Raw genomic sequence first — 72,089 nt, 5'->3', positions numbered from 1 at the left:
GTGAAACAACATTGGTACATGCAAAGCATGAATACAGCATGGACAATGGAGGAGTGGGCTTGGTAAAAGAAATTGTCAAAATAATGGGGGCGTAACCAACAATTAAAGGCGCCTACCTTTTACAGCAAAAATAAACTAGAAAGAAATAAGCAGGAAAATGTATTAGGGCCAAAAACAGAAACGCAATCTAGGGAGAATCTCAAAATAAGCAAGGTAATATTTTACAGACTGCAGTGAGTCTGTCTGCTTTAAGAGAGAGATTTCCTTCTCTTCTTCTTGTATTCTTAGGTTTATATACCCTTCAGTATTTTTCTTGGAGGAAGCAGCCTGCAACTTCCTAGGTGCCAGTGCCTGGATCACACTCCAGATCTGAGACTTTGCATGGCCACAGTTAATGATAATCCAATAGATTTAAGAAGGATCTCCTTTTCATGATGGCCCAGGGCAAAGTGATTACGTTTTTCTTGTTGTGGCCCAGGCGGGCTAGCATGCCACATGCACTGTAGTTTAAGCGTTTTCACAGGCTGACAAATAAGTTATGTGTGACAGCATTCACAAGAATGCCAGACTGTATAATTGCTGGGTCTGTCAAGCTTAATAGGTATTTATGGGAATGAAATGAATAAGAACTGACTCTTAAAAGCTCTGCAGCCTTCAGTGAGTGTCGGGAGGTGGAATTTGCATTGGCAGGATGGAAAACTCATCTTCTGAAATTGTTTTGATCCTCTTCCCTGAAAAGCATCGGGTCTCTTTGGCCCCCCTGGCAGCTTGGGTGCAGCAGGATTGCCCATGACTTTTCTTATCTCACAGGAGGCCTCCCACCTGATTCCAGCTCCCATCAGTAGTAACGCTGGCATTTCTTTTTTTCTTTTCACCTTATGTACGCGTCTCCAGCATCCTTGACCCCATTTGCAGGCCCAGCCCTTCTGGCCGAGGGGGCATGAGAACTGCTTATGGCTAATGGCGATTTTAAAGTCACCGAAAGACTTTCCAAACTGAGGCTAGTTGCATTAGAAAAACAAGACCAAGAACAAAACAAAAGACATTTGATAGATTCAGTTTCACTAAACAGACGGGTCCGTGCACTCTGCAGTGGATCTTGCTGGTGATCTTTAACAAACAAAACAAGGGGGGAATTCTTTAAGATTAAAGGGTAATGGATTATTTCCAAGGAAGGAATGTTTGGCTGAAAGAGGTGTACAGTTATGGCACATTTTGCCAGCAGAAGTAGTTAAGGTTGCAAAACTAAATCAATCTAAAAGTAAACTGACACGTTTTCAGAGGACTAGATTCAGGGTGAAATGATATGGCCCTGTGCCAGGAAGGGGAATAGTCCAGCAGTTCTGAGCTGATTGCCCGATCTGGGGCTGGCTGGGAAGGAATTATTTTCATTGCTGCGGAGTTACCAAAATTATAGCTACAAAATGCAAGGTTCCATATTAGGAGTCACCATTCAGGAAAAGGATCGAGGTGTCATCGTTGATAAGACGTTGAAATCTTCTGCTCAGTGTGAAGCAGCAGCCAAGAAAGCAGATAGAATGCTCGGGATTATTAGGAAAGGAATGGAGAATAAAACAGAGAATATCATAATGGTGCAACCTCATCTTGAGTATTGTGTGCAGTTCTGGTCACATCTCAAGAAAGATATAGCAGAATTAGAAAAGGTACAGAGAAGGGTGACCAAAATGATCTACGCATGGAAGGATGGTATTTACCGTAAATGTCTAAATAAAGGGGATGGAACGATTCCCCTATGAGGAAAGGCTAAAGAGGTTAGGACTCTTCAGCTTGGAGAAGAGATGGCTGAGGGGAGATATGATAGAGTGGAATGGAACAAGCAAACATGAATCGGTTGTTTACTCTTTTGAAAAGTACAAAAACCAGGGGACACACACTGAAGTTACTAGGTAATACCTTTAAAACTAATAAGAGAAAATATTTTGTACTCAATGCATAATTAAGCTCTGGAATTCATTGCCAGAGGATGTGGTGAAAGCTATTAGTATAGCTGGGTTTAGAAAGGGTTTGGACAAATTCCTAGAGGAAAAATCCATAATCAATTATTAAGGTAGAGTTGCAGAAATCCACTGCTTATTCTTGGGATAAGCAGCTTGGGATCTTTCTACTCCATGGGATCCTGCCAGGTACTTGTGACCTGGAAAGGCCACTGTTGGAAACAGGATATTGGTGCTTGATGGACCCTCGGTCTGACCCAGTATGGCATGTTCTTATGTCCTTATGCAGGCCAGGAGAGAGGAGTTGCAATTTGCACTGGGTTAATGCCTGCAGTGAGCTGTTGGGCAATCAGAAGAAGGCTGGACTGGATGGACTTGGGTCTTCTTACAACCAAGGGTAAGTTTCTAAATAAAGAAGGTACTGGGTTGGGTCCACCATCCACTTTAGGTTCACAAAGGTTATCACCACTGCGTAATTATGTAACGATGTCCTCAGGAATATGCTTGTTTCCGCTTCTCCCATGAATACTTACCAACGCTGCAACTCTTTCAGGCCATGCTTTTTCTTTTTTTTAACCAGTGAGTGCAGTTACTCGTACGACACAAAATGAGTTACAGGTTAGAAATCGCAAGCGCACCCCATGAGATGAAGGGGGTAAATTAATCTAATATTTGCATGGAACAAAAAATTGCCTCCAAACCACTCCTTAATTAGCAAAAGAAACCTTATTTAAAATGAAGAACAAGTACAAAGTTGAAGAAGCTTCCTTTGGTGAGAAAAGCCAGATCTAGCTGAAAGAAGTGAACTGGGAGATTCCCTCGTTTGGGAAGAAAGGAGAGATCGGCTACAGACTGCAAGCAACCTGCACTGCAGAACGTGGCATTACTTGGATTTACAAGGATGAAACGAGAAGTTTACAGTCATAACCTGAGCATGGCTCCTGCCAGTTTGCTCAACCCACCCTCCCCTCCCCTTGCCCGTACGCACGCTCTTCAGGCTCTTTATTCAGTAGCTGACAGCAGCCACAGCAGCTCCACTTAACATTTAGTCATAATGAAATGCACAAGAACCTGCTATAATCAGTTCACCCTCACTGGCCAGGGTTCGCGACATAACTAATCCTCAATCAGTGCGGCAGATGCCCAGCAGCATCCCGCCTTGTGAAAGGAGAAAAGGCCACAGCCGCTCCATGCTGCCTCCCTCCGCCTCACTCTTACATGGCCTTCCCGAGCCCACCCCTCTCCTGGTCTAAGTCAACGGCAAATGATATTATTGTCTATCAGGGACCTGGGACGCTAACGTGTCAGTGGCCGATAGCAGCCCAGGTGTCCCCTTACCAATGGTGCCTGAGCAAACCTGTTCATGTTGCACCCCTTCTTGCACCGTGACAAATTCACCCCCCTCCACTCCCCTCAGTTGCCACTTGTAGTCCCTATGGATCCTCTGCCTGTTGGGTGTAGTGGGGTGGGGAGCTTCTGCAAGCTTGCACAGCCCCCTTCCCCATTTCCTGACCAATTTCTATGCCCCCCAGGGCTCCCTGCTGCTCCCGCTGGGACTGGTGCCCTCTTGCTGGTCTAGACATTTACCTATTACTAAACCCTAGCCACCTGCCCACAGATCCTCCCCCTCCCCTAATGTCCCAGAGGGAGGCAGCAAACCATTCACCACTTCACACATCAGATCCACAGTGCGAAGGGGTTTTGCAGGTGACCACACAATGAGATCAATGCTGTCCTGGTACTGAGCACACAACAAGATCAGTGCTGTCCTGGTAGTGAGCACACAATGAGATCAGTGTGCTGTCGTGGTAGTGAGCACACAATGAGATCAGTGTGCTGTCGTGGTAGTGAGCACACAACGAGATCAGTGCTGTCCTGGTAGTGAGCACACAACAAGATCAGTGCTGTCCTGGTAGTGAACACACAACAAGATCAGTGTGCTGTTGTGGTAGTGACCATACAATGAGATCAGTGTGCTGTCCTGGTAGTGAGCACACAACGAGATCAGTGCTGTCCTGGTAGTGAGCACACAACGAGATCAGTGTGCTGTCCTGGTAGTGAGCACACAATGAGATCAGTGTGCTGTCCTTGTAGTGAGCACACAATGAGATCAGTGCTGTCCTGGTAGTGAGCACACAACGAGATCAGTGCTGTCCTGGTAGTGAGCACACAATGAGATCAGTGTGCTGTCCTTGTAGTGAGCACACAACGAGATCAGTGCTGTCCTGGTAGTGAGCACACAATGAGATCAGTGTGCTGTCGTGGTAGTGAGCACACAACGAGATCAGTGCTGTCCTGGTAGTGAGCACACAACAAGATCAGTGCTGTCCTGGTAGTGAGCACACAACAAGATCAGTGTGCTGTCCTGGTAGTGACCACACAACAAGATCAGTGTGCTGTCCTGGTAGTGAGCACACAATGAGATCAGTGCTGTCCTGGTAGTGAGCACACAACGAGATCAGTGCTGTTCTGGTAGTGAGCACACAATGAGATCAGTGTGCTGTCGTGGTAGTGAGCACACAACGAGATCAGTGCTGTCCTGGTAGTGAGCACACAACAAGATCAGTGCTGTCCTGGTAGTGAGCACACAATGAGATCAGTGCTGTTGTGGTATTTGATTTTCACCAGCAAACCAAAGCTGGGTGTTTCTTCTTTGAAGTAAATATTTATTTGCAAAAGTACAGGGTAAAAACCCCCCTGAAATAAAATTAACAGTCGTCAGATGATATAGAAGGCAACATAACAGCTATGTATTTATTTATTTTTATTCCACCTTTCAGGAACTTCAAAGTGGATTACATTCAGGTACAGTAGGTATTTATTTTTAAATGTGTTATCCTTTACAGTAATTAACCCTTCTGTTGTTCTTTAATCTTTTCCTGCATTCTCCTAACTCTTGTTCCTGCCTGTGATCGTCAGCTGACCTCTGTTGTGGCACCAGACAATGAGAAAGAAAGTGACTTACCCAAGGTCATGAGTCTCAGTAACAAAAGCAGGATTTGAACTCGGCTCCCGCAGATTCCAACCACCTAGGGGCATCGGCTTCTGCTGCAGATAATGTTTTATCTCACTGATGTTTTTTTCCTAGTGCCAGCAGAAGTGGTACGTGTCTCCTTTAGCTCCATTTCAAATATGTTTACAAGATGGCATCACAAAACCAGAGTCAGACTGAGCCAGTTCTAGCTTGGCTGCACCACACCTGTGGGCTTGTAGTCTTGCACTTTTTAGAGAAATTGCACCCGTGGACATATGGTTCCAAAGGAGCAGAACCAGGCCGAGCTCTGCCTGATCCAGATAACTTAGAGTCATTTTGTACCTTACTTAAATCCTGTCCTTAATAGTTCCTTAATCATGCACTGCTCACTCTACAAACTCTTTCTTTTATCTGGCTCTTTCCTACCGAACGGCCCTGTCATGAGCAGATGGCAGAAGTACAGTTGGGCTGGGAAGAGAAATATCACAGCATGCTTTAAAAAAAAAAAAAAATAACCAGACTTCAGCAGTCAAGTGACTAGCAGAACGTGATAAAGGGTAACTGGAAAACAGCGAATTCTAGCCAGAAGCTCTACAAAGCACAGAACTGGAAATGAACGCATCTAGAATTCTGCAGGGATTGCAGATTTCTCTTGCTTGATAAATTATAACCGTGGGATGCAGGATGGTCACAGTAAATTCCAGCACGGGTCAGATTTCAGGTCGTACACTTAGGGCCGGATTTTAAAACCTACGGGCGCGGGGTACATTTGTGCGCGCTACCTGGCGTGCACAAATGTACGCCCGATTTTATAACAAGTGCGCGCGCCGAGCCCTAGGGGAGCCCCGATGGCTTTCCCCGTTCCCTCCGAGGCCGCTCCGAAATTGGAGCGGCCTCGGAGGGAACTTTCCTTCAGCCCCCCCCCCCACCACCTTCCCCTCCCTGTCCCGCCCCCCAGCCCAAAACAAAATACTCCGTATCTTTACCCCAGAAGTTACGCCTGCCTCTGGCAGGCGTAACTTGCACGCAGCAGCCAAGTGCCGGCGCACGATCCCCAGGTCCCGCAGCTGTGGAGAGGCCTCTGGCCACGCTCCCACCCCGCCCCCCGACCACCTTGCCCCCAGACCGCCCATTTTTTTTAAGCCCTGGGACTTGCACACGTCCCGGGGCTTTACGCGCGCCACCGGGCCTTTTGAAAATAGGCCCGGCGGCACACGTAATCCCCTCTACGCGCGTAGGCTTTTAAAATCTGCCCCTTAGGGCCTAATTCGCTTAGAGGTAAACTTTAAAAACCTGATGCGCACATCAACTGGGGGATGCGTGCACGAGTCGGGCTTGTGCGTGACTGAATTTTAAAAGCCACCCAGATGCACGCCCATCTCACTGGATTTCAAAAAAGGCCATAGTCTGGGCGGGGGATGGGCATTTTGGGGCATAGCCAAGAGACGTGCAATAAATACTTATACACCCTGGTGCGCGCCCAGGTCCTCTACCGCATAAATTTATTTCTGTTACGGAGGAGGAGTAACTGTGGAAAAACAAATCAGCCTTTTCAGAGACATTAGAGAGGTCTGGGGTAACGGGGGGAGTGCAGGTGTTACAGCTGTGGACCCAGCTAGGGCTGGTGAACCCCCCAGGGGCAGGCCAGGACTTCGGGACAGATGCAGACAGGACTAAGGGTCTTCGGCCTATACCCAGCCATCTCCCCTGCAGGTTGAGCCCTTGGGTTCTGGCAGCCGGCAGGACTTAGACTGTGGCTGACAAAGAGCTGCAGGCAGTGCAGGACTGAAGACTTCAGACAAGGCGAGGCAGACGTGGAACTGGAGGTTGGAAGCAGGTGCAAGTAGGCGAGGAAATCTGGAACAGACAGACCAAGACAAGACAAGGACAGGTCAAAACAGCACAAGGAACACAAAGCCAGAAGTCAACAGACTAGAAAAGGCCACCAGGCAGGACTATAGGAGAAGGCCTGAGAAGGCCACAGGACAAGGCAAAGGCAGAAGGCCTGAGAAGGCCACAGGGCAGGGCAGAAGGCCAAGAGCCAGCAAGACTCAAAGACAAGGCAGAGAGCAAAGCCAGAGGAAGGGTTAAATAGGCAGAGCCCTGCTGATTCATTGGATCCTGGAGGCTATGACTGGAGTGAGATTAGGAGCAGCCTCACGGGACCTCTGGTGGTTGTGAGACTGCATAACAAGCAGGATCACAGCAGCAGGCTATTTTTCTAGGGGGGTTTGGAGGACCTAGCTCAACACTGGGCGAACTGGTGGATGAACTGTTGAAACTGGTCATGGCGTCGATGTGCGCCAGTTTTAAAATACCCTGACTTATGTGGTAGAAACTCGATTTATATGCCTGGACACTTAAAACTGGTGCACATGTGTGCATGCCCAGTCTATTTTATAACATGTGCACATATCTGGTTGCGTGCTGGTATGCACACCCCAAAGTCTGCCCATGCATCGGTTTGAAAGTTACCGTCCCTGGCTTTTTCCCCGTTCTGTGTTTGGGAGTGAAAAAACACTTTGACTTTTAGTCTTTACATCATTAAAGGCAATGATCCTTTTAAATGAAGCTTTAGATGGACATTTTCTGCTCAAAAAAACATGCAGAAACCCTGAAATTCTGATTTATGTTTTGTGCGCAAAACCTGATTTGCAAACGCTTTAGCAAATGTCCTGCTGTGCTGTAGTAAATTTTTGTGCATTGTATGCTACATGCAAAATGTCATTAAAATTCATTATTAATGAGCTGCTGCAATGAAAGATGATGCAAAACAACTCATTAAGACCTTACCTAGATGCTGCTAACTTTCATACTTTCAAATGCAGGTCTAAAGTTGCCGGGTAAGACTTTACCAGCCAACTAGTGGTTTTTATGAGGATATTCAGCAGCATAGCAGTGCCAGGGGCGGATTGGCCTATCGGGGGATCGGCATCCCCCGGTGGGCCGGTCGCTCTAGTCATGTGGTCTGCCGACCACGTGGTATCGCCTGGGCGGCGAATCCCCGGGCCGGTCGTCATCGGGAATCCGCCCCTGAGCAGTGCTACTGAATAACCCTCGTAAGTTAGCTGGATACGTCTTATCCTGCTAATTTACTTAACCAGATAACTAAATATCTACCCCCAGTGAGCATTTTTCATCATTTTCATTCATCATTTTATGATGCTTTTTGTTTTTATTATTATTTGTTAATCTGTTGTATGTATTGTTGTCCACCTGGGCTGCATATTAGCTAGGTGGTATATAAATTAAAATGATAAATAAATTTAAAAAAGCTCTCAATGTAATCAATCAGGTTTTGACCAATCTGTTTGCTTTGTAGCATGATGTCAGTGCTGATCACAAATACAATATCATTGTAACGATGACGCAAACCAACTCAACCCAGTCTTCTAGTCAAAATAATATAAGCAGTTTCCTAAGCAAACTCATCACAATGTTTTGCACACAACAGAAAGTGTTCGAATGGATGTGTTAAATAAATACAGAGGAATATGTTTGTGCAGACAGGTACGTGTAACCTGCACATTAATATAAAAACACTGTCGACGAGGCTGAGCTTGTAAGGCGTCAAGCGAATGCCCCCAACTCCTCTCTTCATACCTTCCTTTTTTTTTTTTAATTTTCTGTTTATTAAACTTCTTTTTCAATTATACATTTGTATACATTTGAAAGGAAAATAAGCTATGACATTCCACCATCTTGTTAAACAAATCTCTATAATTTTTAAAGGAAATATTATAACGTCATAAGTATCCAGTACGGGAGATCCACCACAAAAGACGACTTCATTATACAGGAATTAAAAGAAACAAAAATCACATTTGATTTGAAAGCGCTGGATTTACCAAATGCTTCCTAACTTAGAGAACTTTTACCCACATAATATGAGGTTATCCAGGTTCTAATAGAGAACTACTCGCCGGCAAGGCTGGAAATGTATCCTCTATAAATGTACCCAGCTGAGACGGCTGGAAGAAAGTGTAAGTTAGATCTTTAAACTTAACTAGGCACTTGCACGGACATTTTAGGAAGAACAGTGCTCCCAATTGTGCTACACTAGATCTCATCTCCAAAAACTGTTTTCTTCTTATCTGTGTTTCTTTGCAGGTCTGGGAAAATTTGTACTTTCATACCCATAAATAATTCTCGTTGTTAGCGGAAATAAACTCTAAGTACCCGGTCTCTATCAGAGTCTAACAAAAAAAAGAAATGATCAAAGCTGCTGGCCGGACTTCTTCTACGTTTGACGATCCAAGAATCTCTGACAAATTCAATGGGGATAAATGTTGTAACTCTTTACCTTCAACAGGTATTTTCTTTCTAAAAGGAAGGTAAAAGATCTTTGTCACTGGTGGTATTTTTTAAATTTCCAATGCATACTTTGTCCACATATCCTTCGTGACTGTTAGCTTCTTAGGAAAATTAATTAATCTTATATTTCTTCCTCTCATCTGATTGTCTAAGTTTTCCAACTTCCTTAGAAGATATAAATTATCCTTCATCAAGCCTTGATGCTGACTTTTCATATCCCCATAATTCAATTTCACAAAGTCCATCTCCTGTTTATTTTCTGCTTGTTTTTCTTTCAGCTTTTGAACTTGAACTTCAATTTGCCCCTCTTTCTTCACTTTTGGGCTAATTTGTGATAATACATTGCTATTCAGAGTCTCTATTGCTTTCCATATTGTTTCTAAGGTACAGACTTCAGGTCTTACCATAGGAATCAATTCCACTCCGATTTCAGCTGGCGTTTCTGCTTTGCCACGATACCAACTCCTCCAAGGCCTGCATTTCTCCCCTGATGGTCTCTGGGCACTCTGCTCGGCTCAGAGGTTCCTCCGTTCCTCGCAGGGCCCCATCCCCGACGTCGTCCAAGAGCGACTCCAGACGAGATAGGTTAGCCGTCTGACTCACCGCCGGATTTTCAGGGGCTGTTCTCTCGGCCGGGGATAGTGATGTCAGCGAGTCTTGGAGAGGGCCGGATGTCTGCGCGTCTCCTCGGCTCCCCTCCTGCGACTCTACTCCTGGCTGTCCATTTCTTCTAAGAATATGGGCGTCCATCGGCCCCCTCGTAGTACCCGGCGTAGAGGCTTCCATAACCAGGCTCTCGCGGGCCCTCCGCTTTCGCCCGAACTTTTTTTGGGGTAAGTGAGGAGAGAGTCACCACACATCCTCACCCTAGTGCGCCATCTTGGATCTCCATTCCCTTCCTACCTTTCCTAATAAACTAAGCCTGAAGAATTGAGAATTTGCGAGCGAATGAAAATCACCGCCTGCGGCCGACTGGCTGTTCAGGCTGGGGTTTTTATTGGACCCAGCATGCTCGCGGCGCTGAAGAGGGAAAAGAAGGAAAGCATCTCTTCCACCCTGGAAGTGGCTGTGCCCACAGTGCCTTGCAAAAGTCTTCACACACCTGTACATTCTGAGGCCTAAAAAATGCATTAAAGTGGGAGTTTGTCTCACTCATCTACACAAAGTTCTCTACACTTTCATCATATAAGAACAATTATAGAAATATTCCAAAAGAAATTAAAAATCACAAAAATAAGCCTTGGCTATGTAAGTTTTCAAACTCCTTGACTCAGTTCCTGGTGGAAGCCCCTTCTGCAGCAGTAAGCCATGAGTCATTTGGGATGAGCATCTAGCGTCTTTGCATGGCGTCCCATTCTTCTTGGCGGAAGAGCTCGAGCTCTTTCAAGTTGGCCGGGGATCCTCCGTGGACTGCCGTCCTCAAGTCCTGCCACAGATTTTCCACTGGATTCAGGTCTGGATGACTGGGCCACTGGAGGACGCTCACTTTCTTCTTCCTGAGTTACTCCGTTGCTGCTTGTCCTTAAGGCCATTGCCCTGCTGAAAGGTGAATCTCCTCCTCAGTCCCAGGCTGGAACAGGTTTTCCTCCAGGATCTGCCTGCACTTTGTGCTATCCAAGTATCTCCTAAATGTTTCTTCGCAAACGCATTGTGGCACATCGTATGCTTTTCGCCAGCAGTGGCTTCCTTCTTCCCATCCTCCCTTACAAAGCCACGTACGTGGAGTAAGCATTGAAATTGTTGAACAAGTCAACACTTTCCCCAGTCTCAGCCAGAGACCTTTTGAAATAATCTTGTAGGCTTCACAGTGGCCTTCCGCGGGAGTTTCCTACTGTCTTTGGAGAGATGACCTGATCTCAGCATGGCTTGGTAATGGCAAACCCAAACTATTTCCATTTTACAATGATGGACCTGACAGTGCCCCAAAAATATTCAGATACAGAGAATTTTTCCTATGATTTTCCCCAGGCCTTGGCTTTTATATTATCCCGGACTGCTTTCGGCAGCTCCTTGTTCTGCATGTTTTGACCTTTGCTTCAAATTCGCTTCATACAACAGAAACAGCTTGCTTCCTCATCCAAGAGTATTTAAAGTAGTTCAGTTACCGTGACTGGATACAGGAGGGTTATATTTAACTTATTATTAGCCTTTGTTAATGCAGTTTTTTGAACTGGAGCTAATTTAGGTTTGCTGTAGCAAAAAAGTGTGAAGACTTATGCAAGCAAGACGTTTTGGTTTTTTATTCTTAATTACATTGGAATATTTCTATAATTGTTCTTTCACAGTTAAAGTGTAAAGTATATTGTGCATTTTGATATTTTAGACAGCAGAATGTGAAAAAATGTACAAGGGTGTGAAGACTTTTGCAAGGCACAGTGGGGCAGATTTTCAAAGCCCACGTGTGTAAATCAAGGTGGATTTACACACGTGGGGGGGGGGGGGGGGAGATGCGCGATGCCGGGCCTATTTTGCATAGGCCCGGCGATGCGCCTAAGTCCCGGGGCTTAAAAAAAATGGGTGGGGCATGGGCGGGGCCAGGGGCCTCTCCACTGCTGCTGGACCCGGGGATCGCGCACCGGCACTTAGCTGGCGAGCACAACCTACGGGCAGGCGTAAATAAAACAAAGGTAGGGGAGGGATTTAGGTAGGGCTGGGGGGCGGGTTAGGTAGGGGAAGGTGAGGGGGGGTGTGGAAGGAAAGTTCCCTCCAAGGCCGCTCCAATTTCGAAGTGGCCTCGGAGGGAACGGAGGAAGGCTGTGCGGCTCGGTGCACACAAGTTTCAGAATTGTGCACCCCCTTGCGCACGCCGACCCTAGATTTTATAACATGCGCGTGGCTACGCACGCGCATGTTATAAAATCGGGCGTACATTTGTGCGCCCTGCTTTGCGTGCACAAACGTACGCCCACACGTACCTCTTAAAATCTGGCCCTGTATGTATGGCGTTGCCAGAAGTGCTATACAAGCAAAGCCCATTGGTTATAGATGTGGAAAAATATTTTGGGTTGAAAGCAGATAAAACTAGACGGGTTTTTTTTTTGCCTTTGCTGAAAATTCTCCTGAAACTACCCCAATATGTTTATGAAAGTCACAAAATATCCCCACTCGAGGAGGGGAAAAAAAAAAAAGCCACGGGAAAGGTGGAGGGCTGTGCTCGACACCCACTTAGAGGGCCAGGTTTTCCCAGGGACGGGGCCCAGCGAAGCAGCTGGCTGGAGCCCCCACAGAGAGGTCTCTGCCGCCGTCTTGCCGGAGGCTTCGCTGCATGAGGGGAAGGGGCTGGGGAAGGGACTGGAGCTGCAACCAAAAAAAAAAAAAAAATAAATTAATAAAAAATGCAGCAGGAGGAAAGGCGGGGCTAGGGGCGCGAGCTCCCACCCAGCAGCAGCAGCAGCAGCAGCAGCTCGCGCCTCTTTCCCGCGCAGGGCCTCGCGCAGCCCCGCCCCTGCACAAATATCCCCCCGCGCCGCCCGCTCACGAGACGCTGCTCCGCCTGGCAGGAGGAGCGCGGAAAAGTTTGCGAAGAAGCGGAGGAGGGTGCGGAGCGGGCTCCTCTTCGCGGCCATGGACGCACTGAAGTCGGCGGGGAGGGCCATCATCCGCAGCCCGAGCCTGGCCAAGCAGTCGTGGGGCGCCGGCCGGCATAAGAGTAAGTTGTCCCGGGGCGCGCGGACTGACTTTCTGCAGCTTCGCGGCAGCGGCCAAGAAAGTTTTGCGACGCGGGGAAGCGGCGATTCTTTTTTTTTTTTTTTTTTTTTTTTTAATCTTTTCCTGACTGCATGTGTTCTGGTTTTGTTTTTGTTTCCGAGGCAGTTTAACTTTCCTCCCCCAAATACCCGTTTGTAACTGCGGTTTTACCAAAAAACAAAACCCCAGCCTCGCCGTGCGAGAAGCGGGCCTGGAAAGGATTGAGCCGGCGCTTCTTTGCCGCGAACTTCCTGCCGGGCCGCGGGGTCTCACCCGGAGGTCAATGAACCAAAGCCACCGCTGCAGGGCCCCGGGTGCTGGCAGGGCAGCCCCCGGCGGCTCCCCCCCTCCCCCACCGAGCAGGAGCTCTTCAGCTGGGCCCGAGCCCGGCTGCGCCCCGGCTGCCTCCCCTCTCCGGCGGGATTTGTCTGTTTTTCCTCTGAGCGAATCCTCGTGGGAAACGCTTCAGACATGTTGGCTCCTATTTCACGCTGCTCGGCTTCTCCCTTTCTGCTGGCAGGCGGAGAGGTCTTAATTAATTCCTCCTTAACCCCCCCAAACTTCTGCTTCCTGGGCAGGGTGGCTGTGGATTAAGGGGGGGGGGGGGACGCCTGCAGGCCCGCTCGCTTTAAAGCTGCCGTGGTGGCGCGGGCTGTCGTCTCTTCAAAACGCCAACTGTTTGTTTATTTTTTTAAATGGGGTAGAACTGCTTTCTCTTGGCTTCATTCCTCTTTCACTTCTGTGGCTTTTTTCTGTGGATAAAACAAAATACAAATCGGGACGAAAATGGCATCTTCGGATTTTGTTTCTCCTAATTACAATTTCTCTTGCTTTCTCCAAAAGACGGATTACTCCTAATCCTGTTTTCACCTTCTGAAAGCTTTCTCTGAGGCGCTGTGTAACCGAGCAGCCCAGCGCTGGCTCTTTCTCTACTCGTGTTGTATGCATCAGGGCATTACATAACAGCACAGTAAAATGGATGCAAAACTACTGTAAGGATACTCTTACCCCCCAAAAGATAAGTGGACCGAAACGGAGGGACTTCGTGTAGCCCAAGGCAGAGCAAGCTCCAGGGTGAATTTCGGTCTGGAAAGGAGCCAGAGTTGCAGGGGAGGAAGCCTGTGCTGTAAAGGCAGGTGCCATACAGGCCTGGCCTGGCAGTGCATCTTGAACTTCTTACTAAGGACTTCACTTTGTCACCAAACTCCCTGTGCTACAGACTTTTTCTGTGCATGGTCCTTTCCGCTCTCTACGATCTATTTTTATTCTAAATTATACTCTTCATCCTGTCTACACCTTATCCGTTTCCTGTTCTTTAATAAGGAATGCTGGAAGAGCGTTCTTGCTCGTTCTCAGCACTGGCTGCCAATGCATTTAGGCTGCCTTGTATGGCTGAGGGCCAGATGCAGACACTTGGCCACGCAGGGATGTACTAAGTCCCTTTAAGTGATGAAATCAAAAAGTTTGCCTAGGCCCTTGGTTTATTTACACAGTACTGAAAATGTTTCTGGGAAGAGGCCAGATGGTGACCTTTGCCATCTCAAGGCAACACTGGGTACACCTGGGGTTTCTAGATTGAATCCGAGTCAGCTTTTTTGCGGCACATAAAATACTCTGGCTAGAAGGGGGAAATAGTGTATTTGCAAAGCACAGATTGCATTGCAGGGATGCAGACAGCTTCTTGCAGCTTACGTACAGGCTCATCCATCCGACACGCGTAGTAACTCTGTACTACGTAGAAAATAGCTTCTGTTGTCATGACTGCAGGGCTGATGCAAGCCTATTTGCCCCTAGGTGAACCTTTGGATATTCACCCCCAACTTATTGGCGGCTGCTCCAGCCCGGCCCTCCTTCCTACCCACTGCAGTGGCTCCAGGACTGCAGTTCCTACTTTGGCAGAATTGGCTCTCATCAGCACCCATCTGGACCCCAGTGCTGGCAGGTCTTTGCTGCTCCCACAATCTTGGTGCTCTAGACCAGTGGTCCCCAACCCCGTCCTGGGGGCCCACCAGCCAGTGGGGTTTTCAGGAGATCCACAATCAACATGCATGAGAGAGAATTTGCATGCACTGCCTCCATAACATGCAAATTTTCTCTCATGCATATTCATTGTGGGTATCCTGAAAACCCGACTGGCTGGTGGGGCCCCCAGGATGGGGTTGGGGACCACTGCCCTAGACAACTGCCCAGCTTTGTCTAATGGAAGCACGGGCCCTACATGACTGAAATAATTTGTCTTAATCTGCTACCTTGTTTTGGGAATACAGAGCTTTGTCCGTAGTGTGGAGTTCTGTTTGGGGTGTGAGAATTGCATCAAGTGACTTTTTCTTTCTTTCTTTCCTAGTTATTGCTTTACTCTGCCCTTGCTGTGCTGGAGGAACAAATGCACCCAATTTTGGCTTTTTTTTTTTTTTTGCAGTTGGATGTCTCATTTGCTGTCCCATTAAATAGCATACATTATCCAAAGAAACCACTAACCATAGTCCTACAGTGGCTGGACTGGCTCAAACTGCTACACAGCAGGAAACTAATATTTCCTGCTGTTGAAGTTGTACAAAGTACAGTTCACAGCATTGCTTTTTTTGTTTTTTTTTACAGTTCTGACTGTTAATACTTTTGTTCCTCTGTTATTTCATGAGAGCCAAGCAGTTGCAAAAAAGATCTTATGTTAGCATGATGATGAGGAGGAGGAGGGGCATGAGACTGGTATCTGAGCTTTGTGAAATGCAGTGTGAGCTGTAAAATGTGGCTTAAGAGGTGCTGGATGCAAGGAGAACCTGTGGTTTTGTGTTCAGTAGAAATACTGAAACACTTTGAAAGGTTGCTGTTGGGGCTTCAAAAAGTAAATGGCTAAGCCCAACATCATTGTATAGTAGGAAGATATCTGACAACTACGCAAGTAGATGACAATCCTAAAAGTAAATCAAGGGATGCTGGCCAGAACTGACCTCTGCTTTGTTCTCAGGAGGATGACATTTCCCCGGGTCACTTAAGGAGGCAGCATGATATATTCCAGTGTTACTCCTCCCTAGGGTTGGCCAATTTTAAAATAGTTTGGGGTGGCTTTTGTAATTGATCTGAAATGGAAGACAGCTGAGTTCTGGGGACTGAACTTCCCCCTTTCTCTTGTAAAGAGATCCCAGGTGTGCCCAAAGCTAGGGACTGCTCTTAAGTTTAGTAGCTGCCTCTGTCCTGCAATGCTTGTGCATGGGTTGTTGATGTGCCCTTTAGATAGGACCTCGGAGGAGATAGATGGGCGCACAGATTGCAAAAGACCTTTGGAGGTGCTGTGGGACATGAGAGCTCGAGGCTGGGGAAGGCACAGGGCTTTTATGGCAAGTTAATTTTGGCAACTATTGTAGTAGTAATGTTGATGCTGTAGAGTTGCTAGAACAGGTATCTGATTATAGGCAGCAGCAAATAGCAATCATATCTCCAGCTAAAGGCAGCTGGTTTTAGTCTGCAAATTTAATTCAGGCTTCCAGTGCCTGCGCCGTGACCCCTATAGGATGTGCTGTCTGCTCCGTTTTATGCTACGCTTCTGCTGTCATTTACTGCCCACTGGGATTGAGTCTCGTTGACTGAATTTCCCCTTTCATTAGGTAAGACGTGAACTTGGGAGAATTTGTCACACAGCGTCCCTCCCCAGAGGTTGCTATAGTCTTTTCTAGTGAAACTGGTGTTCCCTGGTCCATTGTAAGCACAGTCCTTAGATTATCTTGCAGCGTTACCTTCTTAAAAACTACAGGGGTTTATCCTTGCTAAGGGAACACTGTTGTGATGGGCCGGTCTTCTGAGTCCAAGCAGAATAAGGGAGAAGAAACGAAGGCAAGAAAAGACTGCTAGACCTTGGTTTGTAACATTTAGACCATGGTTTGTCCGTTTCACGTTTCCTGCAAACCTTGTGCTGTTGAAGTTTGGTTCAGCAAGTGTCCTGACAAGACTTTGGGGATTTTGTTTTTCGTGAGTTGTGTTTTTAATGCCGGTACATAAAACCCATATTGATATTTAAGGTTGGGATATTTTAAATATGAAAAATGAAAGCCTTGTATAAATGTGGCTGTACTTGCATAAAAGTACAATATGATGGTGGTTCAGACCTTCTGGCAAGGTTATAGTGTTGAGTAGATTCATGCGTAGAAAAGAAGTGCTATAACAGAGATCCAAAATGCTGCATTTCTTATACAGCTTTAACTGACCATGCCCTTCCTCCGCACAACCTGCTTGTAAATCTGTGCAATGGGACAGTTGGTGACTTGGCTTACTTTTCCTATAGGGGTATAGAGAGAGCAGGATGCATCTCTTCTCCCACCCCCTCATATTTCCTCACCACCTCGCACTGGAGTTTGGCAGAAAGTAGACTGTACTACTACCTTGCATCCCTACTCTTTCTTCTTTTTAAGTAACCATGGCCTTTGTTTGACATCTAGAAGTGAATGGAAAGCATAGGTTAACCAGTAAGCTTGGCCTTACTATTTTTAGTCTTGACCCTTGCTGTATAACTATTTTATTAAAATATTTGGTGCCTTGGGATGTTCTCACCCCGGAGTGTGGTATGGAAGCTGGCGCTATAACTGTGCGGCAGAGGAGGACTATAGTGCTTCCGGCTATGGCTCCTGGGGGCAGGGCTACAGCTGCCATGGCAGGAGCACAGCACTACCAGGCCAGATAAAGCTGCAGCTGCTCTCCTCCCCCCCTCCGAGTTGCATAGCTTTACGGCTGCTATCTCGCCAAAAGACTCAGGTTCCACTCTGCGCAGGCACCCTGCCCTCCCCTCCCCTGCACAATGCTGGTTAACTGCTACTGTTTTAATAGCTTGAACAGATGCTTAAAATATGTGTCCTGAGTATAAAAGCTTTCATGCAGAAGAATAAATCTGTGGCAGAGCTAAATCTCTTCTCTGCCCCCCTGTCCCCCAGCATGCGATGCAAAATGACTGGTATCTCCAGGTACTAGCTAATTATGGTGGTGACGGAGGATTTGCAGACCAAAGGCCTCAATCTGCCTGGTGTATCCTGACATTTTTTTTTGGCTTGCCTGCTTGACCGCCACTTCTCACTACATAGCTCATCTGTGTATTGTTTCGAGAGAAGATTAGTAAGATGTATGCATGCATTAAAATATTTTTTTTACTTTCACTCAAGAGGTTCTAGGAGGAGAGTGGATAAAATCATACATAACCTAAACACAAAATGAGACCTCGCACAAACTCAAGAGTAAGGTGTAAATATCGCAGCATGGATGGAGCATTCATCTACTCGGACATTTGCAGGCTAACTTGACAGGACTTAAATGCTTGCGAGCACGGGAAAGTTTATAGTGCTTTATTATAGGACTTCAAGTAGGTTTGTATTGAAAAGCTGGCTTACATCAAATGCATAAATGTTCTGATCAGGGTATGGCAACACTCAATTAGTTTTTCTCCTAATTTGTGCTGACGGGGGAAATACTGTGTGATGTGATCACCTTTTTTTTTTTTTTTTTTATTGTGAGTACCTGTTGCACGTTATCAAAATGGCCATGCCATATCCGGCTGGTCATTAGGATTTAAAATGGAGTACTAAAACCTGCTTATTCACACCTGTACATATGTTGACAGGACGGGTGGGGAGACAGGAAAGTGTTCCATAAGTTGCCACAGCATAACAAAAGTATGTATTGACACTAGCAGTAGCATTAACGTTTCAGTACTCTCACAAGTTCCGAGTTACAGCAACAATAACAAAGTAACTTGGGGTGTGATGGGGAGGAACGCCATTAAGCTCGGGGATTCCTAGCATAACTCTTAAACTCTCATTCTCCCATTGTTGAGAAATCGTTTTGTGACATACTGAACGGAGGATGGGCTCTTGTATCCTCTGACCTTTTGGTTGTAAAGGTTGGACTTGGCATGTAGATGGTCTTTCGTCTGTTCCAGAATGGCGCAAGCAGACAACTGTAGAGTAACATCGTGTGTTAGAAATGATGCCCTATGCGAATGCCTTGGGCTAATTCTCATCCTTGGACAGTGATCTCCTTGCCACTTCCACCCCTTTCCCAAAACATGTCAAGGATTTCAGTGACACTTTTTGTTGTGGAAACTGCATTTACTTCTAGAAATCTCTAGGAAGATTTTATCAAGAAATGAAACTTTTTTTTTTATGCACTTTTCAACTCCAGGCTGGAAAGCAGTAATGTGCTGGTTGTCTATTTGGTGGTACCACTGCCTGCCAGTAGATCAAGAATGTTTTTGTGTGGGGAGGGGAGGTCACCCATGGGCCTGGCAGAGAGCTCTCCTCTATCAAATTACCTTCACCTGAAAAGATGAGGTTATTTTTAATAGGGCAAAATCTGCACATGGTTGTATCTGGTTTGTTTTTTAAACTTCACTTCTAGATTTGGACACGTAGTAATGTGACCTAAAACTTTAAATCAGTTCAGGAAAAGCCAAGTCTGGTTTGACACTCATCAAATATCTTGAGCTGTAAAGGGGATGCTGTGGCTTAGTGATTGCAGGGCTGGGCAGACCAAAATGGCCCATCCAGTGTGCCCAGTAGTGATTTTTCCACACTCAAATTCAGATGTGAACCAGACACCCCTGCTCCTTGTGCCTCACTCCATTTTTCACAATTTAGCCACTGCCTTCTAGAATTGCAACAACTCCATGTGGGTCACCCACTGATTTCCATCTTTTTGCCACTCAGAATCTTGTTGCAAACATCTGTTCTCCAGGAAAACATTTTCTAGGTATCACGTTTTTGTGGGGAATAAAATTGACATGGTTCCTTTGGATATTGACTCCCCTTGGTATGAAAGATGGAATCCCCCTCTAGTAAAGATTATGTAGGTGTGGACCAGTTTACCTAATAGGATGAATCCTAAACTTGTTTTTTCTCTTCGAAAATCACTTTTTGCAGTCCAGATGACAAGAGCATGAATTTTTAGTCTGTCCAACCCAGAGATGGCTGCATTCACAAAGTATTGACCGATCGGGTTAATAGTTGGCCATTAGGAGCTGCCATTTAGCTGCAGCAGTTTTCCTTCTCACCTGGGTCAGTGCTTCACTGGTGCTGCGTTCAGGCCCAGCTGGGCCCTGTGATGCGTGGGGAGTCCAAACTCGAATGCCCTGCAGTACATCCTGTGGTTTGAGCTACGGAAGTGGGATTTGAAAATATAACTTTAAGGCTTCTCAGTACCTGCTTGACTGACTGCAGATTACCTTCTCTTCCCAAGGCAGTCAACTGAATGGATGTTAAGTTGTAACTAGAAATTGCTGATTCCACTCGACTAGTCCTTCTGAAATGTAGCTAGGGTAAAAGGCCATTACACACCCCATCTCTAGCCAGTGAGGGCATTATCTGACAGTCTTTTACTCATTCTGATCTGAGGAAGGGAGTATTTTTTATTGGACTATTGCCTTATCTTCTAGTCCACTTGAATGCAGGGAAGCAACTGTGCTACTTCATCAGGAGTTTGGTCAGGTTGGTTCCCCAATTATGCATATTGATGGCTGCAGCCAGCTGTTTTGTATTCGGGCCCATAGATCTTCAGTTGCAATGACTTTCAGAACATAGGCTATTACCTGCATTAAAGGTGACGGGGAAGACTTACCGGTCACCAGGCAGAGGCAGTTTGGCTGTAGACAACTAGTGTTTTAAATTTAGCATATTGGTATGTAACTATGCCAATTGCATTTTACACTAGACAAACTTTTTTTTTAATTTTTGTTAAACTGCATTCAATCACAGAAGCCTGTTGTAGCCTTGAGCCAAATGCTACAGTTGAATTATCCTCCTGCAAATGATATTTGTAATGAAAATACTGAGGGTGCCGTTGTAATTGAGCCTTCTGCCTGCCCTAGCATTATGCAAGCTTCCTCTAAAGCAGCAGAGCTCAGCGTGATGTTTCACTTATTTAAACTCATTCTACTTCTTGCGAGTGGTCTCATCTTTGGTACTTGGTTTTGGTTTTCTGCTATTCACATGTGACATTGTTTTTATTTATTACATTTTAAATACCTGAACTGTTTCTATCTTTTGGGAAAACTGTATTGAAACGGTCTTTTTTGTTTGGCATTCAAAGCACCTATTCTCATTGCATCCATTCAGAGCAGTGGGAGAGAAATCATCTCAAATTAAGCTGAACATGTTGCAAAATGCCATGTGATTCCTGTTTTGCGCTCTACTACCAGTTTAGGGTCCTTCAGATTAGATGGCACATTTCCCTTCATTTTATGGTCCTGTTCTCTGTTTCTAGATGTTGCTAAAGTACCTCACTTTGTCCTATTTAGGTGTAAGAGGGTGCTAGTATTTGCCTTGGACCTTGGCATTCCTGGAGCACTTGTAAAATGCACGTGCCAATGCAGAGAAACTTTTGTCCACGTTTGCCTGAATATTCATAAGCATTTACCTTTTTCTTTTTTAGTCTGGGAGCTTATCTGGCTCTTCTTGGGCTTCCAGTTCAGTCAAAACCAGCTTCCAAATTACTTCACAACTACTTGGTTTCCTCTACTTCAGCCCAGCCACTGATTGGCCAAGGTCCACAGACAGTAACTCCCTCAGAACTGTGTGCATGCCCCTGGCTAGTAGGGATCAGTGATCATTAAAGCTCACTCAATCCTCTCCCCCCCCCCCCCCCCCCCCCCCCAAACATTAGCCCATCTGTGGTTTGTGAGTGCCTTTGTAGCATCCTCCACCTCTATTAGAACATTAGAAATTGCCATGCTGGGTCAGACCAAGGGTCCATCAAGCCCAGCATCCTGTTTCCAAAAGAGGCCAAACCAGGCCATAAGAACCTGGCACCCAAACACTAAGAAGATCCCATGCTACTGATGCAATTAATAGCAGTGGCTATTCCTAAGTAAACTTGATTAATAGTCGTTAATGGACTTCTCCTCCAAGAACTTATCCAAACCTTTTTAGAACCCAGCTACACTAACTGCACTAACCACATCCTCTGGCAACAAATTCCAGAGCTTTATTGTGCGTTGAGTGAAAGAATTTTCTCCGATTAGTCTTAAATGTGCTACTTGCTAACTTCATGGAATGCCCCCTAGTCCTATTATTCGAAAGTGTAAATAACCGATTCACATCTACTTGTTCAAGACCTCTCATGATCTTAAAGACCTCTTATCATATTCCCCCTCAGCCTTCTCTTCTCCAAGCTGAACAGCCCTAACCTCTTCAGCCTGTCCTCATAGGGGAGCTGTTCATTCCCTTTATCGTTTTGGTTGCCCTTCTCTGTACCTTCTCCATCGCAACTATCTTTTTTGAGATGCGGCAACCAGAATTGTACACAGTATTCAAGGTGCGGTCTCATCATGGAGCGATAGAGGCATTATGACCTTTTCCGTTTTATTAACCATTCCCTTCCTAATAATTCCTAACATTCTGTTTGCTTTTTTAACTGCTGGAGTACACTGAGCTGACAATTTCAATGTCTTATCCACTATGATGCCTAGATCTCTTTCCTGGGTGGTAGCTCCTAATATGGAACCTAACATCGTGTTAACTACAGCCAGGGTTATATTTCCCTATATGCAACACCTTACACTTGTCCACATTTAAATTACATAGTACCTTCCAGAAGTTAGCTGTGAATTGAGTTCCTCGATCCGAGACTGTGTGCTTAGGCATGCCATGCAGGCGGAAGATGTGCGAAATGAATAGCTTGGTGAGCTCCATGGCAGTGGGTAAGCCTGGGAGAGCCACAAAATGAGCCATCTTCGAGAACCAGTCTACGGTTACCCAAGTAGTGTTTGCTCCTGAAGATGGTAAATCTACCATGAAGTCTGTGGCAATGTGTCCATGGTTCTTCTGGCCCTGGCAAGGGTTGGAGTTAGACCCCATGGATGACCCGGTGATGTCTTCTGTTTAGCGCAGTTTGCGCAAGAAGCGACGTAGGCGAATGTGTCTTTCTTCATGGTGGGCCACCAATAAAAGGTTTGAAGCTTAGATAGGGTTCTCAGTTTTCCAGGATGTCCTGAAAGTTTAGTCGTGGGTCCAAGCCAATAACTTTTTTTTTTCCTGAGGTTCTTGGGTACGATGGTCTTTCCTGCAGGTACTGAGTGGGTAGCTGCCAATATGACCTTCTCTGGGTCAATGATGTGTTGCGGTTCTTCTGGAATGTCCTCGAGAGGAATGAGCAAGATAAAGCGTCAGCTCTGATATTCTTATCTCCAGGGCAGTACTTGAGCACAAAGTTGAATCTGTTGAAAAACAGAGACCAACTCGCTTGTCTGTGATTCAGGTGCAGTGCATGGCGGAGGTACTCCAGATTCTTATGGTCTGAAGACCGTTACTTGATGTTGCGCTCCTTCGCGCCAAGGGCGCCATTCTTCGAATGCCATCTTTATAGCCAGAAGCTCCTTATCTCTTATTCTGTAATTTTTCTCTGCAGGAGAGAAGCAACGGAAGAAGAATGAGCATGGTTGTGAAACCTTTGAATCACCAGCCTGGCTTAATACAGCCCCTATGCCAACATCTGAGGCATAGACTTCCACGATGAAAGGCTTGGTGGGGTCTGGGTGTCTAAGGCACACTTTTAGTTTCTGGAATGCAGCTATAGCCTCTGGAGACCAATTAGTAACATTGGCACCTTTCTTTGTCATAGCTGTAAGCAGCACTAAGTGAAGAGTAATTCTTGATGAAGGTCTTGTAATAGTTGGTGAAACCTAAGAAGCCTCTGAGAGCTTTTAGACATGTTCAGGGAACTGAACATGTCTGGAAACTAAGGGCAGTCCATCTTCTTCCCATTCCTAAGCATTCAGATCAATCAGAATCTGCTCCAAACGTAACTGACACCACAAGGCTTCACTTTTTTTTTTCAGCTACCTTGGATTCCCTCCCATCTAGCCCTAGTCATACACAGCGTTCCAGCTGAGAGGTTCAGACCAATTTTCTCCCTGACAGCTCCTCAGCTGGCCAGTAGGTGTCGCTGTCGTGCAGTGGCTGGGAATGGTCTACAGTGGCAATGCTGCTAGCTGAAACATGTCACATTCACTGTGAAGTGTCAGCAAAGCCAGGGCAAGGGGATAGGCAAGACACCAGCCTAGCATGCATTACAGGGAGCACCAAATAAGTTTTGTATTATAATTCCTATTACATTTGTAGCTGTACATTTTAGTCTCTTTGCTTGCACTTTTGTTTTGCTTTGACATATTTTTGAGGTAAAATTGTCTTATATACGTCATGGAGGGGGGTGGGGTGTTGGGGTTCTTGTCTTGCCTAGGAGTAAAATCTTTCCAGCTAGAAGTTCCTGCATGCAGTTACCAAACAGCCCCTGAGACTATACCTAAAAAATCTTTTCATTGATATGTGCCTGCAAGTTCTCTTTTTTTTATTATGCTTTGATCTGAGGGGCAAAAATTGGAGGAAGAGTACAGCCCCATGGGTGGCTCTGTTGGAGTACAACAAATGGCAAGATTGATTCAGCAGCTATTAATCACTGGCGTGGTTTTTTGGGCTTGATGTATTTTCGTGAATCCCCTCGAGTTTCCCCTTCTGTTCCTTTCAGTCATGGTTTTGATAAATTCATGGAACCACTCTGAGCCCTGAATGCAGACCTCTGGCTGGAGGTCTCTGCATGTTCCTTATTTTTCTGTTTTTATGACGATACTTCCTATGTCTGAGGTTAACTTGGTATTAGAACAGAAACATGGTAACATCAAAACCCTCACCTCTTCATTCCGGCTGTTAATTATATGCACAAATTTGTACATCAACCTGGCCAAAATGTTGGGTGACTCTTTTTTTTTTTTTTTTTCTTCAGCTGGTTAAGAGTTTAACTGTTTTGCAGTGCCTTTGTTAAATATTGAAAGTCCACTTTCTTCTCTCCAGAGTTGCCAGAAAACTGGACAGACACCAGGGAGACTCTGCTGGAGGGCATGGCCTTTAACCTGAAGTATCTTGGTATGACGTTGGTAGAACAGCCTAAAGGAGAGGAGCTGTCTGCTGCAGCGGTGAAAAGAATTGTGGCAACGGTGAGTATCTTATCACTTTAACACATTTGCTTACATTTTTAAATCTGTATCGAAAAATACAGAGCAGACTAACCCAGAGCAGTCTCCATTCTGGATACATCCTCCTGATCCCAGTCAGAGGATAGAAAGTTCCACCAATAAGCAGATGGATCCAGTTTGAAAATTAAGCCAATGAAACCACAGTTGTCTTAAACTTAACTTACCTGTGTTAAATAGCTTTTTATTTATTTTATTTATTTAAAGTCTCTTCTATATCGATAACCGTTCGCACATCATATCGGTTTACATCAAACAATTAACTTTTGGGCAGGGCCCTTACAAGTAACAGTCTAACTGAGTAAATATATAAATACATGGAACTATAATAAAATAACTACAATGTACAGTATATATAATATAATAAAATGTACAGTATATTTACAGCATTTTTCTTTCTGAATAATATCCAGAACTCTTATTTGATTTGTTCCACCTTAAAGCAGATTACATTCAGGTGCAGTAGGTAAATCGCTCATCTTCAGTGCCTTCTTTCCAGTGTAAGGAAAGACTAAAACTGGCTCCATGCTTTTATTCAAGTCTCCTAGCCCCTCAGCTTCTGAGAGGTATGCAAGAATAATTATTAAAAGGTCACATTTGTCATTGCTGCTCTGTGAAACACATTGACAGATACATACATTCTGGGGAGGATGTTAATCTCCCGTTACCAAAATCCATATGAAAAGGAAGTCAACCTCTTGCCATGTCATACCTTATAGATACTGTGAGGAACCCAGCCGGTCCGCTTTAGATAAACAGTCGGGATTAAAATATATTCCGTGGCAGAAAAATTAGTGGGTGAGCCTCACATAAAAAAAATGCCATACTGGGTCAGACCAAGGGTCCATCAAGCCCAGTATCCTCAAGTTAGTATTAATGGAGGAAAAAGGTAAGAGGACGTCTGATCCTCCTGCTGCGAGCGCCAGGAACAGTATCCATCTCCAGTCCATTCCTGCCTTAAACTCTGCACCTGCACAGGTGGCTTCCCTTCATGTCTCAATATAGAGAACATGAGAGCAGAAAGAGCCTAAAACCTGTCCACATCCTGGTCAGCTCTTATAGTTTCTCTTTCCCTTTTGAGGTCCTCTGTGCTTGTCCCATGTCGTCTTGCATTGTGAGAGCTGTCCTGGCCTCCACAAGGAGGCTGGCTGTGTCTACCATAAATTAATTTCTGAATCTACCCCTTCACCCTCCCCCCATGACCTTGACCTGGAGCCTTCATTGAGGCCTATCTTCAGTTCATTGATACCCTGGAGATATTTAAATCTCTTATCCCTTTCCCTGTAGGGCATACATGCTTGGATGTCTCTCTCCTGCATGCTTTGGAAACAGTTGATTGCTTTTAGTAGCTGCTCAGGGGATAGAAATGTGCCATGATTCTTTATAGCCCAGGTGGCAAACTCCAGTCCTCTAGGGCCACAAAGAGGCCAGGTTTTCAGGATATCCACAATGAATATACATGAGTTTTGCATACATTGGAGGCAGAGCATGCAGATCCATCTCATGCATATACATTGTGGCTATCCTGAAAACCTGGCCTGTTTGTGGCCCTCAGACTGGAGTCTGCCACCCCCTGCTTTATAGTATAATTCTAAATTTTGGGCTGTTCTTAACCTTATCCCTCTTCAAACCAGATCTTTCCCCTTAACTCAGTACCCAATGTGAAGCTCAGTTGTAAATACCTGAAAAAGTACTGGTGGGGGGTGGGGAATAATCAAATTTCTTAATTTCTAAAATGTCTTAAGAGTGGTTTTGTGTTATAACTGCTCAGGGGTGCGGATTCCCATCTCTAAACATAATCCTTCTGAAGCCAACAAATAGAGGAATATGTAAGGCTAATTCACCCACCCACGCACAAACTTGTGTGCTTTCTTATGTTTTATTAATTTACATTTTTTTTATATACAGCAGCTGTTTTCCCTCTGCAAGATAAGGGAAATATTTATGCTGTTGTAATGGTGCTCGGGGGACATTCTGCAACTTAATAGCAACTCGCATACTGCTGCTTGCTGCATTTTTTTTTCCCTTTTTTTGTTTACTTCTACTCTTGGACCTTTGACCCAGGGAAGGGCCAGAACAGCGGGATCCAGCTGTTTTCAGGGGTTGGTGGTGGGGGGAGGCACAGCATTGAAGTTCACCCTATCGTGGCTTATTCCGGGTGCAGCACAGGTGGCTATGGATCACTGAGAGGTGAGGGGCTGTATGGCTGATACGTTGGCGGGATTTTTTTTTTTTAATTTCTAAGAATGACTGGACATCTTTACAGAATAAACAGCCTCCATGCCGTGCAGAATGGAGCAGCTCTTGTAGTATATATATATTGGAGGCTGGCTTTCCCCCTGCACCCCCCCTCCTGGTGTCTGCAGAAATGGCCAGTAAATTCCAGAAGGTCTTTCCACGCTGCAGTGTTTAAATCTCTTGCAGCAATGTGAAGGAAGAACAAGGGGACACTCCCCCTACCTGTTCAAATTATTTTTTCATAGCCTAGATTTCTAAAGGGGGGGGGGGGAGTCCTATGCAGTCACCCTGTGGGTGTCTGTCTCCCACTTTCCCAGTCCATGTGCTATTGACATCTTTGGAGCACTGCAAGGGAAGGGGGGCAAGAGGGATCTAGCGCAGGTATTTTTTCCAGATCTACATATTTCACAAAAACTTTTCATCCCCCTAATAACTTAGGTGTCTGATCCACACGGTCAGGGGGTGAATGAGGACCATGATGGAGTATTTGGGGGGGGGGGGGGGATTCACACATGTATTTATGCCTTCTATTACATTTTCAGAAGATTGTGTTGGTGAGGGGGAGAGTCCAAGGTGAGCCACAGTGTTCCCACGCTGTCCCCTAAGCAAGTACCTACACACTTGTAAAGTAGGTTCCCTTTTAGTTCTGTGTGCAAATTTTAGATGCATTCTGAGACTGCTGACCCAGCATCTCCCATTCATTCTGACAGCTGTTGCTTGTAGAATGTCAGTTCCCGAATGTCTTGAGTTGCGGGTGCATTTGAAGCTGCACCCAGTTACTGGTTGCGTGCATGAAAAACTTGGTGTGGAATAAGGTGCATTGTGCTTTATTTTTCCTATCTGCTTGCATTTATATTTCTGGTGGTAGTTCTGGATTGAGCATAGACCCTCCTTTGCAGCACGGTAGGTTTATATCCAATGTACCAAAATTGATTTACACACCTTGGGACCATAAAAGATCCCTACACATCTGATGTCTAAAACTTCTGCCCAGCTCCAGATGCAACAGCCCCAAATGCATCCAGTTACTTAGTTCATGCGGTATGAGCAGAATTGTGAGATCTTATTTCAGTACTCTGCTTTTCTTTTTTCTTTGAGGAAGTCCTGCAACATGGTGTTTAGTTTTATATGAAAGTACTGGATGATGTGTGCTTTCCTCTCTTGTTTTAGAAACGTAAGTTCACCAGTGAGTGGGAAGCTTTCCCCTCACCATGAAATAGGGGGTTGGAAGCATAAACAGCCTCTTGTGTTGTAGCTCAAATGTGTCCATCTATGATCATATTAGGAAAATTAAGCAGCTTGCTATGTACCATTACAGGTTTCTATTGGCAAGGCCTGTCTGCACCCTTGTATCTACAGAGCCTGCATAGGATAGGGTTCCAGTAGCATCTTTAAAACGACTGCAGCAGACCCTTGTCAGTTAAGCACCAATGGTGATTTTTTTTTTAAATAGCCAAACATGCAGTATAAAATGAGGGGGAGGAATTGATCAGCTTTTGGCACTTCAGCTGTTTCATTTTTAATCCTGGCCCATTTTTTTTGGTTGCCTGCTGTATGGAGTGAAACCTGCAGCAGACTTCTTTAACTTGTTCCCATTGGCTCCATTTGCAGATTTTTAAATAGTTGGGGCACAGTGAATGGGCATGTGGTGGAAGATGTACATTCAACTCCTGTCAAACAGGCAAGCTTGCCCTGAATGGGTAAGTGCAGCTGAGAGCCAGAAGCAACTTAGTGTGGGTTTTTTTTTGGTTTTTTTTTTTAGCCTGGCTCATGTCTATCATAGTATGTGCGAGGAAACTGACTTTTTAAAAATCTGCAGCGGGGGCTGTCTGTGGTATGTCTCTAGTTCCTGTTGTGAATAAGTTTAGGATTTGCTCATGTAGCTGGCTTTGAACTGTCCACATAAAGTGAAACTTGTTATCCATCCTCTAACAGGCCAAAGCAAGTGGGAAGAAACTACAGAAGGTTATGCTGAAAGTATCTCCCAGAGGAATTGTTCTGTATGACACTGGCACCAGTGAATTAATAGAAAATGTTTCAATATACAGGTATGTATCTGGTCTACTACAGTTCTTTTGTATCGTGTTACATTGTTGCTAAAGTGGGTGAAACGTGAATTAGCTTTTACATCTAACGTCTGTTTTTCAATGTCTTACACTAGAAGCAAATACTAAAGAATTTTTTTTTTCCTGTCCTTGGGTGTTAAGCTTTTATTAAAGATCGGCCTTGACTAAGTGGGTGAATTCTGGCAGGGTGCTTTGAGGTACAGATCACAAGTAAGCCTAGCTTTTGCTGTCGGAGCTGGCTTTGGAGAGGGATAGGGGGCTTTGGCAGTGCTTTAGGACTTTTTTTTTTTCCTCTCTGCTGTATCCTCTCTGCAGTGTTGTGCTTCACATGGTGATGTTAAAGGAAAGGGGTAGAAACCACTTACAATGTGCTGCCCCTCCTTCCCTGGGTACAGAAGGGGGGGCTCTAGCTCCTACGTGACCCTTTAAGTTTCCAGCATATTTCCTGCTGTGCAGGATTCTCATCTTGGACAAGTCTGTGCTCTGCAGGCTGAGATGCTGCTTTATTGGAAACCCCCCCCCCCCCCCACAAATTAACCGAAGAGAGCACCTGTGTAGTTAAGAGATACTTCAAGAATGTGTGCATGTCCCCCTAACAAAACTACTTGTTTTTCTACTGGCACTTGCCATTAAAATGGCTCAGACTGAAAAAATGACACTCAATGAACAGATTTGGTGGAACTCTTTAGGTTATAAATATGAGAAGGCCGTTGCTATTAAACTTCATCTAGCTAAAATAGTCTGTGCTGCAGAGGCCACTTGATGAATATTTAGAAACTTCATCCCTGTAACATGCTTGTTGACATTGGTTTCTTATGCATATATAATCTTTATCTGGTAACATGTAACCAGTCTAACTTCTGTAACCTTTTTTCTTTTTATAAAGCTTTATTAAATATTTCAGCTAAAAAGCGTGCACACATCACATGTTCACTTTTTTCCTCTAATGGATGTTGTGCATTGCCTGCTAATTTTTATTATGACTCATTTCAATGTTTCTAAAGTGTTATCTTTAATGCCTGGAACTTAGTCATATAATCTAGATGTTTGTGACACGTTAGCCCTCACTGTTTGAGGTATATTGATCGCTTCTTGGACTTGTGTGATTTCATTACCTTGAGCCTTATGTACAAATCGTTTTTTCCTAATCCAGTAAACTAGCCTCCAGTGAATTTAAGTAGCATTGTGAGGGCAGAGGAAATGCATGTAGATCACATTTTTCAAATCTGCACATCTTATTCCATGAAAAAAAGTACCCATAGAAAGCAGGTACTTTGTACCTGTGGCAAACTTCAAAGCACATGCTTACATTTTTGGTACAAAGTCCATGGATTACAAGGACCTGCAGACTCTGTCCCAAAGCAGACAGTTTGAAAAATGTTCCCTAAGCTACTGGCTGGACAGATTTGGCATCTGCATCTCTCATTGTTTAAATTGATTTACCTTGTGCTTCTGTAGACAGATCAGTTTTGTCTTGTACACCAGCAGTTGGCCATGGTGACTGCACTCTTTGCATTGCCTTGGGTAAGGGATAGCTGGAGGAGACCTTTAAGCTTTGAAACTAATTCTGCATAGTTAATCTAAAACAAGAGCAGACAGTGCCAGTCCTTGAGACCAGTCTGCTTTTCAAGATAACCAGAATATGCAAACTAAGCAGCACTGTTTGACCTGTGTTCTAAAGGTTGCTCCCATGTTGTCTGGGGGGGAGTTTGTGCACATTTCTATATAAGGCTCACTGCACTTTTATCCTTAAAGCCAGAGTCTTGTATGTGGTTTTACAAGAAGTGGCTTACCATTCTAGGATCTAGATGCTTGTTCATATCTTTGTGTATGCATTACAAGGCACTGAGTGCATAAGTTACTTTATGTAATCTGCCGTCTACCTTTTTTAGAAAAAGGCAGCGTATCAAATGTTTATAAGTGGATGAGCCTTTGCTAGCTAGTACGTAGCAGTACTGTTAAGGAAGGTAGAAGGGATGGGGTGGTTTTTGAATGAGTCTCTAGAACCGTGGAAGATTCTGTAAAGTGCAGGCACTGTACCGAGATGTACCTCCCTGTTCACTGTTCTGCATTTTGGTGGTGTACATCTTTGCATCATGGACATTGCTCCCCTGATGCTGAAATATAAAGTTGGAGGGGAATAGCATAGGGGTTGCCCTTCTAGGCACAAAGGGCCTGCAAGAATATAATGAACTCCAGGAGGGTAAGGTGCGCTCATGCTGAATAAGTGTCTCGTGATGGCAGGTAGACTGAGTAGCTCTTCAGTCTGCCCAGTTATTCTTGCTCACCTGGCCAAGGAATATAGTCCACCTACCAGCCATATAACAAGATTTTTTGTAAGACTTCACTCCATATCCAGGATGGGTTTTTTTTATGTAGGAAGATATCTTGGGTAGGTGAATATAACATCCCTTGTCTAGCTTGCTTCTACCCCACCCTATCACCATGAGGTCTTTATAGCCTAAATCAGGGGTCAGGAACCTATGGCTCGCGAGCCAGATGTGGCTCTTTTGATGGCTGCATCTGGCTCGCAGACAAATCTTTAATAAAGTAAAAATCTAACAAACCCCACCCTCCTGACCCCCCAAGACCTGCCAAAAGACCCTGGTGGTCCAGCGGGGGTCCAGGAGAGATCTCCTGGACTTGGGCTGCCAGTAGTCAAAATGGCGCCGACGGCCCTTTGCCCTCACTATGTCACTGGGGTCGACCAATGGCGGCGGTAGCCCCTGTGACATAGTAAGGGCAAAGGGCCGTCGGCTGCCAGTAATCAAAATGGCATCGACGTCCCTTTGCCCTTACTATGTCACAGGGGCTACCGCCGCCATTGGTCGACCCCAGTGACATAGTGAGGGCAAAGGGCCATCGGCGCCATTTTGACTACTGACAGCCCAAGTCCAGGAGATCTCTCCTGGACCGCTCCCCGCTGGACCGCTCCCCGCTGGACCACCAGGGACTTTTGGCAGGTCTGTGGGGGGTTGTAGTTAGTATGGCTCTCACGGAATTACATTTTAAAATGTGGCATTCATGGCTCTCAGCCAAAAAGGTTCCCGACCCCTGGCCTAAATGGACATACATCTGGGTGGCTTGATCAGCGGAGGTCTCTCCAGATGTCATTCCATCACAACCTGCCACATGAGGTGGCTGGTCTTTCTTTCTCAAATTCTAGCTTTAACATAAGTTTCTCAGTTCTTAAAAATCTGAAGTATTGTACATGACTAGACTGGACTGAGAAATGCAGGCATTGGGTCCTGCAATGTTATGTGAAGTGTTAAAAATGTTTAAATGTTTTTTTTAATTGAATTGTATATTGATATTGTACATAACTTTCAGCAATTTTTTTTAATGAAGCAATTTATAAATTGTTTTTCAGAACATCTGAACTGTCCTCTGTATTCAATGTCTAGCTTGAACCCTGAAGACAGTTAGCTAAACCTCTTCCTCAGCTACAGATATCAGAAATCCAGTTCTGGGTTACCAGAAACATTTATTTGAATGAAGAACAAATCAACACTCAAGAGATGAGAAGATCCCAAGAGTAGCTGCACAAATGAGACTGATAACAGCTGTAATAAATTTTCTCTGAGAGCTGACAATAGCTGTGAATTAACAGTAAATGTGCTTCTCAGTCTGAAAGAGGATGAGAAAAAAAAGCTGCCTTTCAACAAAGTCTGTGCAGGAAATAAACTGTCCCAGGCATTCCTTGGGTCAAGGGGACAAAGGCATAGATGGAGCAAAATAAATCCAATAGGAAGCTCAAACATTCAAACAATAACTAATCAGGAAAAAGCTGTACAAGCAGAGAGCCAGGGTGACCACGTTCTCAACGGTCCATGCACTGCGAAGGCACAGCAGTGTTGGTTGATTGCCACTGGTTTTCTACAGCCTGCCAGATACACAGCTGACTCCCTACCTTCTAGCCTGCTAGAAAACCTGGCTATTAACTTTCCCAAATTAAAAAAGACACATCCAGGGACTGTATTCATGAATGTCAGAAAGGTGACGGGCGTTTCCATGCATATGTATTCAGCCCCCTCCCTTCTGCAATGAAAAGGAAGCTGAACAAATCCTGTCACTAGAATTTAGGCTTTCATAACCTGGATTAGGTGCAGAGCCCTCTTTAAAAGCTTAAAAGCTGCAAATTAACACCTCCTATTGAAATACCACGCCTGCATATTATCCATTGCATATGTTGAAATGGATTTCATTGAGGTTCTTGGACTAAGGAAAACCTGATTTAGTTTGTCTAAAAGTGCAGCAGTGTTCGGTTTTACCATCTTTCACAGTAGGAAAACATTTGTGTTAACTTTTGTTTTGGTTCCAGTATTAGGCATCTGTTACAAGTTTGCTATTAGAATGTTTTAAAAGTTTTATATACAGACATGGCAGGTAGGGGAAAGAGCACGGCAGAATCAGCAGGGCTTGCAGGGTTCCCCAAGCCCCAGTGGCTTAGCAACTTTGAAGGAGCTCTAGCCCCCTGAAGCCCAGTCCCACACCTGAGTCCTCCTACTTCTACACAAACCCCTCTTCCCCCCCCCCCCCCCCCCCCCCCGGAGCTCCTGTAATGTACATACGGGTCACGGAGTCGTAAAGCATGTCAAGTTGCTATGCAGTTGTAAACTTGTCTTCCTTTCCCTCTTCTGACTTTATTAATAGAAGTAGTTGCTGCATTGGCTTTTCTCCTTGTGTAATCTTGCAGTGAAGTCACAATGCTGCATGGTGTGCACTTCAGAAATGCATCACAATTGTTTCTATGGCAACAGACTGGTGCCACAGCAGCTTTGTTAGGGAAACCAAGTAGGGCATGAGGCATTGCACAGACTCTACAAACGCAGCCTGCAGGCTGGAGATGGCTTTCTTTTTTCACACGAGTCTCCTGGTTTATTCATGCCCTCAGTTTTTGTTTAGCTTTTTTCAGTATGAAGTCCAACATCAAAAGCATATAAGTAGGCTCCAGTCTCTTGTTCAGGACTGGTACTATCTACTGAGGGTGATAGAGGTGGCTTGCTTGGGCTGCAGAGAGCTGATGAACACCCTGTGAGTAGATGAGGGTGCCAATGGGTTCATCTACATCCTGCACTTGGCCAGTAGGGCTTAGTTGGCCAGATGAAAGTATCCCTGGGGGGAGGGGGGAAACCCATAAAACTAAGATGGCATTAGCGTCCCAATAGCTAGGATTGATCATATCCCATTCAGTAGCTGGGCACAGCTGAATTGTGCTGCTAGGGACATTTGAGGAATGAGTTCCAATAAAACTAATGAAAATCAATCCAAAATGGAGATGGCTTTGCAAATTGCTATTTGTTTTTTGTCCCTTGAAGGAAATTGCATTTCACAAACAGTCGATGCACCAGATCTCCAATCTCCAAGGGGGTTTTCATGTCTGTTTTTCATTCCCAGGATATCTTACTGCACAGCTGACAAGATGCATGACAAAGTATTTGCATACATTGCTCAGAGTCAGTTGAATGAGAACTTGGAGTGTCATGCATTCCTGTGTGCAAAACGCAAGATGGTGAGTGACAACTTACTCCCTTCATTGTTGGGTTCTGTTGAAACAGCCGATCCATCTCCCCCCCCTTGTTTCTTGCATGTTTATGGGATGAAGTGGCCTGAATTACTATAATCCTTCAAGTTCCAAGGCTGCTGGTTTTTGGTCCTAGGCAATTTGTCTTCAATCACCATTATTAAAGACATTTGGCGGTAACTTGGGCAATTGGGAAGGGTGTTAGACTGCTGGTGAAGGGCTAATGATACCTCATTGCCACTGGCTTCCTGGGATGCTGCTTGAAACAGGAATAAATTCCATGGTTCTTGAGTTACATTATCGTCTGATACAACCAAATTGTCTGCTGTTCCCAAAACTTGGATCCTGTATGTAGGGTAACATACAGGGTTAATATCCTGCTGTACCTCTGCTGACATAACCTTCCCTTCTCGTCAGCTGTGACCCCCTCCCCCCCCCAGTCTGGCAAGATACGCTGTAATATGTAGCATTTTCTGAGTAATTTTTTTGCTTATCAGGTGACGGTATATTAACCCCTCTCCCCCCCCATATTCAGCATTCAATGTCTACCCCTAAAGGCCAAGTAAGGATCTTCCTTACTTCAGTCAAATAGCCGAAATATTTTTTGATTCTTCACTCAGTTTTGACCGAAAAGCCGATCATTATACAGAGCACCTGGCTACTGAAGAGCTGCTGTGCTGGGGCATGTTCATGGTGGCGAGGGGAAACTTTCTGGCTTCATCTTCTAGTTTGTAGGATACTGTAATAAGATGCATGCAACTGTGCTCACCGCTGCCTTCATGATTTTAACAAGGAGTTTAATGCACACAAATTAACTCCTCCGTGCAACTCCCATGTTAATCACAACATTAGCTGATATCCCTCTGCAGAGGGTTGCAGAGGGATATCAGCTAAACCTGCAACCCTCTGCAGAGGGTTGCAGGTTTAACTCTGGGGTCAGAGGTAGAGTAAAGGATCTGGTGCTAGTTTTGGTCTAAGGAAGGAACCTGGAATTTTTATGGGGGTGGGGGATCCTGTACTTGGTGTACTCTATAGATTCCTTGTACACATTTTTAGTGCACAAAATACAATTTGTGAGCATTACATTTTCTGTGCAGAAAACATTTGTGCACATTTTTGGGTATGCATTAGTACACCGTAGCTTACTGCATCGGACATAACTTTTTCTTTTCCTTTTTTAGCAAAATAAAGAAATGCACACAAATTCAGCACCCACTCTTTTCACTCGCATCTTATTGCACTGTGCTCTCAGGCTAAATGCTCTTGTAAAAAGCCAGAGCTGACAGGCTGGTTATCCTTTCTGATAACATGAGCTGCCCATGAGGGGAGGGAGGGGGAGAATGTGACCATAATTAATTTGGGCCGCAGTGCTTCACGAGAAGGTCTTAAGGGTCCCTATGGACTTCTCTAATGCTTACGGATCAAGCCGGAATATTTAATATTCTGTCCGTTTTCATGTTCCTTTCAAAAGAAGGCAGGTTGAACTGAGTGCTACTCTGGAGGCACAGAGCAGCTTGAAGCTTGCAGTGCAAAGATAAGGGTTTTCTGCAAATTAAAAATTGTAATCTGTCTGGCACATGAGCATTATCTGATAGCCTGATGCAGTTCCTGGTGGAAATCTTTTTTTTTTTTCCCCTCCAAAATGGCAAATCTATAGCATTTTATGAAGGTGGAAACTCCTTTTGTTTAAAATACATGAATGCCATTGCTGGGGTTTTTAAGTTGAGCTCATTAGCTGTAGATGATGATGCTAGCAGTCTTTTTAAGACTTTCTGATGAAGCGTATTCATAGCCTGTTCAGAAAATGAATTTTTAATAGACTGCCCTTCCTATCTATTACCAAAACAAGGTAGTGAACAAAATGAACTTCTAAACAATCGCACAAAAATATAGAATCTAGGGTACTGAAGAGTTTCCAGACAGTTGTGAAAACGTTGGATTTTAACTCGGTGTGCTATGGTAGTATAACACAGACCTAATCTGAGCATTAAAAAAACAAATCAAACCTACAGATGGAATATATAGAAGATGATTACCCCAAAGATACTACCCCAAACTAATCAAGCTAGATATTTCACTTGGATGCAGCTCCATCACTGCTCTCTACATTAAAGGTGGGGATGGAAGGAAAATAGAACCAAGAGCTAAGAGAAACAGATAAGTATGAGAGAAAATATGTGTGAAGCTTGCTGGGCAGACTAGATGGGCCATTTGGTCGTCTTCTGCCGTCATTTCTATGTTTCTATGTTTCATTTCTATGATTCTTGGCTGGACTGAAGGCAATGTGCCAAGCAAACTTTTCCATCACAGGAAGGGTTAGAACCCTTTTGTCTTGCATCCTGGCAGGAGTGGGCTGCCAGGGGAGCTCTGACAAGGGTGTAGTGCTGCCCTTAGGTTCAAATATTTTTTTTTTTGCAGCCGAACTTTTGAATTTGCAGTTTCCTAAGCAACAGACCCAGTAGGCTTATAAAAAGGCCATTACAATAAACCAAATCAGCAGGGACCAGGCCACCTTTCTAATAGATGGTTAAAGGGCAAAAGGACATCACCATCTTTAGTACAAAAAAAAGGTTCTAAGCCAGGCTAACAAAATCCCTAGATCTTTCACCTTTTCAGAATCTGCTGCAGTAAAACTATCTCTTGGAGCATGGGGAAGGTGCAGTGGTAGTGCTATCAACCTGATGCAAGAATCTGTCTTCTGCTCATGCAGTCTAAGCTTACTGGTCAAATGCTATTCAGCTAATTCAGACCGGTACTAGCAGCACATGGTTCCCTATTTTCATCATTCCTAATGGGTGTGGGAGCTGGGGAAGGATCTGTGCATCTGCATATTTACAGAAGACCTGATCTAAGGGGGTGAGGGGGAACCCTGCGGCACCCCAGGGGCACAGAAGCAGTGGCAACCTCTTCATACAAAGTTTAGAGTCCAGAAAGGTTGGTAGCCTAGATGGCTACCAACCTTTCTGGACTTTCTTGGGGAAGTAACCGCCGTAGATGGCTAGGGCAGTTACTTCCCCAAAACCAAATAAGCAGATACTTTACTTTCAATACATATCCAGCATAGCTCTCTGCTTCAATGGCAGGGGGAATGTGGAAAAGAGGATCTGTATATGGACAACAACCAACAAGGTCTGAATTACATAGCCTGGGTGGACAAAGGCATGGGTGTAGCCTGCTTATTGCTGCGGTTACTACCCCTAATTAAGCTAGATATTCACTTGGATGTGGTTCTGGCACTGCTCTCTACATTGGTGCAGGGGAAATGGAACTAAGGGGTACTAAAAGCCAGGCGTAACAAGTATGAGAAAAAAGTGCATGGCTTGCTGGGCAGACTGGATGGGCCATTTGGTCGTCTTCTGCCGTCATTTCTGTGTTTCTATGGAACTATACTTTTAGTTGGCTTTCAGCAGAAATGGAATATTTGAAATGTGCATATAAATTTGCACAGAAACTACATCCAAAGGAGGCTTTTTTGTAGTGGAGGATTAGCCTAGTGGATAGAGCAGTGGGTTCTGAATCAGGGAAATTAGGATTCATATCCCACTGTCCTTCCTTGGGCAAGTCATTTTACCCTCCATTGCCTCAGGTACAAAACAACTGATTGGGAGTCCTCTGGGGCAGGGAAATACCTACATAATCTGCTTTAAAGTAACTAAAAAAGCAGAATATAAATCAAATTTAATCTACACCAAAACCCACATTCCATTACTAAGCTGCAGTTGAGGGTCAGCCTGGCAGCACAGAGATGGTGCTGGTATTTATTTTTATTTATTTATTTAGAGTTTTTATATACCGGCAATCATGAAAACATATCTTGCTGGTTTACATCGAACAGGAGTGCATTATAAACAAAAAACTAGAACTGTGGTATCCGAAAGTACAGTTACATTTAACAAGGGTAGCCGAACTTGGAGAAGGAAGAAGAGAGGAGAGAAAAGAGATGGTTAAACAATATACAACTTAAATATAGTATACAGAATAAATGTTATATACAAGAGGAGTGGAGTTTTAGGTATGAGACCTGTGGCTTTTTTCAAAAGCTTGGTTTCTTCTTGAGTCAGCTAAGGATGGAGGAGTTGTGGGAGGCAGCTTTTGCAAGGGGCGGATTGGCCTATCGGGTGATCGGGCATCCCCCGGTGGGCCGGTCGCGTGGTCTGCCGAGCACAGCCGCGACAGAGCCACTCTCGGCAGACCACGGGGTATTTTCTGGGCTGGCCTGGATGAAAAAATCCCCGGGATGATCTTTACCTGGAATCTGCCCCTGGCCTTTGCATCCTGTGGGGGAAAGAGGGTGATCTCTACCATTGCACAATAGCAATACCCTAGCATCCTGATGCAATAAAGTGCATCCAGCCCAGTGCTTGGGTTTTTGCAGTTGGGCGTGCAAGGCTAGCACCCGATGCAGTAAAGATTAGTGCATCCAAAACGCGTACATTAACCTGATAGTGCCTAACAAATGCAAATTCCATGTAGATGAGGACATTGGCTATTACTGCCCGATGCAGGAAAATGCTGAACGCTTAGCGCAGGGACTCTAACTCCAGCCCCAGAGGTGGAGTAATGTTTGTTCTCAAAGGCTCATAAACATTACAAAATATAGTCCCCTGTCTTGTAATAAGTGGCCTCCTTAGTATCCTGGCTCAAAAAGCACCCTTTTTCTTATGACCACACAACTTTAGATGCCCATGGCAATGGGTGCCTGAAACTGTAGCACTGCAATCAGCACCTCAGCAAAATAACCAAAAGAAGCGCAATCAAAACAGATGCTCGTATTGCAGTAACCTATTTTGAGCCTCTGAGACGCATTCCCCCGTTTTGCACCCTTCTTTACGCTGCCTCTCATGTACGTATTGCATCAGAGCCCCCAGGGATGTGGCTGTGCATGTCGTCCCCTGGGGTGTATGCATGACGGGTATCACTGGGAGCCTTGCTCGGTGCCCTTGGCTGAGAATGGCCTTGCCGATTAGCAGCTGGACTGGGTGGGGAGGGGGGTTTAATGTGGGTAAGTCTAATTCAAAAATGGTGCAGTGGGCCAAGCTGAAGCTGGTTCTGATATAGGCTGGAAGCCCTGCGAGAACCCCACTGAAGATTAAGTGGAACATCGTTAGTCATCTAATCTTGTGGCGCTTGCCCTTTTGCAAGTCTCTGAAGGGTCCTAATTTGAAGGAATTTTTTTTAAACTTGAAAAAAACCCCAAAAAAACATAGGGTGGGGAAAGCCTTTTTTTAGGGAGGCATGTTGTGGTAATATAGCTGGCAGGAGCAAGAATCCTGTGAGTCCTTGCAGCAGGCTGCAGATCAGCCGCCATATGGTTATATAATGCAATGTATGGGTACAGGGGCCGGAGTTAAGATACTAGGGCTGGAAAAATGCTGAAATGGAGCAATTAAGACTGGTCAGTTTTATTATACCAGTACTGAGGAAACGGAGCACAATTCATAGGGCTTAACTGGACATTTTTATCAGATCTGCTAAATTAACTAGCAACTTTATGTACACTGAGGTATGTCTTTGCACTTTTTTGGATAAAGAAATGTCCCTGCTGTACTGCTAATGAGAAATAGAACTTTGAGAAATCAGGGTCAGTTTTGACAGTCGGCTTGGATTCTGAAGCTGGGCCTTCCTTGTGTCCAGTGTGTGGTTGGGAGGACAAGGAGCCCATGTTCAGAGCACCTGAGTGAGAGTCTTTACAGATTCTCCTTGGAGCCTGCCACTCAGGGGTGGTGTGCTAACTGGATTTTGCACCTTCAGGGAAAGGTAGTGCCATTGCTATACTGCTGACTGCCTTCTCTGCATCGCTTGGGTTCTTTCTAGAGCAGTGATGGCTAACCTATGACACGCCGAGCCGTTTTGGCTGACACGCGCAGCGTTTCGAGGACTATCAGGAATTTTTTTTTTTTTCGGCTGCGCCGAGCCTTTTCTTTTTCAGCTGCGCCGAGCCTTTAAATGTGTTTTTTAGTTTCCCCCTACCCTCCACCAATGCCCCCGGGCGCAGGGAGGCTCATGCGTCGCAGCGATGAGGCTCAAGACAACGCGCTGATGCTCCTCCCTGCCTGCCTGTGCGGCCCCGGAAGTAAACGTTGCCGGAGCAGCGTGGGCAGGAAGGAGGAAGCGAATCAGCGCGTGCAGAAGAGGAGGAGCCGCCGCGGGTCGCTGCGAATCCCAAGTCGCAGCGGCCCAAGAAGAGGAAGAGGCCCGGTAGCAGGGCTGCCGCGGCCCGAGAAGATCAGGGCCGCTGCAGAGCCCATCCTGCGGCGACCCGCGAAGAGGAGGCCCAGAGGTGAGAGAGAGGCTGAGGGCCCGTAGAGTGCGTGTATGAGGTGAGTTGAGAGAGAGGACCTGAATGTTTGCAGAGACAGCATGTGAGAGCCTGTGTGTGTGTGTGAGAGAGAGAGCATGTGCCAGTGAGAGCCTGTGTTATATGAATGATTGTATGAGAGCATGTGCCAGTGAGAGCCTGTGTGTATGAATGATTGTATGAGAGCATGTGCCAGTGAGAGCCTGTGTGTATGAATGATTGTATGAGAGCATGTGCCAGTGAGAGCCTGTGTATATGAATGATTGTATGAGAGAGCATGTGCCAGTGAGAGCCTGTGTATATGAATGATTGTATGAGAGCATGTGCCAGTGAGAGCCTGTGTGTGTATGAATGATTGTATGAGAGAGTATGTGCCAGTGAGAGCCTGTGTGTATGAATGATTGTATGAGAGAGCATGTGCCAGTGAGAGCCTGTGTATATGAATGATTGTATGAGAGAGCATGTGCCAGTGAGAGCCTGTGTGTGTGAGAGAGAGAAATGCATGTGAGAATGAGAACCTGACTGTGTTTGAGGGAAGAAGATGGAGAAAAAAGAAACAGAAAAAAAGACAATATAAAAGGAATTGGCAAAAAAATAAGAAAGGGAAGGTGAAAAAAAAGCCTGTGACCAACCAATTAGAAAACTAAGATCAGACAGCAAAGGCAAAAAAAAAAAAATGTACTTTTTAGTGATTGACACATGTACTCTTTGGGAATGTGCAAGAATAGCACTTTCTCAACGGATCTCACAATGTACGAGATCAGCATGGAGAAAGTGGAAGCCCACGGGGCCTGCACAGAGGAGGCAGCAGAATGGACTTCAGTGTCAGTAGCAGCAATCGGCACCTCCGCAATAGCCACGCGGCATCAGTGACAGTGGCAGCAGAGGAATGAGAGAGGTTCTGAGGTTGCTGGCAAAAGAAAGAGAGGGGGGGTCTACCTTTAGTGTGTGAATGTGTATGAATGGGACTCTGCCTGGGGGTGTATGGGTGTGAATGCATGGGTGCCTGCCTGGGGGTCTGTGTGTGTGAGAATGAATGTGTGCATGCCTGGGAGATGGGGAGGGAGTGTTGTGAACATGAATGGGAGCCAATAAAAGAAACCGACTGACAGATGAAGTTTGTAACGCTTGCTTGGACTTGAAGTGTACGAAATACCAACCTTCAATTGAAGATTTAGCCAATGAAATTCAGCAACAAAAAAGTCACTAAGCAGGTAAGGTAAAGAATTATTTGTTTTTGCTTTATTAATAAATACAGTATATATATTAAAATTATAACTTTGTTGATTAGAGCTACAAATATCACAAAATTATGGATTTTTCTAGAAGTGACACACCACCCGAGTTATGCTCGGTTTTTTTATGAATTTTGACACACTGAGCTCAAAAGGTTGGCCATCACTGTTCTAGAGCAAAGACTCTCTTCTGATTCACCTAAGAAGGGTGGGGTAGTCCCGTCTTCAGCTGGATGCTGCCCACACTTCCGGCTCACTCTCAACGGGCCTTGCTGCTGGTCCCACCATTTTTAAACCTCGGACCCTTCCCTTCTCTATCCACTTTTCTCACTCAGATGCTTTTTTTTTTTTTTTTCCTTGTCTTAGTTTTTAAACTTCCTTGAAACATCCGGTTCTCAAATACCAGACCTGATACTCTGAACTGCCTTGCGATTTAATCCCACCTATCTTAGATCTGCTCAGTCAGGTCTTGCTATCTTACCCGAGGTCGTCTGACTCTTCTCTCTTGCTATCATCCATCTTGATACTGTAAACTGAGTAGGGATTATCCACTCTGAACAGTGCTGTGTACATCTTGCATGTGCTGCATATTTGGAAGGGCTTTCATTCTTACTCAGAAACCGTATTCACCTTGGAGGGTGGGTGGAAGAAGGATGAATTGGAGCATCTTGTAATGAGCCAGACCCCTTGGTAAGCACAGTTGCTCAGGGCACTATATACCATCTGCTCATTTAAAGTTCTCTGCCTCTCATGGTGGTCAGCTGAAGGTGCCTCCCCCTACTCCATTATCTGCCTAGCCTTTCTACTGTCCTTGGGCACAGCAGTTTGTTGCTTTCCTGACTGTGTATTTGTGGTGATTTATCTTCTTCCTCACCACCCTGTCTCTCCTCCTCCTCTCAGAAGAGATCTGGCTGCTGCTGTTCCTGAAGTAATTAGCATTCTGTAAGAAATCAGTAATAGTAGGTTATGATAGCTTTGTTGGTTGGCCAACATGGAGGCATCGGTTTCAGGAATGCCATCTGTTTCATCTCCGGCATTAAGTTCTTGCCAAAGCAAATCCTTTCAAAGTAAGAGCAAAAGGGTTACTACTAGGAAAAGATTGTTCACAGATGCTGTATTTACACCCCCCCCCCCAAAAAAAATCTTTCATATGCAAATATTAATGGAGCACAGCTTGATTAGTTATTGCTCTTGTTTTGGAATGTCCCTATTGCAGCTTCCTAAGTATTTTGGCAACTTTGTGCTTGCATTTGCAAACTTGTCTTGCAGCGAGTGACTTGGACCTGTGCTGGTCGGGGTGCAGTGACTTTTCTGTGGGAGCTGGAGGATGTATGGCGATGATCAGATAACAGCTGTAAAAGTGACTCTTTAACCTCCTAGGCTTGCAGGTGGTGCTGTTGGAAAAGACATCACAGGATTATTTTTTTAGATGTTTGAGTCACTAAAGACTAAGTACAATTTGGAAGTTGAGGTTATCCCCAATATTCTGTCTGCAGCTTAGGGTAACTTACACTTACTTTTCAGTCAATCATTTCCTAAATACCCCATTTATCTGGTTTGTTTGTTTTTTGTTTTTTTTGGTGTTAGCTTTTCTAATCTGACATGGGGGAGAGGGAGCAGTGAGGAAAAAATGTAGACCAGCGAAAAAGGGGTGAAAACAAAAGGCCAAGAACTAGTATAGGAACAGTACTTAGGGGAAAACAAGGTACAGGGTTGCATGAACTAGCCAATAAACACTATATATAATACTGCATATTATACACTCAAATGGTGAGGGGGTAGGGGGAATAAGCACTATATACAATCCTGCAACATTATGCAATCAAGGCAAGGGAATTTGGGAGGAGGGAATCTGAAAGGCAGGGAGGGGTAAGGGGGGGGTAAAGGAATAAGCATTATTATACAGTCAAAATCAGGGCAATGGAAAATTGGGAAGGAGTGGCAGGGCAAAGGAGGGATTTGAGGGGGAATGACAGATTAAGTGGGGTCCAAATCCAGATATGCCTGTTTAAAAAGCCAAGTCTTTAGCCCTTTTTTGAATTTCTGAGTATGAATTCTAATCAGAGCTCAAGGGCCATGGTGTTCCAGAGGGTGGGGCCTGTGATAGAGGGGGCTCGCTCCCACGGTGGAGGTGAGATGTGCGATTTTAAGGGTGGGGGTATAGAGGGTTCCTTTGTGGGTGGTTCTAGTGGGACAGTTGGAGGGGTGGAAGCAGAGAGTATCCTCAAGCCAGGAGTGATTATGGTTGTCCAAGGAGTTGTGAATGATGAGGGTTTTGTATATGATGTGGGAGGAGATGGGGAGCCAGTGAAGTTACTTAAGAATGGGGGGTGATGTGGTCGGCTTTGCGGGTATTAATTAGAATTCTGGCCATGGCATTCTGCAACATTTGGAGGGGTTTGATAGAGTAGGGGAGGCCTAGAAGTAAAGAATTGCAGTAATCCATTTTTTATAGTGTCGCTTGTAAGACTGTACGGAAGTCTTGTGCATGGAGCAGAGGTTTGTTTGAGGATATGGAGCTTAAAGAAGCCTTCTTTTAGAGTTGCTGATGCAATGGAAACCTTGAAACTGGGTGGGGAGGGAATAATTGGCAGAGCAAGACCCTGAGCTATCTAAACTTGTCCGTCAATGCCGCTTCTTTTTCAGGCTCAAGCAGTTACCCTGACTGTGGCTCAGGCTTTCAAAGTGGCCTTCGAGTTTTGGCAAGTGGCCAGAGAAGGTGAGTCTGGGGGGGGGAAGGGAAGGGGTGGATTTTTGCTCTGCAATCTGGCTCTGAGTATTCCAGGCAGGTAGGAACAGAAAAGACATTTGCATATTTTTCTTCCACGGGAAGAATTGTCGTGGTTACACTGCAGAAGCTGTGAAAGGTTTAAAATCTAGAAGTTTTTTTCTTTTCTACTATTTAATATGGGGGGGAGGGGGGGCTCTTCAGTCACATCTGGGTTATGTGGCCCTGTGGGGACTGAATCCAAGCTGCGCCTGTCTCCCCAATATTCGTTTTCCCCTGCACCGTGTAAGTTATGCCGTTTGTAATCCCCTGGCCCTTAGATGATAGTTCCAGGGTCTTGGTCACAAGATCTCTTAACTCTTTTTGCAAGGCGATGCCTTTCTCACAGGACCCTAGGCCAAGGCTTCCTGAGCCTGTCCCGTGGACCCCCCTAGCCAGTTGGGTTCTCAGGGTATCTGCAGGAGATTGATTTCACATAGACTGAATCTCCATGGTGTGCAAACTTATCCCGTGCATGCTGTATAGCCTGAGAACCAGACTGGCTAGGGTGTCCCCCAGGACGGGTTCGGGAAGCCCTGGCCTGGTCTCTAAAGCAGAGACCTTACTGTGAGCATTTTTTTTTTTTGTCGCTAGTGACACAGCTTCTGTCCAAGCATTGATTTCTGCATCGGCCTTGGCGAGTAGAGCAGGCTACTCATTATTCTTCAGAGAACGATCATATTACTTTTCCCCATATAAAGATTTATTAATGGTCGCCTCCCCAGAGCATTATAAACCATCAACTTTTGCTGAAGTCATTGCATTGGTTTTTATACGCTGGGTGCAGTAAACTATAGGGTGTCCTTATCTGCCGTGTAAAAGTGGCAGAATGGTACCTGAAGCTTTAACAGTGGCCTGTATCCTGAGCATGTAATTATGAGTTATGCTGAGCCTTCAAGCACTTATTTGCATAATCTTTAAATAGCTTTCCGAGCTCGTCTTAATGTTTAAATTGGTGAGGATTTAAAGCATTTTTAGGCTTGTAGGATTCAAATCCACGGTCTGGCGTTGCTGGGCATGTGCCACTGTGGAATTACAGCTGTCATTTCATCTCTGGAAGCAGAGGATAGGGAGGTGACATGTGGTTCACGTAGCGGGGGAGGCGCATAGTAACTTATCAGCTGCAAGGTGACGGCAGATTTCAAAACTACGCAGGAGGGTGTGAGGAAAACAAATAGTGTAGGGGGTAAAGAGCTTTTTGGACAGGTAGGGAGGGTCTGGTGCTCCATGCCTGCTTGTAAGAATGGACTAAACTGAGTAAGTCAGCAGTAAAGCTAGGTGTATTTAAAAGGGAGGGGGTTAATTCCTCTTCAGCACCATGGACTAGACAGTGCCTGTGGATCTTCTGCATTGGTGTTACTTTTGCTAAAAATGAGTCTGGGGTTGTGGGGTGTGTGTAGCTATCACACTTGGGCCATGCATAGGGTCCTTCATCTTCAGTTTAAACATTTTTACCCATGAATTTCCAGAATTTTCTAAAGTTGACATCCGGTTTAAACTGGAATTCACCCTAATTTTAGGAGGATTAAAAAGCTGCGCAAGAGCTGCAGATGCAGCGTTTCAAGGCCTTCAGCCACTGCTGGAATACAGAATGGGCCAAAGCACCCTGCCTCTCACCTCCACCCTAGGCAGCCCCAAATGCATTTTAAGCAGGCCTTGTCCACCAGAGGCACATCTGGCAAGGTCCCTGGCCTGCACAAAAGCAGATGTGCAGTAGTAAGCCTGCTGCTTAACGAGAGAGAAGCCTGGAGCCACTTACCAGTAAGGCTGAATGCCATTGCAGGTAAGGGGAAGAGACCAGCATGCTAGGCAGGGGAGAATCTGCTTAATGTTTCCATTGTACTGGCTTCTTGTGTCCACAAAATAAATTGTTTACCCAGAAAATTTTCAAATTTTTTTCAACTTTCTCCTGTTTCTGTTCTTGTCAAAATAAACCCTGATAAATTCCCAGAAAAAATAATAAAAACAGAAAATGGTCCCTAGCCATGTGTTATAGGGTAGCTATCTGACAGGGTAACTAGGAGAGATGAAGGGTCGGGGATTTCCTACTAGCTCAGCTGGAGGACTTGGTAAAGGTCCCCATTGGAGAAGATGGTGCCGCAGTACTACAAACCAACCGGAAGCAGAGGATTTCATCTGGCGATCGCTAGCTCAAAACCTCAGGCCACAAATGCATCAACCTGCACTGATAAAGGAGCCACACTAGCCATGAGCTGAATCCCAAAGCTATTACAATTTGTCTCTAATGGGACCTTTCCTTAAAATTTAGGTGTCAAACCAAAATGCGTAAACTTGATTTTTCGACCCAGAGCCACTGGAAGATCACTTTTGTTTTTCTCATTCACCGTGGACACATGTAAAACTAGACAGGCTTGTGGCACTGAGGACCAGAGGTTAACAGCACAGATTTAAGTATCTGTTTCATGAGCCACAAGTTAAGTATTGCTGCCAGGAAACTCTTTCCCTGGGGTGGGGGAAGACGGGTTCCACGTTTGCATCATTCTTATCCACATCTAATTTAGTCTGTTGCTCCAATTTGGCTTTTCCTAATCCTACTAAAACATTTGACTGTTTGTAGCATTGAGAGTCTCTTTGCATTCTGGTTTTGTGAAGCATGAATGGACAGCCTGTAGGACCAATTTAATTTCAACGTGCAAAAACTAATTTGTACCCTCTGCTGCTCCTCTTCCATCTCTCGTCCCAATGGCTTCTGGTGGATGAAACCCTGAAGCTGCCAGATAAGACTCTTCCCGTGCGTAAACGGGGGGGGGGCAGGTTTTTTTAAACAAAACATTCAAAATAACAGGGTTCTTTGGGGCAAATGTGAGTACGTTTTAGATGTGGGCGGGGGAGGGCTCAAACTACATGTCAGAAGCTCTGCAGTAGTGTTACGCCATTGAATTAATGACTTGGTTCGTGCCACCTCCAGGCAAGTCGCTTTCCCCTTCTTGTGCCTCATTTTCTGTCACTGAATGATAGGTTTCTTTATCCTTTCTCCTCTCTGCTATTAGCTGCTGTTACTATGGAAGCATAAATGTACTCCAGGTACCAGAAATGTGCTACTAAGCAGCCCGACCACCTCTGTAGAGGTTGCTATATGCAAGGGTTGGGTTTTTTTGGCTTTTTTTTTTTTTTTAGTATTGCTGTGTAAATCCTACTTGGTCATCCTTGCTGACATGGCAGTGCTGAGTGCTGCCAGACCCCTCCACATCCATCCTGAGTGAAACTTTCTAGTCTCTCTAAACTCACTTTCCCTGCTCGCAGCATAAAGACATGTGCACAGGTAAACCAGAGATCCTGTCTGCTTTGCAGCTTGTCAACGTGATTTATCTATTGATCTTATAATCCTGTGATACAAGGCTGGCCCAAGGGTTTGGAGTACTCTGAGGGGAAGGAAGTGTCATCACTCAGAGATAAGGGCCAGTGTCCAGATACAAGGCCCATGATTGTGGGGTTCAGGACAGGTCTGGTCTGACCCCCATGTGCTGAAGGACACTTGTTGTAATAGCCATCGAAAGGGGAGGAGGGTTATAAAATAGGGGGCAGGGTAAAATCCCCTTGGTGACTGAAGGGTCATGGTGCTAGTGCCCAGCCCTGGTTCTGATTTGAGCTGGAAGCCCAAGGAAGCAAGAAGAGAGCTGCCAGGTCAAACATCCTGAAATGCCCTCTGTCCTGGGTGGTGTGACTAGACTGTAAAGAGCAGGATGTAGTTTTTGTGTGTTGTGGTGGGTGTTTTCTTTTGTTGAGGGCATGTTGGATATTTTCCGCAGATGCCAGTAAGGAATATTTTTGGTTGGATCAGGAAATACCGTGAAAGTGTTTAAATTCAAGTTTGAAGCAATCACTAAGGCTATAACCATGAATCATGAAATAAGTTAATGTGAAGCATGGGATGATGAACATTCTTATCCTAACATTTGTACTTGATCTTCTTGTGCCTGGAAGCATGTAGAAAGGGAATTTTTCATCCTGTGAAAGATTTTAAACTCTTGTCAAATTTTCTCCTAGTTCATTGGCTGTTTGTCTTGGAGAAGATATTCTTGTGGGTTGTAAAACCTTCAGAGGGATAGAGCTTTGTTAATCTGGTGTAGCAAATAAGACGGGCATTGGGTGGCCCCTTATGGGCTTTGAAGGACAGTGTCCACTTTGTCAGATGCCTTGTCAAGCTGAGCCTGACCGAAGGTTCAAGCCAATCATCCCGTCGGTGGCTAACTTGGGTCACAAGTTATCCAGCAGATCAGGAGAGATCATTCCTTGCTGCTCACTTCCAAGGATAAGGGTTAAGTCTACTTGCCTGGTGCTCTATGGACTCCTTCGTTTCCTCTTTTTAAACCTTGCTAGACTAGGTACTCCCTCAAATTCTCCAGTTTGATTGTGATTTGAGAGCATTCTCATTTATATTAGGTCTGTAACTTGTTGGTACTAGGTCTAGGGGATGCTCCAACTATTTACATGTTCACGCCACTCGTGATTTTGCAAACCTCTTCAAGCTGAAGATCCCTAACCTGTTTACTCTCTTCATAAGAGCCATTCCAATCCCTTCATAATTTTAGCTGCCCTTTTCTAGTTTCACTCTTTTGAGAAGAGGCAACCAAAATTACTCACATTGCAGTTTGATCATGGATCAATAAAGGTGGCATAGTATTCTGTTCCTTGCCAGATTTTAAAACAGTTTGCTTTTTTTTTTTTACCACTGCACAGTAAGCTGAAGATTTCAATGTATTGTCTACAATGACTCCCAAGATGCCTTTTCCTGCGTTGGTGACTCCTAAATGCAGAATCTAGCATAGTGTACCTTAGGATTAATCTTCACTGTTACTCTACATATCACTACATTAAATGCTGTTACCCAGTCTGGCAAGGTCCTTGTGCATCTCCTCACAATCTGCTTGTGTATTAACACCTTTGAATAATTGTCAGATACAAATTTGTTCCCCTCTCATTGCTCCCTCTTCCAGAACATTAATGAATATATTAAACAGTAAATATTCCAGGACAGATCCCCAAGATACTGCATTTACCTTTCTTCTTTGGGAAACTATTTAGTTCTGTTTCCTGTCTTTTTAACCAATTACCATGCCACATGAGGACCTTTGCCTCCTATCCTATGACTTTTAAAACTTCCTGAGGAGACTGAGGGACTTTGTCCAGTGCTATCTGGAAATCTAGATGTTATGTTGACTGACTCGCCCTTTCTCACATGTTTACACCTTCCAAAAATGTAATTGATAAATCCTAAATCTGTTGGCCTTTTCATGTTAATCCACAGATCTCGCTAACAAGGGCAGGCACCCCCTCCCCAAAGTCATAAGCTTATAAAGGGAAGCCATGAAATATTTCTTAAGCAAAAATTATGCTATAGCAGTTCTCCTAATCTTGAAACAAGACATGAACAGGGAAGAATTCCTGTAAAGAGTAGAAGATGCCGACAGGCTCAATATGCTCGACGCAGAGCTGGTTGCAAACAATTTACCTCAAGTGCACAAAATGCCTGTAAGCTTTGCAATTTTTTGATTTGCAAATGTTTGTTAAAATCAACTACTCGACTCCTAGCAAACATTTTCTATAAGGCAAGTCATGTCCCAAGCCAAGTAGTTACTAGGACAAACTGTCCTAACAATGGCCATTGTTTTGGCATAGCCTGCTTCAGGACTATCAGAGTACTCTTCTGTTTTAAGCCGACAATTAATGATGCAAAATGGAAGCTTCCCTCATTAAATCATGGCTACTATTTGTCTGTTAGAATAGCTCCTACCAATTAGCCTTGTACATCAGTTTGTAGTTTCCTGGATCACCCCTGGAGCCCTTTTTAAAACATTACATTGGCCACCACCTAGTCTTCAGGTGTGAATATCATCCAGGCCTCATGATTTGTTTAGCTTGTCAGTTTGCTGTTACATCTTCCATTATCGGTGATTTGGCTTCAGTTCTACTGAATCAGTGAGCTTTTCTGGTATGGATCTCCACACCAGAAACAACCTCTTCAATAAAGACCAAAGCAAAAAGAATTGTTGTTCTGCTGTCCTTCCTGAGTGGCACTTTCTTTTCAGTCATCTAGGAGGCCCAACTGACTCCCTCAAATTTACTTAGTTTTTGTTCCTTTATGGCAAGCTCTTTTTCTCAAGCTTTCGCTGCCTTTTCACTGGCCATTTTGTTTGCTTGTAATTGCTGTTTCATCTGCACAGGCTGCTCGCTCTCCCAACTTTTATGAGCTCTGGTGCATGTGCCGACCTGCTCTCTAGTTACACTTGCATCAGATTTTGCATTCTGCTTTTTTGTAATGCATCTGCCTTTTTTTTTTTTTTTTTTAGTTTTAGTTCTGTCTTTATCTCCCATTGATTTGACTTGTGCAGGCTTGCAGAAATTATCTAGGGTATAATTTTTGGGTTTTTTTTCTCTAAAATCATAAGAACATAATCTCCATAATCTGGTGAAGTGGACTCTGTCCTTGATAGCTCATAGTTCAATAAATTGGTCTAGAAGGCAGTGCTGCCCAAGTCGCACCTACGTTGAGACTGTGTGGCACAACATGGAAGAGGCAATGTAGACATGGAGAGGACCCATGGCCAGAAGAACCAGGGAAGCACTGAAAAGACCTGCCAGTGACTCTTGAAAACAAAGTGCATGGGGGAGATGGAACAAAAACTCAATGAACCATCGCCATGGACCAGTTCTCTCTAATACAAGTGCAAAGGAAGAGAAGATGTGGCTGCCAGAGCCTCCTTCCCTGCTGCTTCTCCCAACGGAATAAGTTACATTCAGTGCTCGGTGCATACTCTCTTCATCTCACTCAGTCTGGGAATAAGAGAGGCACCAAGGACTTGAAGGAAGCTCAGGAGGGGGAAGATGAAGTGCTGTGTATACTGTGGGGCCGATGCAATATCTGGATTATTGCATGTCCATACCAGAGCATAGCTAATAGCACTCATCACATGCAAATGCCGTGATGTGGCTATTAGGTAGTACCCCTGATGTGTAAAGTATACCCATGCACATTTTAACCCTCAAAAATAAACACTAGCCCAGAGCTGCATCCCAAGTCATGTTCAGAAAAGCAAAAAATACATCCTTCTGTGGTTCTTCTACTTAATATCATTGCAGTACTAAGCAGGAGGGAACCACAAAGCTTTAACATGAAGAAAAAAATCTCAACAGCAGTCAGATTAGGAAAAGGGAAGCTCAATTTACAAGTTTCCATTTTTCCTAACCTGTGGCTGTGCACGGGTTAGGAAAAGATGCTTGGAAAATTGTCCATTTTCCTTACCCGTGCACAGCCACCTCTGAATGCTCAATGCCATGGACATGTGCAATTTATGCATTATTTGTGTTTCAGCTCACCAGCTCATTTGAGTATTACATCGAGTGCCCAAGAGTGGCGATGTGCTTACGTTCAAAAAGTGTCTAGGTTAGATGCGTGATTTTGTTTGCATCTGCTCCTGTGTGCCACAAAGTAGGACCTGGCTATCCGTACTCTGCATGCTGCCCATTAATTCCCATACTCCAGGGCTTGCTCATGCTGAGGCTAGGAAGAGGCCGCATGCATGACTACACATGTTCTAAGAAAGGAGTTTCTGCATGTTTTAAGACCTGCTGGTGTCTCTTGTGGCTGTGCCGTGCTGAAAGAGCCCAGGTACTGGCCTGGATCGTGGCACATCTGGTCAAGTCTGAAGGCACACAAGTGTGCCACAGCACAGTGGTTGAGAAACACTGCTATAAGGTGCCACCGGACGCCTGCCTTTTTTTTTTTTTTTTTTTTTTTTTGCTACACCAGACTTAACACTGCTGCACCTCTGAAGATTAATCTTCACTAGTATCTGGATGATTAATTCATAACAGATTGTTCATGGTTAAGGGCTACAAATAGAGCAGATGAAGCATTGATTCATATCTTCATAAGAACATTTTATTTATTTATTTATTTGAGTTTTTCTATACCGGCATTCACGGAGAATCGTATCATGTCGGTTTACATAAAACAGGGGTGATCAATACATTATAAACGTGTATAAATATAACATGAGTATACATTTTATATATTTACAAATTATAACAAGTTATAACAGTGCGCAGAAAAAAATCAGTTACAATAAAACAAGGATGGTTCTAACTGGGAAAAGAAGAAGAATAAGACGATAGAAATTTAACAAGAATAAGAACGTGTAGTGTTTGGTATGTCCGTATCAGTTTAGTGGGAGATAGACCGTCTTTCTGTATTTGGTGAGATCATCAGTCAGAGTCCGGAAAGGCTTTCTTGAACAGCCATGTCTTAAGTCTCTTTCTGAAGGTTGGAAGACATGGTTCCTGTCGTAATTCTAAGGGGATTGAGTTCCATAGTGGGGGGCCTGCTGTAGAGAAGGCCCTGTCTCTCAGGGTTATGTGTTGGGTGGTATTGGCGTGTGGTACCTGTAGAAGTTCTCTGTACACTTCTCTAGTGGGTCTGTTGGAGGAGTGTTTTTTAAGTGCTATTTGTAGATGGAGTGGAGCTAGTCCATGGATATTTTTGAAGATTGTGGTTAGGGATTTATGGATTATCCTGAAGTGGATTGGCAGCCAGTGAAGGTCTTTAAGGACCGGCGTGATGTGATCTCTTCTTGTTAGTTAGGATTCTTGCTGCCGTGTTTTGAATCATTTGGAGAGGTTTGGTATGGGATGATGGGAGGCCTAGTAGTATAGCGTTGCAATAATCTATTTTCGCAAAGATTATTGCTTGGAGCACTGTTCTATAATCATGGAAATGAAATAGGGGTTTTATTCTTTTTAATGTGTGTAGTTTGTGGAAGCAGTCTTTAGTTGTTTGCTTAATAAATGCTTTTAGGTTTAGTCTGTTGTCTATGGATACTCCTAGATCTCTTACTTTTGATATTTGTAAGTTGGCTGGCGGGTTCGTAGTGATTTTGCAGTTATCCGGTGAGATTAGCAGGAATTCACTTTTTGATTGGTTTAGAATTAGGTTTAAGCTGGATAGGAGGTCATTAATTTCTTTGAAACAGTTTTCCCACAGTTTTAGGGTTTTATTAATGGATTCTTGGAGGGGGATCACAATCTGGACGTCGTCGGCATAAATAAAGTGTTTTAGATTCAATTTGTTTAGAAGTTGGCAAAGTGGGAGAAGGTGGTACTGGGTCAGACCAAGGGTCCATCAAGCCCAGCATCCTGTTTCCAACAGTGGCCAATCCAGGCTATAAGTAGCTGGCAAGTACCCAAAAACTAAGTCTATCCCATGCTATTGCTAGTAAAAGCAGTGGCTATTTTCTAAGTCAACTTAATAGCAGGTAATGGACTTTCTCCTCCAAGAACTTATCCAAACCTTTTTTTAAACCCAGCTACACTAACTGCACTAACCACACCCCCTGGCAGCAAATTCCAGAGTTTAATTGTGCATTGGTTGAAATAATTTTCTCCAATTAGTTTTAAATGTGCTACATGCTAATTTCATGGAGTGCCCCCTAGTCCTGTTATCTGGGTAAATGTGAATCTGTTTACCCTTTCTAGACCTCTCATGATTTTAAACACCTCTATCATATCCTCCCCTCACCCATCTCTTCTCCAAGCTGAAAAGTCCTAACCTCTTTAGTCTTTCCTCATAGGGGAGCTGTTCCATTCCCTTTATCATTTTGGTTGCCCTTCTCTGTACCTTCTCAATCGCAATTATATCTTTTTTTTTGAGATGCAGTGACCAAAATTGTACACAGTATTCAAGGTGCGGTATCACCATGGAGTGACACAGAGGCATTATGACATTTTCCGTTTTATTCACCATTCCCTTTCTAATTACCAACATTCTGTTTGCTTTTTTGACTGCTGCAGCACACTGAACCAATTTATCCACTGATGCCTAGATCTTTCTTGGGTGGTAGGTTCCATATTAGGAATTAATAAACATCATGTAACTACAGCATTGGTTATTTTTCCTATACACATCACCTTGCACTTGTCCACATTAAATTTTATCTGCCATTTGGATGCCCAATTTTCCAGTCTTGCAAGGTCCTCCTGTAATGTATCACAGTCCACTTATGATTTAACTACTCTGATTAATTTTGTATCTGCAAATCTGATAACCTCTCGTATTCTTTCCAGATAATTTATAAATATATTGAAAAGTAAGGGTCCCAATACAGATCCCTGAGGCACTCCACTGCCCACTCCCACTGAGAAAATTGACCATTTAATCCTACTCTGTTTCCTGTCTTAGCCAGTTTGTAATCCACGAAAGGACATCGCCACCTATCCCATGACACTTTACTTTTCCTAGAAGCCTCTCATGAGGGACTTTGTCAAATGCCTTCTGAAAACCCAAATACACTACATCTATCAGTTCACCTTTATCCACATGTTTATTAATCTCTTCAAAAAAAAAAAAAAAAAGCAGCTGTTGGACAAATCTTCCTGGAGGTGCTAGGTATTTTTTCTTTTTTACATGCATAACCCCAGTTGCCAAAATCTGTTAAGATTAAAATTTCAAATGAACAGCAAATGTCTTGCAGGGTGAAACCAATCCGTCCTGGCAGGAGCAGACGGCTCAGAACCCCACTGTTTGTTCTAGTAATGGCTCTTATAGGAGAGCTCTTGCCATTGGGATGAATTGTGTAAAAATAAGGTCTGTGGCTTCAGAGGACCGAGCAGAGAGAATGAAGGGTCTTAGGAGAGAAACACAAAATGCTGTGGTTCTTTTCCCCTGAGAGCTTGGACAGCCTCCTGTAAATAACTGGATGGGGGAGGGGGCTGGCTAGGACCACAGGAATCGTGTGAGCTCCTGCTGGGAGGAGGAGTTACCAGTCTTGATTACCAAATGCCGAGTTCTTGTTGCAGCCAGAGAGGAGCATATGGTGGCACAAATTGTGTGTGTGTGTGTTCACAGGCAAGGAAACAATCCTTCTGCTCAGCAACGCTTTGAGTTACATCAGGAGTGCAGACTGTGTGAACTGTGGCCTGCAGGCTTATGGATTATACTGCTGAGCACTTGCCCACTGGCACTGTAAGGTGGCCCCATTCCTCTCCCCTCCCCCAGCTTGGGTTAAAGCCAGTAAATCCCACACAATGATGCGAAAGCAGGAAGGTACCCAGAGCTGGTACTTGGTGCTGCAGTCGGTATAGATGTAAAGGGACAGCTGGTACATGGACACTTTACAATTTTGGTAAATAAAAATTCAGCAGTTTTTACACTGACAATCAGGGCTTCAAGCTGTGGCATGCTTTTTTATTTTTTCTCCAGGGTTTGATGCTGAAGTAGATAAGGCATAGTAACAAAGCTGAAGCCTGGACATGTCATTGCAGCCCTGTTTTATTGTTTCTACATCATAAGCTCAGTGTTCACGGATGCCAGTACTCTCCTGGCCCACACACTTCCTATTGCAGTTAACGTGCCATAGTCTGCTTGCTGTGCCTTAGAGTCCCCTGTAACATTGACTTTTTTCCCTTATCCTGTAAAGCAAAATCTTCCAAAGTTATCCTGGTGACCTGTCAGGTGCATTTTCAGGATATTAATGAATCTGCATGAGAAACTTGCATGTACCAAGTATCTTACGTATGCAGTTTCCATTGTGAATATCTTGAAAATGCAACGGACTGCAGGCATACTGTAGTAGGATAGGTTCAGGAAGCATTCTGCATATCCTGTTAGTGCTTGGGATGTCTGATTTCCAGTGTGGAGGGAGAAGTGCTCCTTTCAACAGTAATCAACACTTTTTTTTTTTTCCTTTATTGCAGGCAAAGAAAAACGGGAAAAGTCTGTCCCGGATGATAAAGGTGTGAGCAGTTCTCAGTTGGAAGGCTCTGGAAACCTTGCCAGCCTTAAAGGAGGTACTTTTAGTTCTTTAAAAAAAAAAAATGGGGACATTGGAGGCAGGGTAGCAGAAATAGATTTCTAAGGGTTTTGCTGAACAAGAGGAGTGAGTAATCTGTGCGAATTACATTATCTGCAATTGGTTATCAAATTCAAATGGCATACCCTTACTGTTTCTAAAATTACCATCCATCTGTAAAATTACAAGCAAGCCTGGCTCAGAATTTCAAGGGGTTAGGAAAATCCTGATTTTTAATTGTGCCTTGTGAAAGCTGAAGATGCGTGAAATCTTTGATAATGCTGTGACGTTTTAAAATGTAGCACTGGAAAAATGTTTTCTTTGCAAAAAAAATACCAGAGCAGAGCTTCTCAAACCCTCTTTGAGGATCTCCACAATGAATAGATATGAGACGAGAGAAGCAATGTATGCAAGCCTCACGTCTGTTGTGGATATGCTCAGTACCAGGCCTGTTTGAGGAGGTCCTGAATACAGTTTGGGAAGCTCTGTAGCAGAGTACCACACAAATGGTGGGTGTGACCCTGCTGTGACACCAGAACTGCTCTTGTGACTTCACCTGCCTGTCAGATATAAGGTTCCCAGTGCTGCACCAAGTGTACTGGGGGGGGGGGGGATTTAATTTTCCACTGACACTCTTTTTGATGGCAGTAGCTTGTGATTAAAGGCTTGAGCTCTTGTCATAAGAGAAATGAGTCTTGATGTAGTGCTTGGTTGAATGGGTTATGTACTGAGAAGCAGACCCTCTCGCCAGCAGTCTCTTCAAATGCTATCCCCAGGTTTGTATGGCCCAGGCCTGATTGGACTCTGTAACCTGTGTAAAACGCACTGATGGCATTTTTTAGTTGCACAAATGCCATCAGTGCCATCTGCCTCCAGGCAGAACAGGTTTGTGATCTGCAACCTCCCTGGTGATTTGAGCCATGAGGACAGATTTGCCCACTTTCCTGAATGGCAGACCCAGGCTTAACAGATTTTGAAGTACAGAGTTTGCCTAGGATGATAGACAAGGAAGTATTAAAGGTGCTAGTTTGACACCTTTTTTTAATGCCCCCTCTCAGAATAAGAGAATTTCTCTTAAAGGCAGGATGCACCATTTGGTTCAGTCCATACTTGCAGTGGTCTTCGGTTATTACTTGTGCTTGTCAAAGGACTTAAGATGGATCGCAAGCTTGTTCAGCCGTTCTTTATCTCAAGTATCATTGGTTTGTATGGAGCACATTCCTGGATGATCCAGCGTGCACTCTTAATTGCAGGCTCAGATCTGTAGTTTCCCCATGTCGAGCACTGCACCAAGAAAGCAACAGCATCTTGCATATTTGTCCCTGGTTAGCAAGCTCTGCTAAACTTAACGTGTTAGCCGGTATTAAAGGAGTTGATTATATGAATGCTTGTATCCTTAAACACGGTGCATTATATCAACGGCGGTCACGCTCCTTAGCTATGCTGAGCAAAGAAGGTACTAGAATGGGTTTTGTGTACGTTTTGAGGCCCAAGAAATCCAGGATAGTCTCAGCTGAACCTAGAGCCAGGGGTTTGATTGCCTTCAAGATGAGGTCTGTGGCAGGCCACAGTTGGAGAGGTCGTCTCACAAGCTTTTAGTACATTCTTTTTCATGTTGAGAGAAATCACTGGCTCAAATTTGCTATTAAACAGTCTAAAATGTTCCCTCTTAGATGTTTCAATCTCTTGTTGTATGGCAACCCAGGCAGTAATCTTCAGGAAGGAAAGGCTCTAGGAGGTGCACCCTAGCCCTGGCAGCAGTTCTGATCCATGTGGGAGATATCCAGGCCATGTTAACATCTTAACACTACAGAACAGGCACTGAACCTTAAATGTGTTTAAAATTCCTCTCCCCCCTTTAGGGATATTCAGATTCTTAGCCCTTGCATCAAAATATATTTTAATATTTCCCTTTACATCTCGAATGGGTGCAGATGTAATCCTTGTAGATCATTTTAATTGGTTAAAATGCATAAATACTCTGCTTTGTGGCTCCATTCCTAAAGTGGTTGGTATTTATGAAGCATTTGAGTTTTCCTGGCTCTACAACCCTCCCTGTTTACTTTTTGCTGGCCGATTTTAAAAAGTTAACTCATTCCCCTTAGATTTAAACTGCTTTTTGGACTTGAAAGGCTGAAAGGCCAGAACGTACCAATGGAAGCTCAAAGTGCATGTTTGAGAGATCCTTGGCTATTCTGAATGACTTTATTCAGCTGATATCCAACATGTGCAGCGTACAGATGTCCATAATACAGATATATTAATGAATGGACACAAACTTAATAATATGTAAAACTTCATAGATAACACAAAGTATTTTAAAGAAGCTTGTGGGTATAAAGCATTTATTTGCCTCTAGAAACTTTTTTTTTTTCTGCACAGAGCTGACAACTTATTCCATAATTTTGGGGTTATATAAGAAAGTTCTGGTGCTTGTATTCACATGTAGCTGGTACAGTTAACAAATTCAAGTCAAGCAGACCTCAGTGTGCACCCTGGTGTATATCAAGCCTTTCATGTATTGTTTTATCTCGCTGCTGCTGGACCAGGCTGAAAACCATGGGCTGGATTTAAGGCTTTTCTCCCATTCTGTCTAAGGGGAAAAATGCTTAGTAAATGACTCCCTCCCTTGTTTGTTAAAATGTTCTGCAGCATGTCGCACTGCTTCACTTTGGAACAGGGACCATCCACAGACTTCAGATAGCCACTGGCCGCTTGGAGGCTGCTATAATTTTGCTATATGGTTTAATAGACTTCTTATTCTACAACAAGCTTGCTATGTCCAAAACCAGCTTCTGCTCAGCACACACCAAGTTTGTCTTGTACACTGCTGCACATGGCTGCCTCCGTGGAGGTTGTATGTCTGCTTGTGGAGTTTATGAACGCTGGCTGCAAGCTGGAACGGAACATCCAGCAGCTTGCAGACAGCGCAGAAGCTACCCCAGTCTTGCACAGCAGCAGTGATTGTCTTAACAAAGACACCGCGTTTCCCTCAGTATAAGATGAGAATGTGCACATTTGCAGTTATCCACAGATGCTGTACTGTGGTCAGTCATGTATGACCAGGGACACATCTGAGGATACGCCTATGTGCAGTACAGCTAATAAAACCAGATATTCTGTAGTAGTGGGAACATGAACACTAATGGTTTTATTGTTTGAAGTACATAAAACCTTTTTGCTTTTTGTTTTGGCATTTTTTTTTTATAGCTGTCTTGATATTTCAGTTAATGGCTCAGATCGGGCTGAGGAAAGCCAGACAGTGGGGTGGTGCAGAGCACCTGAGCTGATAGCTCCATTCTTGGATGAGAGGGGAGAAATGTTTAAAATGGTATCTGAACTTGGCTAAGTGTGACATTCACCTTACACCATCTCCACTAAAACACAGTGCAGCATGTGCTTTAATTGGGAAGACTTTCCCTGTTTAGGGAATGCTTCCTTATAATTGTGGGCCTGCTTGAGTATTCTACTTTTAGGGAGGAATCTCTGGATGCATTGGGAGCATGCAGATAGGGACTTTTCATTTTCGGTTACTTACTGAAATTCAAGGAAAAATGTATTTGATTATAATGAACCAAAAGGCAGAAAATCAGTGTGCAGGGAGACTCCTTACCATCCCCCCCCTTCCCCTCCACATAATTTTTTTTCTCCTGTTTTATTATAATAAACACTTATATTTTCCTGGGGAGGTGCCTACATGTAGCTCGGCAGTGTATGGGGAATAGATTTAAGTATGCACAACTCAAGTTTTGAGTAAGGCTTGCCTACAACACTGATTACAGCTGGGCATGGGAGGTTTTCAAACTAAGTCAACTTATGGCCTGGTGAACCTGAAAGGACCACTCCGTCACTTTATTTTTTTAAGGCTTCTGTAGGAATGCATGAAATCCTTGGGGCTGGGATGCCGTCCCTGACTGGATAAACCTACTGACTTCACCATGGGCCAAAGGGTAGAAAAACACATTTTATTCCGTAGTGGGCACCAGTTGCTGCTATTAAGATTTTTTTTTTGCATAGTATTGTGTGCATCCACAGCACTATTTAAATACTTGAACTTTTTTATTAGGAGAAGCTTTTGCTGTTTTTAAATGTTTATTCCTCCTTGCAGTAGCCACAGGGAACCTGTTGGAGATAGAGGAAGGCTCCAAAGCAACGCTCTGTGCTTACAGCACGAACAGACACTTGCAGGAGATGTTCAGACCAAACAGTTCACCTGTAAACAACAACGTAGTATGGGTAAGCCTGTTATGAGTGGGGTGCCTGGAAGGTCTTCAAAAGAGCCGGCTTCAGCCTAGCATTCATCTGTCAGTACCAAAATGCTACTAGCGGTTCTTGCAACATAACCTAGATGCTCTACAGATTTGTAAATTCCCCATTAAGAGAGGTGGGTTTTTAACACCTGTTCTCAGCATGTGGAACAGCACTTTCCTGTAATGGGCTCTTTTTTTTTTTTTTCCAAGGTCACCTTGACTGCAATCTTAGAGGGAGATTGCTGTTCAGCATGCATGATAGTAGACTGGGGAATGCTGTTGCTTTTTATTTCCTATTGAAGGCATTTTTTTTTTTCAAACTTAGAAAATTATTCACTTAAGCTATCTGATTTGAAATCTCCAAGCCACTAGATGTTTGGAATTATTTCTCTGAATTAGGGATGCTCCAATATCCCCCATCTTTTGGGGATGGGTGTTTTTATAATTATCTGAAATCCAATCACTAGATAAGAGGTGCTTGGCATATTCTACCTTGCACACTGTTTCCCAATTAGTAACTGCTCCATTCCTGTACCTTCAACATTACTACAGAGATCTCTCCTGGGACTTGTTTTTAAGCATCACCTGGAAGCAGAACAGTCCATTTGGGGATGATGAGTGACATTTAGACATCATGGGCCAGTCGGTCACAGTCCTCTCCTAAGGACGGGTTCAAGACTGGAATGGTCGGGAATCTTTAAAACCAGGTTTCTCCTTCAAGGTTGTGCTGCACCATGCTGCAGTGTAATATTTTTACAGCACGTGGAGGGCAGATACGTAGGAGTTGCTTTACAACATCTGTACATCTTTCTGCCATGGTTTTACCAAATTCTGGCATCCTCCAGGAGGGCTATGTAAATACAACTTAACTGGCAGGGACTAGATCACCCTTTACACCTCTGTATCTGCTTTTACAATGCTACATGAGGGGCTTCAGCTTTCTTTTTTTTTCTTCTCTGTATGTCTGGTTCTCTGCACAGTTGTCTCCAGATTGTCTACACAATCTTCTGTGAAACCTATAAGGCTTTTTTTTTCCCCCCTGATCCCCATGCCACCTTCATACTGTCGTGTTTCTTAAATATATTTTTTCTTTGTCTTTAGGAGTTGGATGATGGGCTGGATGAGGCCTTCTCAAGGTGAGCCATGCTGTACTTGTAGCACGTGTTCAGATAGGAATGGAGTAGAAAGGTTAAGGGTTAACTTGGGAGAGTCACCTGAGGCCTGTGCTCCAGGAAGGCTTCAGACTGACCTTCACAAAATTGAATAGGTGTGAAGCAGATAATTCCTTATTCATTTTTAATAGGGCTGTATGAGTTTAAAACTAGACTTTAATTCTGCTTTAAATTCCTCCTGTTTTGCTGTTGGAGACTTTAAGGTATAGATTTAATTTTGGTCCTATAAATTGAATGCTCCTTACTTTTTATGGCAGAAGCAGGGAATAGCTAGTGAATCACTACTTGGGAGCACCTTGCCCCCCCCTTCCCTCACATTGGTATCTGTTTCATAGGGAAGCTATAAGAAGAGATTAAAAACAAAACTCCAGATACAGGGTTCTTGATGGCTTGCAAGCAGATACATTTTAAAGTGTGGTTGGTTTCGTTTTTTTTTTTTTTTTTTTTTTTGTGGCTTCCTCTACCCCCTCCAGACTTGCTGAATCCAGAACTAACCCTCAGGTCCTGGATATTGGCCTGACCACCCAGGACTTGCACACGGAAGAATGCCTGTCACCTACAGATTGGGACAAAGCTGATCTAAATGCTGCAGATGGAGAAGATTTATTCAGCTTTTGACAATTCGAAGATCTCCAGCCGCTCACCTCATAACCACTATTAAAACAGACCCCCACCACATATATTTTCCAAGTAATCGAAGGACTGGGTTAAAGTCAGTGGGGAGTCTGCACACTGGTTTTGAGCTGCTGCATCAAAGATTTGGAAGGTGTTGGAGGCTGATCCGAACTCTGGCAGCTGACGCGGTCTCCTGCGTTTCTGGGAAATGGCACGGTGGGGAGAACTGGATGAGTCGCACTTCTGGACAGCCATCTTTGCTCTTCACTGGACTTGGAAGGTCTTGGCACGGAGGATTGCTTAGTCCTGTAATGCGTTTGACTCGGCAGCACCCAGCTCCAGTCTCGGTGATGTGGATTTCTGGGTTGCATATTTACTTTTTTTTTTTGTTTCAAAATGAAGTTAAATGTTGTACCCTGACCATCAGACATGCTTAAGGATTGGAGCAGAGAACCACTGGCTTAACTGCTTCCGTCAAACTAATGGGCAAGCAAAATTCTGTGTCCTGAACACTTTCAATTTCACGCACTTATGTGGAAACTGTCTAGAGAACCTTTACAGTGTTAAAGTGCCTTTTCATTTACATTAAACAGCTGCTAGGTTACCTCTTTCTTGATTGCTGATCCAAACATGGCTTTTTATAGACATATGGTGGTGGGTTTTTCCTTCTCGTTTTGACTGTTCATATATAAGTATTTTATTCCTTGGCTTTTCTATGTGCCTTTAAAACTGGGGTACTACAGACACAGTAGCTTTAAATACTGAAAAGAACTGTATTAATGCTTGAGGGTGGGCTGTTGAAGCTTCAGCTCTGTTACAGTGTGGCTGTGTTTGCCAGCTCGGATCTACTTCTGTGGACTCGTAACTTTGTATCCAAAGAGTAGCAGGCTTTTTGCACTTTAAATGCACAATCAAATGTAAACTCTGACCAAAGAGAATCCCTTTTTTGACTATTTATTATACACTGCAGCTTGTATTGATACAAGGACAGCATTTTGGCTGGATAAGAACAATGTTAAATGCCTGTAGCCGAAATTGGTGCTTTGTATGTTACCAAACTTTGAATATCCCATCACATTGATGGTTTAATAGAAGCCTGAGCTTTTCATTCTCAGTGACTTGGTCTTTTTCTGCTGTGCTGTAATCCCCCAAGTCTCTGCAGTGTTTGGGTTTGAAGCTTGAGTAGAAAGTGCCTCTGGTCCCTCTCCTCTTCTCCCCCCCCCCCCAAAAAAAAACCTTAACCTGGGGCAGGGCAAAACCAGGGTGCCAGGGGCCTTTATTTCTATATTTTGAGATGGTCTTTGTCCCTACTGGCCCTAAAAAAAAACAAAAAAAAACTTTAGGCCAGTATTGCAGCAACAATCATGTGACCAGGAATCAGGAACTACACCACCTTTCCCAGCCCCTCAGACCAGTGGTGGTTTGAAGTGTCAGGACCCCCTTTGCTCCCAGCTGCCTGTGAATTGCATATCCGTGCAAATTCTCAGTGTATTTCAGTGGGGTGAGGTGCATCAGGGGCTTGGACGGTCATTGTGAGCTAATCTAAAGGTTATGCATGTTTGCATCTAACCAGGAATGCGGATCTTAACGTTTGCCTTGCTCTCATGATAGTTGGCAGCCCCTACTCCTCCGGCAAGGGCAGCAGGTCACAGCTCCTTCAGGAACCTGATGCAGATGTGTCCTGTGAACTGGCAGGAGTTATGACCCAGTAAACGGCTAGTGTTCTGCCATTTGCACAGACTATAAGCTGCCTTGTGTGTTCCTATGTAGCCTATTGACTCTTAAATGCAGATCTTTCACTGTAAGTAGCTATAAGTGTACATCTTGTGGGGCCAGAAGCTTGGAGATGTCTGTGGCTTTCTTAAAGTAATGTAAACAAGTACAGCGACAAAGCACATCAAAATGGACTTTAACTTAAGCCCTGTAGTTTTCCAGAATGGTGTAGTTAACTTTATTGGTGCTAGGGGTCCCCCTTAACTTTGACTCTTTTTTTTTTTTTCTTACCAGCATTTGTTCATTTTGGTGCTTCATTTTGCAGCTAGGGGGTTAGGGGCCCTCCTATTTTTGTCTATTCATCTAACCCAGCTCATTGTCATGCCGGGTCCTATAGCTGCAAACACTGCCTTCTGGATCCCCCTCCCCTAGGAGACTGGCAGAAGCCCCTCCAGTATCCCTGAATAACCCAAAGAGCACAAACCAGACTTGGGACTCAAACTCTGATCTCCTGCACCCATTAGGTTTTACAATCTCAAATCACCTTGAGTTTTCTGTACTTAAAATATGCTGAAGTGTTGTACTAATGAACATTAGTGACATACAAGACTTCTGTCTTTCATCTGTTTCTCATCCTAGAAATTGCATAAAATCTTTACTTTCACCCATGAGAGGGAAATTGCAATTATTTAATGCTGTAAAAAAATGCAGTTGTATTTAGAGTGCAATTAAAATTCTGGATTTTGAAATACAAAGGTATTGCTTGCTTTTTGTGTTCTGTTAAGTCTTATTTTCTGATAAGCACAGGATTGCTGCTCCTGTGCCAGTTCCTGCTTGGATGCAAGGAACTGGATCTTTGGACTAATGTAAAAAACCATGAATAGTTACTATCTTGTTTTTTTTTGCAGAAGCTGCATTAGCAATGCAAGAATCCTTTTACCATTATGTTGGCTGGCCTCAGTTATTCAGTGGATTACTGCTGTCAGTCTGCCTTTAATCTGCCATAATCCTGTTCTCCTGCTGGGCGCTACTGCAAAATATAACCATTCCTGTAATCTACAGAGTATTTATGGTAGCATCTGGAATGCAGGGTCTATAAACTGCATAGGAATCATCTTGGATGTGAGCTACAACTGGTGCTCTAAAGCACCAATGAATGATACCTGGGGTTACTATTCATCAGTAAACTTACCAACATTCAGTAAGACTCGTGTGAAAGTCATGTCAGTAGAAATCTAGAGTTGCCATGGGTGGCCTCACCCTGAGTTGTGCTCTCTCTCTCGCATGGCATATTTAAAAAGGTGAATCTTGGCCTTAAGCCCAGCTGTGCACAAAATGACAACCATAAAATGTGCAAAGGAATGAAATTGTTGGCAGTAATCATCTGGACTGTCAAATCATGAAAATACTTTACGAATGGTATTTTTCTAGCATGAGGGGTTTCTTTTTGGGTTGTAGGTGGAAAGGGAGGAATGGCCTCAGACTTAGTTCCTAATATATAAATGACCAAATAGCTGGAGATGCTTGGCCAGGGACCCCTACATTTTAGGGGGGTCTGATCAGCAGTCACAACTAAAACTTTTCATGAGTACATTCTTGGAATTTGAGCTAATGTCCATTGGGTAAAGGACCATATTTCACCTCCATGCTGCAGTAACCTAAGGTAGATTGACTTAATTCATAATATATGCTGGTGTACTTTATCCAGTGGCATAATGTTTAATTCTTTCAATTATGAAATTTTAACATCAGAGCTAATGCTTTTCATAGCAACATTGATGCTTAATTCATGATTAGTCTTGTTTTTGTTATAGTAAAGCTAATGGTTTTGTTAAACTTTTAAATCTTGAAAGAAACCTCCACTGCCTGAACAGCTGCTAAGTGAACTAGATTGACAGCCAGCAGGATAGGTGAACAATAGGTCCTATTGAAAAGATGATAGCTGCAGATGCGGTGCCAAATGTTTGCAGTGGTCTGCGGTTAGTTTCCCAATCCTACAGGGCAATTGCTGGAAACTGCTCCCCAGATGTTTCTGGTGGTATTAATGTATTTACTGCTTGCATATTCAGGTTTTATACAGTTAAGCATCAAGTCCAAAGCAAATATCCAACCAATATTCACAAATATATCCTGAAGAACAGACCTGTTTGGAGAGGGGGGGTGGGACAGAGCAAAGTTCTTAACTACCACCCAATTGTCTCTGATTTCACCAAGAGAAGCAAAACTGAATTCAGGGCTAGACTGAAAGTGCATATTCCCTGCATGGGATTCAGATGCAGGTCACTGGAGCAACTTTAGGTTTATGATGGTGGCCAAGTGGTACCATTCAAACTTAAAACATCAAATAGTGTTTAATATTAAAATTCCAAAATGGATAGTTTTAGTAAGTCTCAAACTGTATTTTACCCTAATAGTGGTGCCAATTTCTCTTGCTCATCTCACCTGCATCTTCCCCCCCCCCCCCCACCACCACCACCACTCTATTTGCAGAAATGTTAACATCTGATGTAGCTTCTGATTAGATGAGCCTTTTTTAAGGTATGGAGTGTCTTTAAATGTGTTAAGCTTGAGGAATCCTGTGGGATGCTCTGTGCTCAGCTCTATTTAAAGAATCTTTGACATAGCAAAACCCAGCTGACTCAAAATGTGGTGTACTGCATCTCAAGTCTTAATTTGGAGGTCTTCAGCTGGGTCTCCAGTGCTAAGACTGGCCGGATGCAGAGTGGCTACTAATAGTAACTCTGCCCCCATTATCTTAATCTCTCAGTGCCCAGATTAGAGCCATTTCATCCTTCTTTCTCCCCATTATATCCGGAACAGTTTCAGGCTGTGTTCAGAGCTCAGTACTAAAGGTTTTGAAATGCTGATCCATGCTTTTGTGGGCTCCCTGTTGGCAGATTGTAATTGCTTGTTTGGCCAGCCAGCTTGCCTTCCACTGTTAGGCACAGACTTCGGCAGCCTCTGTTCTTCCAGGCAGCACCCCATGGCTCCTTTCTGTTCTGCTATCTAAAATATTGGCTCATTTTCCAAGTGTCTACAAAGCTTCCTGAGCCAGTCCATTTGAAAGTTCCCATATGCTTTACTCCAGGGTGAAATCTTGGATTCTTTTAAACTTACAGTGCACTGCAGCAGCAGTTAGATGAGTAATACTGCATGGGAATGAACACACAGAAGCCAGCTCTGCACTGGAGTTTCTTTCCCTTTCTCATGCAGTGCTTGACAATAACTTCGGATGTTTTTCAGTTTACATTTTCCCAAAAAAATGTATCACTTTATAACCAACAAATTGTTGGAAGGGGAGATTCCATTTTTCCACCAAATTGTTGCCATTTTGGCTGCTTACATATTAAATACTGAAATTGTGGAAAATTTAAAAAAAAACTGAAATGGCCTAAAAGATTTTATCTGAAAAACCTAGCTGGCTGTGGGATCACAAGGGCAACTTTAGGAAGCACTGCCCTGATCTCTAACCCATGCTAAAGGGTGTGCAGCTGTCATGGCATGATCCAAAATTTGGAACAGCGTGCACCCTTTTATATAAAGGGGTGAAGGCCTCCTTTTAAAACTGCAACAGGTACAATTTTAATAGGACCCAGTGCTCCCATTGTATAGGTTCTGTCTGTCAAAAGGCTGAGATGCACTGTCTTCAGCTCATTGTTCAGACCTTATGCTCTGAGAGCCAAAAAAAGTAGACATTTTTATTTATTATCTAACAAACCAAATTGAAGCCAGTGTTCCCAACCTTTGCCTGGAGGTGCATCTGGTTTCAGAATATTTGTAATAGGTATTAGACATGCAATGGATCTCTAATGTGTATAATCTATCCAATGCATATTCCTTGAGCCAGTCAGCTAAGCATGTCTCCAGGAGAGGCTTAGTCCACTGTTTCCTAAACTATGGATAGTTCTGTACTGCTGTAGGAGGAATATTTACTGTCTTTCATTGTTAGCTGTGCTGCCCCAACTTGTCTGACAGTGCAATTGGTTCCCTCATGAAAGGAATGCATGGGAAGCTTTCAAAGACTGAATCTCTAACTGCTGTTCTCCTGGCAGGAACAGTTGTCTGTCTCAGCCTCTGTTTCTTTCAATTTTCTACTAGGAAATAGGCTGATGCAGAAAGCTGTGCAATCACTGTGCTGAAGTTCAGCACACCAACTACTTATTTTTTTATATTCCTGATCAAGGAAACTAGTGCCATGCTAATTCATCAAGGGTTAATATGCATTCTAGCCATCCAGCTGCGCTGGAATGGACTTCTCTTTGCTAGTAGAGCTTTGAGCTCTACTGAGCATGTGCAGGAGTTACTTCATGAACCTCTAGTCACTGGTCCAAGCACAGCATGGATGTGTACTCACTCTCCAGAGAACCTTTTTCAAAATCCTTCAAAATTGTTTTGAATTTTTTTCATTCTCTTCAGTTTACCTACTTTTAGTTGCTTTTCTGCTCTGAAGGACCACAAAAACGTTTGCTGCCTCTATAAATGGCAGACACTTCTACTTTTTCCAAAGCATGGAATCAATGCCATGCACATTTCTCATGGCTACCATCCCTTCCCCACTGCTCAAATCTTGATTCACATCCCTATCCCACCAAGAAGTGCAGTCACTTCATTATCAAATAGAACCAGTCCCTTTGTCCTGGCATTCCCAAGAAATCTGGATTAAGGCACATTCTGGTTCTGAAACCCTTGAACAAACAGCTACATCAAGAGGAATTCAAAATGAATTCCTGCAGCATGATTCGCCTTGCATCCAAAAGCATGAATGGATGTGCTCAAATGCTCATCCATACTTCCCACTGGTGGTATCTTCACTTTAAAGTGGATTCTGCCCACTACCCGTATAGTTTGCCTTATCAGCAGCTCTGAGTCTAAATGCCATGCAATGTAGCTATACACCCACAATGTCAGGAGGATTCATTTTCCTATAGCTGGACAACTGGCTACTTGCAGTGAGCTTGAAAATATGCATTGCTTTCCCTTCACAAGAAGGCCTGTATTTGACAAAATTTGGATTTTCTAGACAATTTCAAAAAGTCAAACCTAAAATCTGCTCAGTGAATGAAATCCATTGAAGTATGTAGACTCTCTCTGCAGGAGAGAGCATTTCTGGCAAGATTGAGTATACACCATGAATATTGCTCATACACAACATATTGACCTTAGTGCATGACAGCCAGAGCAATTCTTGGCAGGTCATATGGCAGTGGCCAATGTGCATGGTCCCACTGGACTCACCTTTATATCAGTTATCTACAGTGAGGTGTCTAGGATCAGCTGACCCAACCATTATCAACCACAGTCCAGATTCCAAGACCAGTTATGCTGGTGGCAAAATCTCTGTGTGCTTCAGGATGGCACCACTTTGCACACTTTCTCAAGTCTTGCTAGTATCTCAACACCACCACCTCATGGATGCTTTTTTCCCACAATTACCACTGATGGCTAGAACAGTGCAAAAGCTGCTGCAGGATCGTGCTCTCTTGATTCTTATAACTCCACTGTGACTCAGGCAGAGACACTTTGCATGTCTTGTATAATTTTTCAGCAATCCCCCCAGTATATCTGGGAATAGGTCCTACATTAACTCAAGATGAATGAATATTCTTATCTAACCCTTCCATGCTTCAATTTAATGGCTTGGCTGTTGAATGCTCAGTAATTGCTTCTCTTCTTGCTTAAAGTGATTGAAGGCATTTTGGTTCCAGCTAAAAAGCCATTCACTAGAAAGCTATACTTTTTTTTTTTTTTTTTTTAAGGATCTGGTATTCCAAATTATGCGAACAGAAAACCTTGGACCCCTTTTCTTGTGAGCCCAAGCCCTTTCTAATGTAACTGTGCCTTTTTCCTGACTCACACCTTGCTGCAACAACCTTGGTGAAAGTATTTCAGCAGCTTACCACATTCAACTGCACCCTAACCCCATCTCTACTCATCAAGCCCCTGACACAAACAAACCTCCCATTTTGTGGGACTTCAATGTTGTCCTTTCTCAACTCATGAAGCTGCTTTTTGAGCCACTACAGCCAGATTCTTCTTGACATGGAAAGTAGCATGCCTCAGCTACAAGAGCCAGCAAGCTCCAAGCTAGTGTCTGTGTCATGTATGCAATCTTCCATGACTGCACAGGTGTTCCCACTCACACATTGGTTCTATCAAAGATTCTCCTCTTTCCATAACAGTCCATGCTACTATCTACCTTTTTCTGAAACTACATAAGAGCCCTTTTATATTATAAAGAACATTTACCTGGTATGAGAGAACTCAGTGGCATCATCAGGCTTTGTAACTGTTAGACTCATGTGTGACAAACAGACTTTGCATCGGTTGCCAAGCATGCATGGTCTACATCAAATGCAGAATGCATTTCACCCCTGCTACTCTTTAGCAGGATTGCAGATCAGCCTCTACAGAAGCTCCTCAATGCAGTGTTGTGGCTTTTACTATTCCTCATCTTAGCTGCCCCTCAAGGACATTTGTAAAGTCACAACTTGGTCATTACTCTCTGGACTGACATTAAATTTGGACAAGCAGTTTTGTGTAACCTATTCTTGCAGTAGCCTACTTTTCACAGTAGGATCTGGGTTGCTTATTCAGTAAATGCTCCACTGCAACCCTCCAGTTAGCCCTACCCACATCTATTGGCTAATTCAGCCTGCTCGATGGTAAAAATAAGTTTTCTCACTGGAAATGGTGTTTTTCTATAGATAGGATTACTACTTAGCTAGTTGTAGCTAGGAGATAGACTGAGGAGACTCACAAAAAACCCAGACAGGAACATAAGAAATTGCCATGCTGGGTCAGACCAAGGGTCCATCAAGCCCAGCATCCTGTTTACAACAGAGGCCAAACCAGGCCACAAGAACCTGGCAATTACCCAAACACTAAGAAGATCCTGTGCTACTGATGCAATTAATAGCAGTGGTTATTCCCTAAGTAAACTTGATTAATAGCTGTTAATGGACTTCTCCTCCAAGAACTTATCCAAACCTTTTTTGAACCCAGCTACACTAACTGCACTAACCACATTCTCCGGCAACAAATTCCAGAGCTTTATTGTGTGTTGAGTGAAAAAGAATTTTCTCCGATTAGTCTTAAATGTGCTACTTGCTAACTTATGGAATGCCCCCTAGTCCTTCTATTATTCGAAAGTGTAAATAAGAGTCACATCTACTCATTCAAGACCTTTCATGATATTAAAGACCTCTATCATATCCCCCCTCAGCTGTCTCTTCTCCAAGCTGAACAGCCCTAACCTCTTCAGCCTTTCCTCTTAGGGGAGCTGTTCCATCCCCTTTATCATTTTGGTTGCCCTTCTCTGTATCTTCTCCATCACAACTATATCTTTTTTGAGATGTGGTGACCAGAATTGTACACAGTATTCAAGGTGCGGACTCACCATGGAGCAATATAAAGGCATTATGACATTTTCCGTTCTATTAACCATTCCTTTCCTAATAATTCCCAACATTCTGTTTGCTTTTT

General features: G+C 44.1%; 1 protein-coding gene across 1 annotated transcript; it reads left to right on the top strand.

Moving 5' to 3' along the window:
- The first annotated feature begins 12,658 nt into the window (after positions 1–12,658).
- On the top strand, positions 12,659–64,296 carry LDLRAP1 (low density lipoprotein receptor adaptor protein 1). Its single transcript, XM_029619970.1, has 9 exons — positions 12,659–12,892; positions 24,747–24,889; positions 29,099–29,211; positions 34,627–34,741; positions 44,933–45,005; positions 56,763–56,855; positions 60,966–61,093; positions 62,209–62,243; positions 62,753–64,296. The coding sequence occupies exons 1-9, from the start codon at positions 12,808–12,810 to the stop codon at positions 62,895–62,897; spliced, it is 930 nt and encodes a 309-aa protein (XP_029475830.1). The 5' UTR covers positions 12,659–12,807; the 3' UTR covers positions 62,898–64,296.
- The last annotated feature ends 7,793 nt before the right edge of the window (positions 64,297–72,089 follow it).

This window comes from Rhinatrema bivittatum, chromosome 11 (genome assembly GCF_901001135.1).
Source record: "Rhinatrema bivittatum chromosome 11, aRhiBiv1.1, whole genome shotgun sequence".
Classification (NCBI taxonomy): domain Eukaryota; kingdom Metazoa; phylum Chordata; class Amphibia; order Gymnophiona; family Rhinatrematidae; genus Rhinatrema; species Rhinatrema bivittatum.
Note: the sequence above shows the minus strand (reverse complement) of the source record. Positions and strands in the feature narration are given on the sequence as shown.

Bases quoted from the DNA above. Each gene is read 5' to 3' on its own strand.
- LDLRAP1 (XM_029619970.1), top strand. From the start codon at position 12,808: ATGGACGCACTGAAGTCGGCGGGGAGGGCCATCATCCGCAGCCCGAGC. The intron at 24,890-29,098 runs GTGAGTATCTTA...ATCCTCTAACAG, and splicing joins TGAAAAGAATTGTGGCAACG to GCCAAAGCAAGTGGGAAGAA. The intron at 29,212-34,626 runs GTATGTATCTGG...TTTCATTCCCAG, and splicing joins GAAAATGTTTCAATATACAG to GATATCTTACTGCACAGCTG.